Source organism: Musca autumnalis, unplaced genomic scaffold, assembly GCF_047663935.1.
Source record: "Musca autumnalis isolate F117 unplaced genomic scaffold, ASM4766393v1 scaffold_5, whole genome shotgun sequence".
In the NCBI taxonomy this organism is placed as follows: domain Eukaryota; kingdom Metazoa; phylum Arthropoda; class Insecta; order Diptera; family Muscidae; genus Musca; species Musca autumnalis.
Genome location: NW_027412088.1, coordinates 51,292,058 through 51,356,117, shown reverse-complemented (window position 1 = coordinate 51,356,117; position 64,060 = coordinate 51,292,058). Strand labels below are relative to the sequence as shown.

At 34.8% G+C, this 64,060-nt stretch overlaps 2 protein-coding genes across 4 annotated transcripts; both read right to left on the bottom strand.

Annotated features, from left to right (window-relative positions):
• Nucleotides 1-9,914: 9,914 nt before the first annotated feature.
• On the bottom strand, nt 9,915-60,011 carry LOC141387396 (putative fatty acyl-CoA reductase CG8306). Of its 2 annotated transcripts, none has more exons than XM_073957022.1 (11): nt 59,952-60,011; nt 23,380-23,459; nt 23,018-23,303; nt 22,795-22,945; nt 22,643-22,728; nt 22,407-22,516; nt 22,131-22,329; nt 21,770-22,024; nt 21,432-21,560; nt 10,523-10,578; nt 9,915-10,137 (listed from the first exon to the last, which is right to left on the bottom strand). In XM_073957022.1, exons 2-11 carry the CDS (start codon nt 23,432-23,434, stop codon nt 9,971-9,973), a joined length of 1,494 nt encoding a protein of 497 aa, XP_073813123.1. In that variant the 5' UTR covers nt 23,435-23,459; nt 59,952-60,011; the 3' UTR covers nt 9,915-9,970. The 2 variants fall into 2 exon arrangements, with proteins under 2 accessions (XP_073813123.1, XP_073813122.1); XM_073957021.1 differs by lacking the exon at nt 59,952-60,011 and adding an exon at nt 32,195-32,361 and having other exon boundaries at nt 23,380-23,457.
• On the bottom strand, nt 39,276-60,076 carry LOC141387394 (putative fatty acyl-CoA reductase CG8306). Of its 2 annotated transcripts, XM_073957020.1 has the most exons (12): nt 60,000-60,037; nt 59,872-59,894; nt 50,894-50,971; nt 50,551-50,836; nt 50,328-50,478; nt 50,071-50,156; nt 48,368-48,477; nt 48,084-48,282; nt 47,637-47,885; nt 47,435-47,563; nt 39,606-39,661; nt 39,276-39,515 (listed from the first exon to the last, which is right to left on the bottom strand). In XM_073957020.1, the coding sequence occupies exons 3-12, from the start codon at nt 50,946-50,948 to the stop codon at nt 39,340-39,342; spliced, it is 1,497 nt and encodes a 498-aa protein (XP_073813121.1). In that variant the 5' UTR covers nt 50,949-50,971; nt 59,872-59,894; nt 60,000-60,037; the 3' UTR covers nt 39,276-39,339. The 2 variants fall into 2 exon arrangements, with proteins under 2 accessions (XP_073813121.1, XP_073813120.1); XM_073957019.1 differs by lacking the exon at nt 59,872-59,894 and having other exon boundaries at nt 60,000-60,076.
• Between the last annotated feature and the right edge of the window lie 3,984 nt (nt 60,077-64,060).

Genomic DNA, 64,060 nt, shown 5'->3' with positions numbered 1-64,060 from the left:
CCAATTTACATTAGGCGAGTTTACTTGCGGCAATTGTCAGTTTGTAGGTGAGAGAGGGTTCTGAGAGGCAAAGGATTACCATATGCCTCACCTCTCTCTCCTACAAAATGACAATTGCCGCAAGTAAACTCGCCCAATGTAAATTGGGACTTACTGAATGTTGTTTTTTACACAAATGTTCAGTAAAAGAGAATGAATTGAGAAACTTGTTTTGAAATTTTTATTACTGAGAAAACTTTTGGCAGTTGTCAAAAGTTTAAAATATTCAAATAATATATTCAATGGAATGGTGGGAGTAAGCTCAGAAGAAAAACCATTGTGTGTGTGTAATTTTTTTAAGCCATAAAAAGAAGACACTCAAGGATCGATCGCCAGTGCACTAATCGTAGTTTTTTTAAGACTATTTTCTCTACGATCATCAGGGTAATAATCGGGAATTTCTAATACCCCGTTTATATATAACCGGATTTAACAAACCGACTGGGTTTTAAATGTCAATTCCATTGCTTATATTTCAAACAAATCCTCATAAAGAAGGTTAACCCTGCAAAAAGCTCTAATATAAACAGCATATAAGAATAGTTTCTCAAGAACCCTCAGAGCAATATTTGTGGATTTTTAAAGAGAAATTCCTCAAGTATCATCAAGGCAATAAACGTGGATTTTTAAGAATATTTTCTCAAGATTCACCAGAGCAACAATCGGGATTTTTAAGAATATTTTCTCAAGGACTATCAGAGCACTAATTGATGAATATTTCTTAAGGATTTCCAAGGCAATAATCGTGTATTTTTAAAGAATATTATTTCAAGGGCCTTCGGAGCAATAAAGTTGTCTTTTAAAAATATTTTCTCCAGGATCGTCAGGGGAATAATCATAGATTTTTAAAGAATATTTTCTCAAGGACCTTAGTGGATTTTAAAGGATATTTTTTTTGGAAAATCGTCAGGGAAATAATCGGGGATTTTTAAAGAATATTTTCTCAGAGTAATAATCGGGGATTTCCTAAGAATATTATCTCAAGAACAATTAAAAAACATTTGTGTATTTATCTTGGATATTTTTTCTTCGATCATCAGAGCTATAATCGTGGATGTTTTTAAGTATATTTTCTCAAGGATTTTTAAAAATGTTCTCTTAAGGACCCTTAGATCAATCAAAGCTTATAAACGCGAAAGTTGATAAGATGGGGAAAAACGGCGAGAAACGCGCCTAATCTTTTTTTTTTTTTTGGTCTTCTATTACGCTGCTGTATCAAAAAATGACAGGCGAGTAATTAATATTCAATGTGTCTTAATAAATATTCGAAAAGAAGGTAATCTATTCCATATTCTTAGTCTCGGTCCACACTAGTATGAATTTCATTAAAAAATTTCATGAAATTAGGCGTTCTTCCCCACTACAGCATTTTTATGATTTTACTCTACTATGGAACTCGATCTAGAGACGCATAATTTCGTGTCAAAATTTCAGGGAAATTACTGTAGTGTGGCCCGGGCCTTAGGAATTTAATTGAAGATATTTTTGCCCTGATATCAACACACGCCATGTAATGCACTTTGAAATAAAGAATATTTTTAAATTATATATTCCCTAAAAAAGTACTAAAATTGGTCAATAATGTCTCATGTAAATCGCATGCCTTACTTCCTCAACCACGTATCTTAAAAAAATAAAATTTTCAGAAGACACAGAAAACGATAATTTTTTTGATACATGGTCTTTTTGGTAAAAGCTTAAATTCACAAAAAAATATTCCCACTATATATATTGTTACGGAATTAGATTTAACTAATCTCCGTGTAGACGTTGTTTTATTCCCCAGTACGATTTGTACCAAATAAAACAGGGTTCGTTTCAGATTACGTTTCTACAATGCTTTATTTACTTTATTACACTTATTCGGAACCGACTTTAATTACTAAGCACGCAGCTTGTCCCTAGTTAGCACGCAGCTATTCTTTAACCGATCTGTTCAGTTCAACGCTTAAAACACAACTAACTCGTCATTGCTAGTTCCACCGGTATTTATACCCCAAAATCTCCCTGTTCGAGAGTCCTCTAAAACACGTCTGGCAACACCTCGAATCTGTACAACGAACACACAGACGCACATTCGCACTAAGCGAACAACCAGACTCACATACATGGGGGAAGATCAATACAAGTGGACAAACACACTAATGACGTAATTACAATAACAAACAAATGCAAGAAATAAAGAAGTAGCAAACTAAACGATAATTACATGATTATGGCAAAACAAAAGCACATTAATAAAAGGTAAAGTAAGAACTAGAACGATGAAGAGAATTCTACATGGTAGTTTTTGTTGTTGCTTAAATAAAGTAACTGCGTAATAAAACTTTACGCAACAATTCAAATTTTTAAATTAACGGAAATTAAACTAAATTAACTTAAACCTATCAGTTACATTCGTAACAATATAAATGAATTTCAACTTTTACCCAAAACCCCATGTATCAAAAATGATTTACCTATATCTATCTCTCCTGAAAAATTTAATTTTTTAAGATACGAGGTTGAAGTAAGGCATGCGTATTCTGCGCTCCCTTACACCAATACGCAGCACGGTTTATGTATATGGAAGTCGTTTACCGCTTTTGCTGCTGCATGCCAATATAATAAGAGAGGGTAAGAGAGGGCTGTGGGATCCCTGTATATTAGGCCGAGACGATTTGTATGGAAGGAAAAAAACGTTAATGGGTGGGTCTTGTTTCTGATTCCTGGGATTGTACTGAGCAAAAAAGTCTTCTAGAGCATACACGCAGAAAAATTTATGTTAGAAATATGTTTGGATCCAAACAAATATATGTTTGGGACCGGTTGCAAACAAATTAATGTTTGGATCCAAACGTTAATTTGGATATTTTGGCATATTATAGCCAAATCATTGAGATTTTCGATCCAACGCTAAGACAACAATTATGTTAAATTTCAGGCTTTTTCTTTGTCGTAAACCCAAACCTTACCTTAAATTTCCCGTCGATCAGACCATCATTGCTTCCTACAGAGCCACTACAATATGGGATGAAATTTTTGTGTTTCGCCCATTTCACCTCCTAAATATTTCACGATCACCACCATTAACAATAGGTGTCTATTCTGGTCTGACCGCGACCACCATACAAAATGTCGGGACCATTGGTCCATAATTGCGGCCTGGAGTTTGATTAAAATGTTTAATGGACGGTCGGACACACATTTCAAAATCGCTTTATCTTGTCGAGATATGAATTTTGGTATACCAATACTTCGCGGTATTACATGAATTTTCGAAAAAAAAACAAACTTAAATATTCCTTATTTCAAAGTGCATTACATGGCGTGTGTTGATAAGTACGCAAAAGATACTTTCAAATAAATTCCTAAGAATATGGAATAGTTTACCTTATTTTCAAATATTTAATAAGACACATTGAATATTAAATACACGCGTGGCCTTTAAAGGCCTCGGCACATACGGTCCGTTGAGTGTCGCGTTACAACAACCACATGAAAAAAGTATAAGTGACGCCAATTTTTTTGAAAAACAACAATATGGCTGGCGCGTTAAGCGCTCGTCACATACGGTGCGTTGAGCGTTGCGCTACAACAACCACATGAAAAAAGTGTAAGTGAAGCCAAGTTTTTTGAAAAACAACAATATGGCCGACGCATTAAAGTTAAACATAATTTAACTTTTTTGGGACAACGCATGTCCCAACGTGTCACTCAACGAACTATAAAGCCCTCGGCACATACGGTCCGTTTAGGGACACGTTGGGACACGCGTTGTCCCAAAACAGTTAAATTATGTTTAAAGCCCTCGGCACATACGGTCCGTTTAGTGACACGTTGGGACACGCGTTGCCCCAAAACAGTTAAATTATGTTTAACTTTAATGCGTCAGCCATGTTGTTGTTTTTCAAAAAACTTGGCTTGAAGTTGAATTCATGGTATAATAAAGTAGAGGTAGGCCAGGTATGACATGGAGCAATCATAAAGGTAGATGTATATGCATAGTTAGTCGGTTTTACAAAACATATGCAATTTATAACTTCACTGTTTATTTTAAAGGTACCAAATAGAGTAAAAAATAAAAATCAATTCAGTTATGCTCCAGAATATTATTGCTAGATAAGTGTTCCAAAAATAGCAAAAGTTGTAACCAAAACTTATGCTAAGTTTACATTTACGAAATCCACTCGATTTCAACTGTCAATCCCATAGCTCAAACGTCAAATGAAATCTCATCTGGATTTCATTTGACGTTTAACCTATGTATTTGACAGTTGAAATCGAGTGGATTTCGTAAATGTAAACCAAGCATTAAGACTTGAAAAGTTTGGCTGATCTAACATCGTGATTGCTGGCAACCGATTTGCAGATACGGCGGCATTCCAGCTAGACATTTTACAATATTTGTAATTGTTCCGTTCCCGTACTTTTAAAACAAATTTCAATAAATGCCAATACTTGACAAATCGTTCATTAGCAAGTATTACTGCATATTAAAAATCAACAATTTTATTTAGCCACGCGAATAAAATGTCTTGTCCCTGTTTTAAATTTTAAGATATGGTGTTAAGTCCCGGTCCACACTAGCGTGAATTTCATTAAAAAATTTCATGAAATTAGGTGTTCTTAAATCGAATTCCACACTACAGCATTTTTATGATTTTACTCTACTATGGACGTCGATCTAAAGACGCATAATTTCATATCAAAATTTCAGTGAAATTGCTGTAGTGTGGCCCGGGACTAAAGGAGTTTTTTGTTGAAACAATTCACCAATGCATCTACCTTTATAATTGCCTAGTGTCAACAACAGTAAAAAATGTCAACCCTGCTTTTGGCAGAATAGGCCATAACAAGAAAAAATTTTAATCAGCTGTTATAGGCCGTTTACATATAACCGGGTTAACCCAGTGGGTCTGGGTTTCAAATGTCATTTCCATTGTGTATACTTCAAATAAATCCTCATAAAGAAGGTTAAACCTGCAAAAAACTATAATCTAAACGCCGTATTAGCTGTTTCCTACCTTATACATTATTGTACCATGGTTGAATCGTACAGGCCAATTTGGCCGTAGCAAAGACCCTTGACGTTTTAATCCTCCCCAGCATCACAAATAGTTATCCACTTGCCAATCATCAGCATGGGTTGCGTAAGCAGCGATGCACGTCATCTCGACACATATTAGTTGAGGACTCATCCAGAGCAAGCCGTGCGCTAGAACAGTGATGGTGGTGCTGTGCTTGGCTTATGAAAAACCTTGATATATGTGTGTGGACGCCAGTCTTACGTAGAATTCAGGAAGAAGAAGTCCAAGCCCCGTAGAGTGAAGCAGGGAGTTCCTTAATGTGGGGTAATATCTCCGGAGTCTCTTGGAGTCAGGTACCTTGTATGATATTGGAGTCAGGTACCTTCCCTAATGTCATTTGTGAAAAGCTGAACTCCTATTTGATTCAACTTACCACCATTTTCCACGCGAGGAATATGCAAATATCCGCCAGTTAATCTACGGCGGAACAGAATTGAATGTCATGGTCGACGGTAGCAGAATGCCAACCACAAACTACCCTAAATTTTTCTTCCGCGCATGCCACAGCTATCTGCGACAAGCTGAGATGTAGGAACAAGGTTCTCAAGTCCTCACCCGGTGGCACTTGGGGTGCAGATAAAGAAACCTTATTGTTTTCCTACGCTCATGGTAGAACAAATACAAGGTAAAGTTAATACTACAACAAATACAACTCGAACAACAACCACAAAGGAATTTGTTTTTGTTTGGAACGTTAGTGTCAAATATAAATGTAAACAAAATAAGGAAATGTCTATAAATTATTGGAATTTAAAAAACTAATAATTTTTCACATTTGATTGAATATTTTGAAAAACATAAATGAAAACTCGTTAGATTTTCAGTTTGAATGTTTCCATATCATTCCACTAAATGCACAATATCACGCAGGAAGTAGAATTCTTGCAAAAATGTTTGGGGTCGCTCGTAATTCATTGAAAAAAGAGAAGCTGTTTCAATCTTTTGTTTTTGAAAACAAGAAGCACATGTTTATTAGGGCTTTATTATTTTCAAGTTTAACAAAATACCACACATATTGACAAATATTGTACCGCCTCTATAAGTGGTGTTTTAGTGTGCGACATGTCGTTCGGACCTGGAGGAGGTTACATGTCAATGATATGAAGGAGTCTTTATGGGAAATTGTTTTTATTTCAGATGAATAATTTTTTTCTTCAAAAAATATATGTCCCTAATGTACATCGAAATAGAAATGAATGTATAAAATGTCATATGAAATTTGACACTAACACTACAACCCAGTTCAGTCAGCTGGGTATTGCTGCTACCTTTTCTTGTTCTACCATGTCCTACGCTATGGAAAAATATTCAAACCTGTCACAATGCCGCCCTGAGAACTACAATAGGGTGCCTCCTCATGTTTTCAGTGGACCACCTACATGAGGAGAGGAGTGCAGCAACACAATGGCATGCTTTTGATGCAGTACTTGCTCTGGTGTTACCGTGAGAGCCATCCTAATCACCATATCATGAATTGGACCCCCCCCCCCCCAACCTCACCCAGCCATGTCTGGGGGGATCTTAATAATATAAAAACAGATGTCCAACGTTACAAGAGTGAACACATAGATCAAGAACCCTTTCAAGCAGGTTTAAATAGCTTTAAAGGCCTGGGTACATACATAAGCTGCCTCGCCTGCTTACCTTGCTTGATTCTGATAAATGTATAAAAAAGAAAAGGGCAACCCAGTCCGAAATTTGCTCGGCCTTTTTTACTGCTAAACCTAAATAACGACGGGACGTACACAAATATTTCACCTTTCTACCACAACAACCATGGTAGAACAAATATAAGGTAAAGTTAATACTACAACAAATACAACTCGAACAACAACCACAAAAGAATTTGTTTTTGTTTGTAACGTTACTGCCAGTTGTATTTGTAAACAAAAGAAGGAAATGTCTATAAATTATTGGAATTTAAAAAACTAATAATTTTTCACATTTGGTTAAATATATTGGAAAACATGAATGAAAATTCGTTACATTTTCAATTTGTATGTTTCCACATCATTCCACTAAATGCATAAATTCTCACAGAAAGTTGAATTCTTGCAGAAAAGTTTGGGGTCGCTGGAAATTCATAGAAAAAGGAGAAGCTGTTTCAATGCTTTGTTTTAGAAATCAAAGAAGCACATGTTTATTTGGGGTTTATTTTTTTTAATTTTAACAAAATACCTCACATATTAACAAACGTTGTATCGCCTCTACAAGCGGGGATTTACTGCGCAGCTTGTCGTTCGAACTTGGATGAGGTTACATATCATTGATATGAAGAAGTCTTTCTGGGAAATGGTTTTTTCGGAATGATATTTTTTTTTCAAAAAATTTTTGTCCCTAATGTACATCGAAACAGAAATAAATGTATAAAATGTAATATGAAATTTGACACTAGCGTTACAACCCAGTTCAGTCAGCTGTGTATTGCTGCTACCTTTTCTTATTCTACCATGCACAACAACGCTCTCTGAGCGTCCGTATTACCCAAATACGTTGAGTAGAAAATCACATTTAAAACACCAATTCCGCGACCAAAACTTATTTAAATGTTTTCATTCGTAAAATAAATAATTTTCCTTTGTTTTCAAAATACAAAACACACACATATGTACATGCATACAAAAAGTTCTGTCATAGTTGAATTTGTTCAACTTACAAAAAGAATACGCTCGACGTATTTCGGTAATTCTCATAAGAATATTGGTCTGTTCCTTTACTTTTGACAATGGTAAAACCGGCAAAAGTAGCAAAAGTTGTGAACTGCTCTCATATGAATTGTGTGGTGTCAGAAGTAAGAAACGCTTTTCGAGTAAAAAGTGGTAAAACTTGAAGATTCTTGCACGTAAAGGAACAGAGCTTATGTGTTCTACTTTTTTCACAACACACGCCCTAGGAATACGGTCGTATTTAGGCATAGCAGTTAAGCGCTCAGCACATACGATGCGTTGAGCGTCGCAGTACAACAACCACATGAAAAAAGTGTAAGTGATGCCAAGTTTTTGAAAAACAACAATGTGGCTGACGCATTAAAGTTAAACATAATTTAAAGCGCTCGGCACATACGGTGCGTTGAGCGTTCCGCTACAACAACCACATGAAAAATGTGTAAGTAATGCCAAGTTTTTTGAAAAACAACAACATGGCTGGCGCATTAAAGTTAAACATAATTTAACTGTTTTGGGACAACGCATGTCCCAACGTGTCACTAAACGGACCGTATGTGCCGAGGGCTTAACTGTTTTGGAACAACGCATGTCCCAACATGTCACTAAACGGACCGCATGTGCCGAAGGCTTTAAGCGCTCGGCACATACGGTGCGTTGTGCGTTGCGTTACAACAACCACATGAAAAAAGTGTAAGTGAAGCCAAGTTTTTTTGAAAAACAACAATATGGCTGACGCATTAAAGTTAAACATAATTTAACTGTTTTGGAACAACGCGTGTCCCAACGTGTCACTAAACAGACCGTATGTGCCGAGGGCTTTAGGAATTCAGGAAAAACAAGGGTTCTATAGATTTGTTCCATTTAAATCTACCTCTTTACTTATACCATGATTCAAACCTGTCAGAGTGCCGCCCTGAGAACTACAATAGGGTGCCTCCTCATGTTTTCAGTGGACCACCTACATGAGGAGACAAAGATTCATCCTGTGCAGCAACACAATGGCATGCTTTTGTAGCAGTACTTGCTGAGGTGTTACCGTGAGAGCCATCCTAATCACCATATCATGGATTGGATCACCCCCATCCTCACCCAGCCATGTCCGGAGAGATAGAGGTCCAACGTTACAAGAGTGAACCCTTAGATCAACAGGCCTATCAAGCAGGTTTAAATAGTTTTTACACGGATGCAGTCGCAGATGCCATTAACAGCTATCGTGTGAACGCGATCTTCGGAGAACATCCCCCATATATCACAGCAAAGGTGCGTCAGCTGCCACGACAAACCACAGTAGTTTTGTTTCAACAACGCTCGGGATGGTGCAGCCGTCTGAATTCCTATAGGTCAATGATCGATGACACCGTGCAAAACATCTAACCAGCAAGTGGCAAAGGCCCGCACGACACACTGCATCTCTTTAACTGCCCTGCTAAACCTACTCTCTACTACCTCTAATAGATTTGTGGTTACATCCCATCGAAGCAGTCAACCCATCGACCTCCCACGCAGCTGTCCTTGACCAGAAAGCCAAGGAGAGCAAGCCTAGTACTTTTCCACCGTATCGGGAAAAGTGACGATTTTCCCGTTCCCGTACTTTTTGAATAAAGTGTAGGTGTGTCTAATTTTTTACTGATCTCTCTTTTACTACTTTTACCATTAAAAAAAGTACGGGAACACTCATATATTTAGAGGCCAGTTAGTGTTCATAAATACAGAAATTTCTCTCTTTCTGTGTAACAGTTGATAATTTCTGCCGTTTTAACACATTTTCGTAGAGTTTTTTGGTCTTAGAGGTAGTATACACTATCTATCAATGTCATATGACACGAAATAAAAACATTCCATATTTACCCACGGAGGCAATGTGGAGACGTAGTTTTTTATATTTTTGCTGATGTGGACGCACAGAGTAAATGGTGTAAGGAAAATGTCCAATATTACACATATTAGCGAATATATAACGATGGAAAATTTCATGTCATATGACATTTACATATAGTATAAACTACCCCTTAGTCAGTAGAGATTTGTGGCGATTTTTAACATAACTTTTCTGTAGCGATTTTTACCACGGAACAGTTGGCATCCCTGATTCACACTGATGCAGGGAGACATGGAGATTCAAATAAAATATGCGCGAATGTAATGTTTTTCCCAATCTCCTCTCTATTATTTATTTAATTTTTTCTCTCCCTTAAATCACACCAAAGACATGGTCCAATTCCATGCAAATTTTAAAACTATAAAAAAGAACACATATGTAACAATCTTATCTAATATCATAAGAATTTTCAGACGTTGACGTGTTGCAGCTGTAGCTTCCAACGGTTCCTTGAATATGAACTTCTTCAATCCGCATAAAATGCCTAAAAGATATAAAAAAAGACAAAGCATTAGTCAATAAAAATAATCTGTTAAACTTTAACAGCCGACCAAGAAGAGGGCACACAAAATTCTCAATATTTGCAACTTTTGACAGTGTGTTAGTAACGTTGTATGCACGCATGCTGCAAAACAAAAACAAATCAAAACATTTGTGTGCTCTTTCGTTGCGTTCGGGTCATGTGTGTGTGAATTGCCGAAAAACTTCGTAACTTTAACAATATCAAAGCACGACATTGTGTTAAAGAAGTCGACTGAATTAGAGATGGGCGCGTGCCTAAACACAACACACAAAACACGGCGTTTTCGAGAAGAGATGAACACGCACTGCTCACGGCACGACACGCGTCCAACTCCAATAATACTTGCCGTGAAACACTTTTTCATGATCTAGTTTATCAGGTACCACTGTGCAAAAGCGTCGTCTATAAAGAAAAGGCAAAGTATTTTTTTTTAATATTAACAATTAAAAGAGTATCACGGTGCTCTTGAATCAAATTTAAATGGAAGGTGCTTACACCTGGGAAGTTTTTGCGGATTCTGAAACTACAATGTTCATAGATGAGAAAAAAACAAAAAAATCGCCGGAGCGCTTTTTAAATAAATCGCGATTCAAGTTGACATTTTTAGGGGTTGTTTAGGTTTTCACGATTTAGCTTAGAAACCGCAAGTCCTATCAAAATGAGACTGAAGAAAATGTTGTAGCTATGAAAATTCTCTACAAGATTGACCATCACGGTATTTTGGTAGGTTTTACCATTTTTGAGATATTGAAATTTAAATTGGGACAATCAACTGACTGTATCGCCCCCTTATAAAACAATGTATGAAGGGTGCGTCTTAACTTTTAATGAAAACCGCTTACACAGGGGAAGTTTTTGTGAATTCTGAAACAGCAATGTTTGTATAAAAAATCGCTGTAGGGATTTTTAAATAAATCGCGGTAAAAATTCACATTTTTAGGTGTTTTTTAGGTTTTCACGATTTTGCTTGGAAAACGCAAGTCCAATCGAAATGGAGCTAAAGAAAATGTTGTAGCTGTGAAAATTCTCTTCAGGATTGACGTTTATGATTTGTTCTCAGGCTGTACCATTTTTGATATAAAGAAGCTCCGTTTACATTTTTAGGTTTTTTTTGATAGGGTCTCGCGATTTTGCTTGAATTTGGCAAGTCTTATCGGCATGGGACCTGAGAAAATCTTATAGCTGTGAAAATTATCTACAAGACTGGCTTATGTAATTTTTCCTAGGTTGTACCATTTTTTAGATATATAAGTTTAAGTTGGGAAATTGCAGTCATGACATTGTTTTATATGGAGATGATACAGAATTGAATTTGAATCGTCCCAATTTCAACTACTATATCTCAAAAGTTGTAAAACCTACGAAAATATCATTAAGGTCAATCTTGTAGAGAACAAAATTTTCTTTATTCCCATTTTGATAGGACTTGCGGTTTCCAAGCAAAATCGCAAAAACCTAAACAACCCCTAAAAAAGTCAACGTAAAACCGCGATTTATTTTAAAAGCGCTCCGGCGATTTTGTTTGTTTTTTTTTTATTTTTCTCATCTATGAACATTGAAGTTTCAGAATCCGCAAAAACTTCTCAGGTGTAAGCACCCTCCATTTAAATTTGATTCAAGAGCACCGTGGTATATGTCGGCTTTATCGACAGATATGTATATACATCCTCCGTCTGTGACGCAGTATGGGTTGTTTTTCAAAGAGAGAAATATTCAAAATAAAGGTTAAATAAAACGATAAGTTTTGACTGTCAGTTTTGTTTAAATAATCGGTTGCTTGCCAGTGTGGCCGTTCATTTTTGTCATGCCGAAAAATCGACAGTCAAAACTGATCGTGTGTACCCCGCTTAAGTCAAAATGTTTGAACAATTGTGGTGGAGGTACCGAAATAGGTGGTCCCATATTGTCCACCTTCGAATTTGCCATTAGTTTGGAATTTATTTAAAATTGTTGCCTATTTAGGCCGCAGCACATACGGTCCGTTAAGTGGCTCGTTAGGCGTCAAAAACAACAACCACATGAAAAAAGTGTAAGTGATGCCAAGTTTGCTATTGAAGTTCTCATGTGGTTGTTGTAGAGATAGACAGTGTGTGGGTAGTATTTGGGTATTTACTATATGGAATCGCCAATACAACATCTTACAGCATGGTAGAATAAGAAAAGGTAGCAGCAATACACAGCTGACTGAACTGGGTTGTAACGTTAGTGTCAAATTTCATATGACATTTTATACATTTATTTCTATTTCGATGTACATTAGGGACATATATTTTTTGAGAAAAAAATATATCATTCGGAAAAAAACATTTCCCAGAAAGACTTCTTCATATCAATGATATGTAAACTCCTCCAAGTTCGAACGATAAGCCGCGCAGTAAATCCCCGCTTGTAGAGGCGATACAACGTTTGTTAATATGTGAGGTATTTTGTTCAAATTTAAAAAAATAAAGCCCTAATAAACATGTGCTTCTTTGATTTCTAAAACAAAACATTGAAACAGCTTCTCCTTTTTCTATGAATTTCCAGCGACCCCAAACTTTTCTGCAAGAATTCTACTTTCTGCGAGAATTTATGCATTTAGTGGAATGATGTGAAAATGTAACGAATTTTCATTCATGTTTTCCAAAATATTCAACCAAATGTGAAAAATTATTAGTGTTTTAAATTCCAATAATTTATAGACATTTCCTTGTTTTGTTTACAAATACAACTGGCAGTAACGTTACAAACAAAAACAAATTCCTTTGTGGTTGTTGTTCGAGTTGTATTTGTTGTAGTATTAACTTTACCTTATATTTGTTCTACCATGATCTTGCAGCTTATTTCTGAGTATTTACCCAAATGTTGAGTAAAAACTTTTTTTGTTAAGGCCGCTGCACATACGGCGCCTTGAGCGTTGCTTTACAACAACCACATGAAAACTTCACGAACAAACTTGGCATCACTTACAAATTTTTCATGCGGTTGTTGTTTTCAACGCTCAAAGCGTCACACAACGGACCGTATGTATTTGGCCCTTTAGAATTATTGTTGACCTTTGGACTGAATTTATTTCTGGGTTTTGGTTTGCCTTTAGGTAAATACCCGGTAAATACCATCTCTAGATTGTTGTAAGGCGAAACTCAACGGACCGTATGTGCCGGGTCTTTAGGGTGAAGATCATTTTAATATTAACTTTAAATTATTTCTCGTTGGAGTCGAGCGTAATGATCGAAGATTTTTTGCAAGGGAAAAAGGAAAGCCGAAGATTCGAATCCAAACACCACCATTACCTGTGACCTGGTTTCGCTGTTGGTAGTAGCTCATCAGACGTATCTGCTGTGGAGTGACTTCTCCTTTCTTGAAGTTTTCATTTCTCACATGCTATAGGTCTGTTCGATAACATCACTAGTAAAAAGTACTTGCAAGTACTTGCACAAAATCTTCGATCATTAAACTCGACTCCAACGAGAAATTAATTAAAATTAAATATAAATGTTAGTGTTTATTAATCATTTGATTTGATGCCGGGAGGATAATTTAGAACTTTTGGGACATTATCTCAGGAAGTATGGTCTTGTCCCCCAAAAAAATTGTAAAAGGGACCGCCAGCCAGAAATATTAGGACATGCAAGGTTTGGACATAATTAGTTATACCGTTCGAGAGTTATCATGCACAGGTTTTTGCGAAAAATGTTGAACTTTTGTAGGAGGAAGTACCCGATTTGGCCCTTATTCGAAGTTAATCTGAGTTTGGAGAAAATATTATGAGAACCAAATTTCGGACATAAAGGGCCAAATACATACGGTCCGTGGTGCGACGCGTTGCGCGTTGAAAACAACAACCACATGAAAAATGTGTAAGTGATGCCAAGTTTGTTCTTGAAGTTTTCATGTGGTTGTTGTAACGCGACGCTCAACGGACCGTATGTGCCGCGGCCTTAATCGTTTGATCCGTTCGAGAATTATCGTGCGATCCAGCTAGCCCGACGGACGTAGCTAAATCAACTCCTAAATTGTCCGAAACAGATTTCTTCCAAACATACCTAGGGCCTAAAACCGTTATTTCGATAAGGTACATTAGCCTTAAAACTGATAGTATAATAACAAGTCCGATAAATGGATTCATAATGGATTCACAAAAATATATCATTCGGAAAAAAACATTTCCCAGAAAGACTCCTTCATATCAATGATATGTAAACTCCTCCAAGTTCGAACGATAAGCCGCGCAGTAAATCCCCGCTTGTAGAGGCGATACAACGTTTGTTAATATGTGAGGTATTTTGTTCAAATTTAAAAAAATAAAGCCCTAATAAACATGTGCTTCTTTGATTTCTAAAACAAAACATTGAAACAGCTTCTCCTTTTTCTATGAATTTCCAGCGACCCCAAACTTTTCTGCAAGAATTCTACTTTCTGCGAGAATTTATGCATTTAGTGGAATGATGTGAAAATGTAACGAATTTTCATTCATGTTTTCCAAAATATTCAACCAAATGTGAAAAATTATTAGTGTTTTAAATTCCAATAATTTATAGACATTTCCTTGTTTTGTTTACAAATACAACTGGCAGTAACGTTACAAACAAAAACAAATTCCTTTGTGGTTGTTGTTCGAGTTGTATTTGTTGTAGTATTAACTTTACCTTATATTTGTTCTACCATGATCTTGCAGCTTATTTCTGAGTATTTACCCAAATGTTGAGTAAAAACTTTTTTTGTTAAGGCCGCTGCACATACGGCGCCTTGAGCGTTGCTTTACAACAACCACATGAAAACTTCACGAACAAACTTGGCATCACTTACAAATTTTTCATGCGGTTGTTGTTTTCAACGCTCAAAGCGTCACACAACGGACCGTATGTATTTGGCCCTTTAGAATTATTGTTGACCTTTGGACTGAATTTATTTCTGGGTTTTGGTTTGCCTTTAGGTAAATACCCGGTAAATACCATCTCTAGATTGTTGTAAGGCGAAACTCAACGGACCGTATGTGCCGGGTCTTTAGGGTGAAGATCATTTTAATATTAACTTTAAATTATTTCTCGTTGGAGTCGAGCGTAATGATCGAAGATTTTTTGCAAGGGAAAAAGGAAAGCCGAAGATTCGAATCCAAACACCACCATTACCTGTGACCTGGTTTCGCTGTTGGTAGTAGCTCATCAGACGTATCTGCTGTGGAGTGACTTCTCCTTTCTTGAAGTTTTCATTTCTCACATGCTATAGGTCTGTTCGATAACATCACTAGTAAAAAGTACTTGCAAGTACTTGCACAAAATCTTCGATCATTAAACTCGACTCCAACGAGAAATTAATTAAAATTAAATATAAATGTTAGTGTTTATTAATCATTTGATTTGATGCCGGGAGGATAATTTAGAACTTTTGGGACATTATCTCAGGAAGTATGGTCTTGTCCCCCAAAAAAATTGTAAAAGGGACCGCCAGCCAGAAATATTAGGACATGCAAGGTTTGGACATAATTAGTTATACCGTTCGAGAGTTATCATGCACAGGTTTTTGCGAAAAATTTTGAACTTTTGTAGGAGGAAGTACCCGATTTGGCCCTTATTCGAAGTTAATCTGAGTTTGGAGAAAATATTATGAGAACCAAATTTCGGACATAAAGGGCCAAATACATACGGTCCGTTGTGCGACGCGTTGCGCGTTGAAAACAACAACCACATGAAAAATGTGTAAGTGATGCCAAGTTTGTTCTTGAAGTTTTCATGTGGTTGTTGTAACGCGACGCTCAACGGACCGTATGTGCCGCGGCCTTAATCGTTTGATCCGTTCGAGAATTATCGTGCGATCCAGCTAGCCCGACGGACGTAGCTAAATCAACTCCTAAATTGTCCGAAACAGATTTCTTCCAAACATACCTAGGGCCTAAAACCGTTATTTCGATAAGGTACATTAGCCTTAAAACTGATAGTATAATAACAAGTCCGATAAATGGATTCACATTGGAAGAACAACCGAGCCGTTGTTCTGAGGCCTTAAAGTCCTCGGCACATTCGTCCCGTTGTGAGTCGCGTCAAGCGTTAAAAACAACAACCACATGAAAACTTCAAAAGAAAACTTGGCATCACTTACACTCTTTTCATATGGTTATTGTAACGCGACACTTAACGGAGCCATTGTACCATGGTAGAACAAACCAGGTAAAGTAAATGGTACAACAAATACAACTCAACAACAACCACATAGAAATTTGTTTTTGTTTGTAAACGTCAGTGTCAACGTACATGTAAACAAAATAAGCATGGTACAAATATACAGGTAGCCGCATCAACAATTGTTGGTAACATAAGATGTCAAAATTTGATATCATTTCAATGCAATTGACACATTATGTTACCATCAGCTGGCTTGATAATGCTACCTGTATTATTGTACCATGAAAATAAGGAAATGTCTATAAATTTTTGGAATTTAAAAAACTAATAATTTTCACATTTGATTGAATATTTTGAAAAACACGAATGAAAACTTGTTAGATTTTCAATTTGAATTTCTCGCAGAAAGTAGAATTTTTGCAAAAATGTTTGGGGTCGCTGGTAATTCATTGAAAAAGGAGAGGCTGTTTCAATCGTTTGCTTTTGAAAACAAAAAAGCACATGTTTATTAAGGCCTGCGTACATAAGCTGCTCTGCCTGATTGCCTTGCTTTCCTGCTTCATTTTGACATAATAAAAATAAAAGAATAAAGAAGGCCGAGGAAATTTCGAACTGGGTTGCCCTTTTCTTTTTTATTCTTTTATCAGAAGTAAGCCAGGTAAGCAGGCAAGGCAGCTTATGTACGCAGGCCTTTAGGGCTTTAAGGCCTGGTTACATAAGCTGCCTCGCCTGGTTGCCTTGCTTGCTTCTGATAAAAGAATAAAAAAGAAAAGGGCAACCCAGTTCGAAATTTGCTCGGCCTTCTTTATTCTTTTATTTTTTTATGTCAGAAATGAAGCAGGAAAGCAAGGCAATCAGGCAAGGCAGCTTATGTACGCAGGCCTTTATTTTTTTTTTCAAGTTTAACAATGTACCACACATATTAACAAATATTGTATCGCCTCTATAAGCGGTGTTTTAGTGTGCGGCATGTCGTTCGGACCTGGGGCTCAATTCTTGTTCTATGAAAAATTGAAATGAAAAGTTGTATAAAGGAAATAAATGTCAAATGAAACATTTTATAAGGCAAATATTTTTCATTTCAGATTTTCATAGAACAAGAATCCAGTCCCTGGAGGAGATTACATGTCAATGATATGAAGCCGTCTTTATGGGAAATAGTTTTTTTTTTTATGAATAAATTTGTTCTTCAAATATATATATATCCCTAATATACATCGAACATAGAGATAAATATATAAAATGTCGTTTGGAATTTGACACTAACATTACAGCCCAGTTCAATCTGTTGGGTATTGCTGCTACCTTTTCTTGTTCTACCATGCATTGTACCGAGGCCTTTTAGGGCTCTTCACATACTATCAGTTGCTCCACAGGAGAAAAACTCGTCTTCAAAAGGTATGTTCATAATATGTATATCCTTTACAAACATATGTACATTAGTTGTTTACAACCTTGTATCCCTGTATGATATTTTGAAGAGTTTTTACTTAATATTACATAAAATCTTAATTATAACGTGATTCGGTAAAAAAAGCTTCCGCACAAAAAGTCACTGTAACCTAGAGCTGGCAAACTATCGATAATCCCAGAGTACGTACAAACAATCTAAAGGTATATAGACAGTCCTGTAATAGCCAGGCTTCTCCTATATTATACTAGTCTGTAAAGGCTTTGCCCCGATAAAGTTAAAAATCAGGGCATAGAACAATTTTTTTTTCACTTTTCACAAAATGCCGTTCGATAACAAACGTGTAAAGTAAAAGAGAGCGAATTTGGAGACAATAGTGAGAGAATTTTGGAGAGCTTTGGAGAGTTTTGTTTACAAATTTTTGCAAGGAAAATTTTTCTTGTAAGAACTTGCAAGTTTGATCAGCTGATTTAAATTCGAATGTTTTGTGGCGGACTTCTTGGCAAACACATAAACAAACGTTTGGTTATTAAAAATAAATAGAATTAAAAAAGGGAAAAATTATTAATTAAATTATGGAAAACGATAATGTAAATAAAATAACTTATTTTGTAGTTTGTGGTGAACACTTTTTTATTTTATTATTTATTTAATCTTTTCCGCCAACTTATTCTTCTTCTTCAAATCACCTGACTTCTTGCAAGTTTTTACAAATTGCTGTTCGATAACAATCTGCAAATTTTTAGCTTCGAGAGAGTAAAATTGGTGGAGAGACGTTACTGAGAACTTGCAGAGTACTTGCAAGTACTTTTCACTTGCGAAGTTATCGTTATATTAGGTGTGTTCGTTTACTCAACAATTTGTACAAATGTGTACAAGTCCAGTAACTTCTTGTAATCGACTAAGATATTTTGCATTGTACTGCAGAGTAAACGAACAACATCCAGTAACAATTTGTACAAGTTTTGAGTAAACGAACACACATATTAGGTGTGTCTTTTTACGTGATAATTTGTAATAATTATTACGAAATGTTACTAAATGCTGTCTTTTTACACAAAAGTTCAGTAAAAGAGAGCGAAGTGAGAGAACAAGTTTGACAGTTGTTTGCTGAGAAATTGCTAAAAGTTGCTGAAAGAATTTTTCCCAGCAACCTTTAGCTAGTTCGATCAGCTGTTTTTTAATCATCTGCAAATGGCCAGCTGCTCAATGTTTATCTTATTTTTTGTGGAAAAATACTATAAATATTACGACTCAGGTTTATTTATTGATTATTTTATTAATATATTAATTATTTTCTATTTATTTTGCTTAAAATTGAAGAACTTTTTCATTGCTTTGGAGTTATTTGTTCGTTCATGCATTGGCGCCAATGTTTTTGTTTTGGTTATCAACTGTTATCTTGCTAAAGTTTACTAAATGCTGTTTTTTTTACTTTTTTCTCTATTTTCGTATCAAAGAGTAAAATCTCTCTTACTCTCTAAAAGGAAGTTACTGAATAATTATTACCGAAAAAGTAAAAAGACACAACTATTATTACACCATTGCTCTGTTCCTTTACTTTTGAAAATGGTAGAACCGGCAAAAGTAGTAAAAGTTGTAAACTGTTCCCATATGAATTGTATTGTATCGAAAGTAAAGGAACTCTTTTCGAGTAAAAAGTGGTAAAACTTGAAGATTCTTGCAAGTAAACGAACACAGCTCATGTTTCCACCTAAAATTTGTCGGTTTAGGTTCAGGCCTTCATATAGCCCCTAATGGAACGATACCTCCCGATTTTCGGTATTTAGAAGGCTGTGGCATGGTAGAACAAATACAAGGTAAAGTTAATACTACAACAAATACAACTCGAACAACAACCACAAAGGAATTTGTTTTCGTTTGTAACGTTACTGCCAGTTGTATTTGTAAACAAAACAAGGAAATGTGTATAAATTATTGGAATTTAAAAAACTAATAATTTTTCACATTTGGTTCAATATTTTGGAAAACATGAATGAAAATTCGTTACATTTTCAATGTTTATGTTTCCACATCATTCCGCTAAATGCATAAATTCTCGCAGAAAGTAGAATTCTTGCAGAAAAGTTTGGGGTCACTGGAAATTCATAGAAAAAGGAGAAGCTGTTTCAATGTTTTGTTTTAAAATTAGCACATGTTTATTAGGGCTTTATTTTTTTACATTTTAACAAAATACCTCACATATTAACAAACGTTGTATCGCCTCTACAAGCGGGGATTTACTGCGCGGCTTATCGTTCGAACTTGGAGGAGGTTACATATCATTGATATGAAGAAGTCTTTCTGGGAAATGTTTTTTTTCCGAATGATATATTTTTTTCTCAAAAAATATATGTCCCTAATGTACATCGAAATAGAAATAAATGTATAAAATGTCATATGAAATTTGACACTAACGTTACAACCCAGTTCAGTCAGCTGTGTATTGCTGCTACCTTTTCTTATTCTACCATGAGGCTGTGGCTGTGATTATACATTTCTCTATTTTATTGACTTGTCTGAAGCGAATTTTAAACAGAAAAATTGTACACACAAACATTTTTGTACCTATTATTGAAATATTTGTTGCATAAGAAAATTGGTCTGTTCCAGAACTGCAAGAATCTACTAATTTTTACTATATTTTCCGATAACATAAAGGGAAAAATGCTATCGTAGTAAAAAATAGTAGCTTCCTGCAGGTTCTGGAACAGAGCAAATATTTAAAATGCATAAATTGTGCAAATGCAAAAATTTATGCATTTTGCATAATTTTGCATGCCATATTTTTCGATTGCAAACTATGCCCAGTACCAAAATTTGACATGAATCGGACCAAAAATAGGGGTTGCAAACAATTCCGCTGTCTACTGATGACTGACAAAAATGAAGGGTCACACTGGCAAGCATTCGATTATTTTAGCAAAACTGGCAGTCAAAACTGATCGTGTGTAAATGACTAGTAGTTGAAAGATATAACATATATTTCAGAGATGTGTCCTGCATCACATTTATCGCAAACTATTCTCATTTTTGCAAGTTAATTTGAAGGTTATGCAATGATATTGATTTATCTGCAAAAAATATATATGTATGTAATCCTAGTGTTTATCTGCAAATTAACGAAGAATTATCCACATCAAGTTTGAATTATTAAAAACTATCATTTTTCAAATATCATAAAAAATTTGCCTCTTGTCGTACGTACAAATTTATGGAATGTTTTTAATGTGAATCATGGCACAATTACCAAGGTAGTGGTATCACAACAGCTGATCGAATATGAAAAGTCAAATCCCTTTATAAAAAAAAATATTTTTGTTGTAATTTTCCCAACAACATAAAGAATGTTTTGACATAACGTATTCAGAATTTTACGATGCCACTACCTGTGTAATTGTGCCATGCTTCATGTGAATTGAAAATTGACAATTGAGTTGCAAAACTGCAAGCGTTGCCATATCAGATTTTTCTAATGACTTTACATTTATTTTTGTGCCATGAGGTCATTCTTTCGTGCAACAGAAAATATTTTTTTTTTTTCATTTCATAGAATTTTTTGAAAAAAAAAACCAATTTCAAAGTGTTTTGTGCGAAACCTTTTTTTATAATAAAATGGAATGAATGTTATTTTAGATATTAATAGGCAAAAGTTTATTCATTCTCACCACAGTAAATCATTTTTGAGAAAAAATGTCAAAAATTTATAACCCTAATGTATGTACATACACATGTATACTTACTTCTCATCATGCTGCTTTGAAAAATCATATAGTTCCCACATTCCATCATTGTTTAGTTCATAATATTGTTTAGAAAATCTTCCTATTGTTCGGAGAGTGTAGATAATCCGTCGGGTTGTTTTTAGAAGCCTAGAAGAAAAAATATTAGGTCCTGGTTAATTTTTTTTCTTTAGGGCATAACCTATAACTCTGCGTGCTGCGTGTGCGTAGAAAAATACAAAAACAAAGTACATGTATTTCAAATTTAAACACATGTGTTTTGTTTTTGTATTTTTGACCGCACACGCAATACGCAGAGTTATAGGTTTTGCCCTTAAACATAATGTTTCAATACATACATGGGTTCCTTTTTCTGGAGTTTTAATAGGGTATCATAAAATATGCCCATCGGTATGTGAAACAAAAATACCCAAAGTAAATAGTAATACATGCACGAAGTCATTCCTGCTGAGGGTGCCCACACTGTGTTCTCCATGGGATTCTCTCTAGCTAATACGATCATTTTCTTGGTAATCTCTTCAATTGAATATTTAACTAAATATCCCGGGGCAATAGTTTGAATGCGTAAATTGTATGGGACATTTTTGGATTTACTGCGTTACAAAGAAAAAAAATGTAAAATTTTCAAAATAGACTCTTGCATGTTCTGTTCTGGAACAAGTCAACTTATTAAAAGTACATATTGTTTACATTTCCCACCTTAATGTTTCCAATCCGCGACGACAACCACTTACAATTGTACAACAAGTTACCATATCGACCGGCATAAGCGCTAAATTTAAATTTGGATTCATATATGTCATTTGGGAAACGCCCATCATTTTAACTGCCAGAATACCCATGGGTCCATTTAAATTCTCCAAATAACCGGGTTCGGGTTCAAGGTAAGCCGGAGCAACTGTTGTATATTTCAGAACAAAACATGTGATTATTTGGAAAAATATTTTTTTAATTAAATTGTAATTGAATACACACCAATTGCTGGCCTTACAATTGTCATAGGCAGTAAATGAGAATGGTCCGCAATAACTTGTTCACCCAGATTTTTGGTAAAGCTGTATGCATTTGGATAAAAGTTTGTATATCTGGAAAAGAAAGGCACGGAAACGTTGAGTGGAATTTGAAATGATTTTGCCAATTGGCTCACTTCCCTTTGAGAATTTTGGCTATTAAGTAAACAAAATTTTCAAATCTTTTCAAAAACAACTCACTTTAATCTTAGGACTTCCAGTGTTTCTGCATCATACGTTTCAGCTATTTGTATTGCTTTACGCCAGTCATTGGGCAAATTATAGATCTTGAAAATAGAATATTTAAATGTTAAAAGTTAAAAAAGAAAAAAAAAACATATGCGACCTCTTACCTTTTCCTCTATAACATTATCAAGAGGATAAATATATGCCGTTGAGCAATGTACAAAGGCAATTAATTGTTTCAGTGTTTGGGCAATTTTGACCAATTCAAAAGTTCCCCTGGTATTCATGAGTATGGAACTGCGTAAATCATTATCGAATCTAAAGACGTTATAAATATGATCATGATGAAGCACATTAATAGCTGTGTCTACATAACTTCCTCAAACTTACCGAACAAAGGCGGCTTCATGAAATATTATGCTAACATTTTTCAAACGTTCCAAATCCTCTTGACTCATTGCCAAACCTAAATGTTGACAATCTCCAAATATTGGCACAACTTTTTCAAAAATATTTGGCCGTTCACGGCGAACACGTTCAAAGACAACATCTTTTTTGAAATCTTCTAAGCGTTCCAAGGCAGTTTTGCCCCTCTTCGGTCGTATAAGCATATATATGGTCTTAATGCCCGGACAATCGCGCAACAACTTTTCAAATAGACTTTTACCAAGATAACCTAAAAAGTAAAATTAATGTTAGTTTATACCTGATTCTTTATTTATGTATGTATGTAGATCTTCTTCCTCACTTACCAGTTCCACCAGTAATGAATATTTCGCGATTATTGTAAAAATCAGAAATGTCCATTTTGAGAGGTTTTCAATGACAATCTATAGGAAGAAAACATATGAATGAAAGCATAGATAAGCAACATGTCAAGTATTGCAGAACTAAATCTGTGAATTTTGGCCCAAGTACTTGAAAGTTTGGTAAGGCCTCGTAGCAATGTTCTCTATTCATTATTAGAATAGATAAGAGCTGCATGAGTAGTTCTTAAGTAAAATATTATACCATTAACAATTACTATCTTTCAAGCCCTCACTAAGTTTAAACGTCCGCTTCTTTTCTCTTTTACAACTAACAATCGTGGATTTTTAATAGTATTTATTCAATGTGGATTTTTATAAAATGTTTTTTTAAAGATCATCAGAGTAATAATCGTAGGATTTTTTTAAAAAAAATTTTCTCAAGGAACATCAGGACACTTATCGTGGATTTTTTAAGAATATTTACTCAAAAATCGCCAGGGCAACACTGAAAGAAAAAGGCTTCATTGATTTTGAACCAATGTAGAATTTCATTGAATAAATGAAAAGTTTCATTAAATAAAAATAATTAGTTTCTTCATTTTTCACGATTTTTCTACGTCGTTCAAGTAGAAATACTCTCCGAACAACGATAAAACATGTCCCATCTCTAACAAATGAGAACTTTTATCGAAATTAATTAATTATAGCTTTGTTCCAGAACTAAAAAGTTTTTACAATTTACACATTTTACCCGTTAACCCGTTCCCGTACACAAAAAAAGTTGTAAAATGTCCACTTCTCTTTAAACAAAAATGGCGATGAATGACGCTCTCTTTAAAAACTTTGTACTCGACAAATTTGAGCGTGTAAAAATAAGCTGTGTTCCAGAACTAAAAAGTTTTTACAATTTTTACGACTTTTACACATTTTACTCGAAAAAGTGTTCCCGTACACAAAAAAGTTGTAAAATGTTCACTTCTCTTTAAACAAAAATGGCGCTGAACGACGCTCTCTTTAAAAACTTTTTAGACCAAAACTTAAAACTCGACGCCTGACGTGTGCGTACAAAAATACAAAAACAAAATACATGTATTTGTTTTTGTTTTCAATTTGAAATACATGTATTTTGTTTTTGTATTTTTGTACGCACACGTCAGGCGTCGAGTTTTAAGTTTTGGTCTTACACGACAAATTTGGGCGAGTAAAAAAATAGTAACATGGTTGCCGGCGTCTGATTGGCTGATACGCCGACTTTGACATTTGTTCCAATTTTTTTTGACGTATTTTCCATTTTTCCGTTCCCGAACTATTTCAAAGAACTTGTGTGTGAGAACAAATTTTTTGCAGTTCTCTCTTTTACGAGTTTTGCCATTAAAAAGTACGGGAACGAAGCTATAGTAACATGGATGCCGGCGTCTGATTGGTTGGTACGCCGACTTTGACATTTGTTCCAGCTTTTTTGACGTTTTTTTCGTTCTCTCTTTTACGAGTTTTACTATTAAAAAGTACGGGAACAAAGCTTATATGTGTGTTCCAGAACCTGCAAGAATCCACTATTTTTACTACGATAACAATTTTTCCTTTATGTTATCGGAAAAAATAGTAAAAATTAGTAGATGCTTGCAGTTCTGGAACAGACCATATGACAGACAAAATACAAAATTTAAAAATGTAGGGCTTTTTTTTGGAAGAACTGCAACTGTTATTGCTATGAAACATTCACATAAATACCAAGGCACATTTATACAAGGTAGAAGTGACAATCAGCTGTATTCTTACTTTTTTTGTAAATTTAGTTTTCAAAATGTAATAGGGTCTACTCATGAAATTTTAAACTTCGAAATTTGCTACCATAAAATTCTTCTTTTCACCGTAAACGTGTAATAACAATGATCTACGACATTTCCAAACGCTTTATAAATACATTTTGATTCAATTTTTTCTATTTTAGAGGATTTTCAAAATGTATTTATGTTTTTCCTGAACAAATTCTTGGAACGACCCTAATATTCAATATTTATCTTTGACAATTAATTTTCAATAACAACAATGTTGTTTTTGTAAATTTGTTAGTTGTTGTAATTCATGCATTTACCTTATATGAATATGCCTTGCATAAATACTATGAAACTATTGGTCTGTTCCAGTACTGCAAGAAAATCCACACGATTTCAACTGTCAATTCCATTGCTCAAACGTCAAATGAAATCCAATCGATATCAGATGAGTTTTCATTTGACGTATACACAAAGGAATTGACAAATGAAATCGAGTGGATTTCGTAAATGTAAACATATGGTCTGTTCCAGAACTGCAAGAATCGACTAATTTTTACTATTATTTCCGAAAACATAAAGGAAAAATTGTTATCGTAGTAAATAATAGTAGATTCTTGCAGGTTCTTGAACAGAGCAATAGTATACACGGTGCTCTTGAATCAAATTTAAATGGAAGGTGCTTACACCTGAGAATTCTTTGTGGATTCTGAAACTACAATGTTCATAGATGACAAAAAACTAAAAAAATCGCCGGAGCGCTTTTTAAATAAATCGCGATTCAAGTTGACATTTTTAGGGGTGGTGTAGGTTTTCACGATTTTTCTTAGAAACCGCAAGTCCTATCAAAATGAGATTGAAGAAAATGTTGTAGCTATGAAAATTCTCTACAGGATTGACATTTACGGTACTTTCGCAGGTTTTAACATTTTTGAGATATTGAAGTCAAATTGGGACAATGCACTGACTGTATCGCCCCCTTATAAAACAATGTCATGAAGGGTGCGCGTTAACTAACTTTTAATGAAAACCGCTTACACCGGGGAAGTTTTTGTGAATTCTGAAACAGCAATGTTCATAGATTAGAAAAATACAAAAACAAGAAAAAATCGCTGTAGGGATTTTTAAATAAATCGCGGTCAAAATTCACATTTTTAGGTGTTTTTTTGGTTTTCACGATTTTGCTTGGAAACCGCAAGTCCAATCGATATGGAGCTAAAGAAAATGTTGTAGCTGTGAAAATTCTCTACAGGATTGACGTTTATGATTTGTTCATAGGCTGTACCATTTTTGAGATAGAGAACCTCAGTTTACATTTTTAGGTTGTTTTTGTTAGGGTTTCGCGATTTTGCTTGAATACGGCAAGTCTTATCAGCGTGGGACCTGAGAAAATCTCACAGCTATGAAAGAGAATTTTGATAGCTACAACATTTTCTTTTGCCCATTTTGATAGGACTTGCGGTTTCTAAGAAAAATCGTGAAAACCTAAACAACCCTTAAAAATGTCAACTTGAATCGCGATTTATTTAAAAAGCGCTCGGACGATTTTTTTAGTTTTTTGATTTTTCTCATCTATGAAAATTGTAGTTTCAGAATCCACAAAGAATTCTCAGGTGTAAGCACCTTCCATTTAAATTTGATTCAAGAGCACCGTGTATACTAATTGTTACTATTTTTTTCGATAACATAAAAGAAAAAATATTTGGTCTGTTCCCGAACTACAAGAATCTACTAATTTTTTTTATTTTCTCGGATAACATAAAGGAAAAAATGTTATCGTAGTAAAAAATAGTAGCTCCTTGCAGGTTCTGGAACAGAGCAGTTAAATTAGTAAAAAATAGTAGCTTCTTGCAGGTTCTGGAATAGAGCAAATAATGAAAGATTCACTTTGGCAGTTTTGTTGTGATGTGTGTTTACTTTTTATTTTTAAAGTAAGACCCAGCTTAATCACAGATTTGTTGTTTTAAAATTTTAAAAACTTTAAAAATAAAAAGTAAACACACATCACAACAAAACTGCCAAAGTGACATTGTTTGTTCCAGAACTAAAAAGTTTTTACACGTTTAACACATTTTGCACATTTTTTCCCGAAATGCGTTCCCGTACACCAAAAAGTTGCAAAATGTTCACTTCTCTTTGAACGAAAATGGCGTAAAAAAGCTTTCTCTTTAGAAACTTTTTACACGGCAAATTTGAGCGAGCAAACATGTGCAACATGTTTGCCGGCTTCTGATCGGCTGACACGCCGACTTTGACATTTGTTCGAGATTTTTTGACGTTTCTGCCCTTTGGAAAAATGTGCGCGTTGAACAAATTTTTGACAATTCCCTCTTTTGCACATTTTACCATAAAAAAATACTGGAACAGAGCTAACGTAATTCCCTTTCCGTGAATAAGCGTGGATTTTTAATAATATTTTCTCAAGGAGAATCAGCGCAATAAGCGTGGATTTTTTAAATAATATTTTCTCAAGGAGCATCAGGGCAATAAGCGTGGATTTTTTAATAATATTTTCTCAAGGACCATCAGGGTATGGTCTTTTAAATAACACTGTGCGACAACAAAAAATAACAAAGAAAACTGAACACATTATGAAAGTAGAGCTAAAAATATGAGACACGTGTATCGGCGTTTTTAAAGTTTACGTCGGGAAATAACCTAAGTAGGCGGAGCAAGTTCCGCCCATTTATAGTTTTCGAGTCAACATATCTTGGAATCCTTGCATTTTAGGCATGGTAGTACAATATAAGGTAACAGCAATACCCAGCTGATTGAACTGGGCTGTAATGTTAGTGTCAAATTCCATACGATATTTTATATTTTTATTTCTATTTTCGATGTACATTAGGAAAATATATTTTTTGAGAAAAAAATATATCATTCAGAAAAAACTATTGCCCGTAAAGACTTCTTCATATCAATGTTATGTAACTTTTCCATGTCCGAACAACGTGCCGCACACTATAATAGATCATTTAGATATGACTTCCTTAGCCGGATTTAGCACATTATCAGGTTTTATTCGCTACATCCAGCCATAATCCACCAGATTTACCATACAAAAATAAATCCTCGTATTGAGCGGATTTGTTATAAATCCTCGTATACAACTGCTGTCATTCAAAACTGACAATGTGTACCCAGCTTAATATTTACGATGTCTAAACGAAAAAACAATTCTTTATTTGCTCATTAGTTAGCATTAGCAACATTTTCAATATTAACCAATAAGTTTGTAATTTGCCGTATGTTTTTGAGACAAATTCAATTTACAACAACTTCTTTCGACGTTTCAAATTCGATCAAATGTGCTGATGCATCTACCTGGGTAAGCTTAACACCGCTTATAGAAGCGGTACAATATTTGTTAATATGTGTGGTATTTTGTTAAATTTGGAAAAAAAACCCTAATAAACATGTGTTTCTTTGATTTCAAAAACAAAAGTTTGAAACAGCTTCCCTTTTTTCAATGAATTTATAGCGACCCCAAAATATTTTTCCAAGAATTATACTTTCTGTGAGAAGTTATCCATTTAGTGGAATAATGTGGATACTTTCAAATTGAAAATGTAACGAATTTTCATTCATGTTTTTCAAAATATTCAATCAAAAGTGAAAAATGTTAGTTTTATAAATTCCAATAATTTATGAACATTTCCTTTTTTGTTTACATGTACCGGTGACACTAACATTACAAACAAATACAAATTTCTATGTGGTTGATGTCTAGTTGTATTTGTTGTAGTATTTACTCTACCTTCTTTGTTCTACCATGCATTTTAGTCCCAATTTACATTAGGCGAGTTTACTTGCGGCAATTGTCAGTTTGTAGGTGAGAGAGGGTGCTGAGAGGCAAAGGGTTACCATATGCCTCACCTCTCTCTCCTACAAAATGACAATTGCCGCAAGTAAACTCACCCAATGTAACTTGGGTGTGTCTTTTTGGTCCCTATTTTCAAAATCGTTTAAAATCTCCTTTCGAATGCGATCGTATCTGTTCAAAATATTCTACAAAATTTGTCGTCATAAAATTTTACTATATGTCTCAGAATACATCACATCAGTAAATTGTATGTAAACGCCAGGAATATGCAAAAAATAACAACACGTTTTAGGGTTAAAGTTACACTTAATCTGTGTTTATTCACTAATGAAATGAAGACCCTATATATAGCTTTGTTCCAGAACTAAAAAGTTTTTACAATTTTTACGACTTTTACACATTTCACCTAAATCCCGTTCCCGTACACAAAAAGTTGTAAAATGTTGATTTCTCTTTAAACAAAAATGGCGCTGAATGACGCTTTCTTTAAAAACTTCACAGATATCTCCCGTGTAAGCAACATTTTATAATTTCAACGCATAGGTAACGTTACCGAGTCAAAAACGGCCGTGTTACTTACACCAAGGATTTTACCTGGTTAGTCGTTGCCAATGTGTTAAAAATTGTAAAACACTTCTATGTGGCAATGATTTTGCGAAATCATGAATGAAAATCACCAATATTACCACATGAAAAGCTGTGTTCCTTTACTTACCTGAGGTTACCATTTTTACCATTTGTTACCATTTTTAACTTGCAAAGCGTTCCTTAACCCCGAAAAGTGGCAAAACTGGAAGCAATTTTTAGGAGATTGAGAGTGGAGAGAGAGCGAAAATGGCTTTCTCTTCTACCACAGGCTACCAGCAAAATTTCTGCAGGTAAAAAATGGCAGAACTGATTTTTCGACTTTTGTTTGACGATTATTTCACAATGAAAAAGAAAATGGACAGAAGAAAAAGTCGAACGCTGATAAAACTAAATTAAAAACTGTGAAATAAAATACGAAAATTGATTTTTTATGTTTCTTTTCGACATTGCTGCCAGACCTACCATTTTCCGTTCCTTTACTTTTCTGGTAAAAATGTTCATGAGAGAGCAATTTTGAGCAATTTTGACACTTTTCTCTTTTACCACCCTTACCATTAAATAAGTAAATGAACAAAGCTAAAATTTACACGCCTCGGTAAATGGCATGTAGAAATTACCAAACGCGTAGGTAAAGATAACTAATAGGTAGCTACCTAACCGTTTACCCAGACGTTGAAATTACGGGCATTACTGGACAAATTTGAGCGTGTAAAAAATAGTAACATGGTTGCCGGCGTCTGATTGGCTGGTACGTTGACTTTGACATTTGTTCCAGCTTTTTGGACGTTTTTTCCATTTTTGCGTTCCCGAACTTTTTGAAAAAAACTTTTGTGTGAAAGCAATAGCTTCGTTCCAGTACTTTTTTAATGGTAAAAATGTCAAAAGAGAAAACCGTCGAAAATGAGTTCCACATACACATTTTTCCAAACTGTACGGGAACGGAAAAATGGCAGAAACGTCATAAAAACTGGAACAAATGTCAAAGTCGACGTGTCAGCCAATCCGAAGCCGGCAAACATGTTGCACATTTTTGCTCGCCCAAATTTGTCGTGTAAAAAGTTTCTAAAGAGAAAGCTATTCAGCGCCATTTTTGTTCAAAGAGAAGTGAACATTTTGCAACATTTTTGTTGTACGGGAACGCATTTCGGGTAAAAATGTGCAAAATGTGTTAAATGTGTAAAAACTTTTTAGTTCTGGAACGAAGCTAATATTTCTCTTGTTTACGAGTTTTACTATTAAAATGTACGGGAACAAAGCTTATATTATATATCATGAAAATTGCTCTGTTCCAGAACCTGCAAGAAGCTACTATTTTTTACTACGATAACATTTTTTCCTTTATGTTATCGGAAAAAATAGTAAAAATTAGTAGATTCTTGCAGTTCTGGAACAAACCAAATATCAGTATCCATGGCACAATAATAAGGTATAGCGGCAAAAACAGCTGATCTTCATATCAGTTGTCAAAATGCATTATTGTGAATAAAATCACATACAAAATGTAAACAAGCAATTCACCGTAATGCATTATTGTGAGCAAATTTGACGTTTTGTATGATTTGATGTTATAGGCCGTTTACATATAACAAGGTTAACCCAGTGGGTCTGGGTTTCAAATGTCATTTCCATTGAGTATACTTCAAATAAATCCTCATAAAGAAGGTTAACCCTGCAAAAAACTATAATCTAAACGCCATATAACACCTTCTTATTCCACCATGTCAGTATCAATTTTTGCCAAAAAAGGGGGAAATATTTCCCTTTTTTTATGAAATTTTTTCAGGGGTTGGCGTTTTTATTTGGGATGACGACTTCTATTTTGCTTTTCAAAATAGTCAGGCTTAATCCCATAGTCGTTGTTTTAATATTTTATTAATACAACTTTAATTTATTAGTGGGAAAATTAGCGATGTTTACCAAGGGGTAAGGCAGGGAAAACTATAGCTTCGGATCTCGCCACACATCCTCATCAGTATTGAAAAAACAAGAAACAAGATGATGATCTGTGGCGAGATCCGAAACTATAGAAATTATAACAATTTTAATTCTACCGATATTTGTCGGTAACTCAAAAAATGAGTTACAGAATTCCACTACTGAACAGTTTAAAATGTGTCGTCGTTATAACCGATATGTCGTTATAAACGAATGCGCTATAAGTGATTTCGACTGTATTTCTTTTTCGACGAGAAGGTCAATTATTTATTCCACATTCTTAGGTAGGTTTTTTTTCTTGTAAGCTTATTAATATTAAGTTTGTTTTCATAACAACAAGCCATAAGTTGCAGTTTGAAATAAATGATAGTTTGTATATTGATTTCATACTTCGTTAGAAATATTCTTAAGAAATCCACGATTATTGTCCTTTTGGTACTTGGGGAAATATTCCTAACCAAATAAATAAATAAAATTACACTATTATTGCTGATTTCGGATTTCTTATGTGCCTTTTCGCCTGGTTTAAAGCATGAAAAGCGATAAAAAATTTAATTCGTAATAAGTTCACAGAAAGGTAGCATATCCTTTAGGCAATATGTACTTTTCTGTTTTTTACTTTAATTTTTTATATCCTTTATACTTTCATAACATATTTTTAATAATGTGTTATTAATTATTATTTTTGTACACTTGCCTTTGTTTTTTATTTATAACTTTAATTTTGGTAATCCTTTTAATATTTACTTGTATCCCGTTGGTTATCTACGCGAATTTTTATTGCGATTTATACAACCGTCTTGGCCCGATGACCACTTCGAACTGATTATTTTCAAAGCAGTTTTTTTCTAAAGTTGTCCCAACTATTAAAAGTATGGAATTATTAATGTACCTATGTATATTTTTTGCAAAATAATTTCATATGCAGATTTCTCATACATACAACGTGGAATATTTGAATATTTTTCATTTGCAAGTGGCTTTGTAAAAACCAGGGTGTCGGAGTCGAGAAATTTTGCTGGAGTCGGAGTCTGAGTCTACATTGTGGAAATATAACATTAAATACGGACCAAGGCATATTGAATAGGTAGTGGTGTCACACCAGCTGTTCGAATAGGAAGTGTCAAATCCCTTTGTAACAACATAATTTTTGTTGTAATTTCCCCAACAACATAAAGAAAATGACATTAATTAATCAACATTTCTCGATACTACTGGCATGGTGGAATAAGAAGGTGTTACATGGCATCATACTAAACGTTGAATTTGATCACAATAATGCATTACTGTGAATTGCTTATTTACATTTTGTATGTGATTTTATTCACAATAAAGCATTTTGACAACTAATATGAGTCGTGTTCCTTTACGTGCCAGAGGTTACCAGTTTTTACCCGCAAAGTGTTTCCTTACTTAAAAAAGCATACAATTTATATGATAGCAGCTCACCACTTTTACCATTTTTTGCCACTGTTACCATTTTTCAAAGTAAAGGAACAGACCAATGATGATCAGCTGTTTTTGGCGTTGTACCTTTATTATTGTGCCATGACTACTGCTTATACATAATTTCGTTATGCCCGTAATTTCAAAGTCTAGGTAACCGGGTAGGTAGCTACCTATTAGTTATCTTTACCTACGCCTTTGGTAATTTCTAGGTGTCATTTACCGAGAGGTGTAATTTTTGAAATCATATGGTAACATTGGTGATTTTCATTCATGATTTCGCAAAATCATTGCCACATAAAAGTGTTTTACATCTGTTAACACATTGGCAACGATCAACCAGGTAAAATCCTTGGTGTAAGTAACACAACCGTTTTTGGCCCGGTAACGTTACCTATGAGTTGAAATTATAAAATTTTGCTTACACGGGAGATATCTATGAACTCATAGATAATTACGCGTAGAAATTACGGGCATTAATAAACGAAATTTGTCGGCAAGTTAGCAACCAAAATAAAGTAGTCGCTAAGTACTACCGATAGCAATAGTGTTGACAACTTTCATTTGTACTTTTCATTCATAATTTTGCGTTTCAATTTTACCAATTTTTGTCGGTAACCAAAAAATACCTTAGAGAATCCTACTACAGAGTTGGTCTGCATGACGATTTTTTAGGTTTTCGACGGTAAGAAAGTATAAAAATTAGTAAACGCCAAAAACATCAAAAAATGTATGTTACCATCATATTTTTCACTTAATTCTGCAAGCCTGTCTTTGTTATTGAAGAGCGTCCGTACCTTTTTTGACAATAACAGCATATTTTTATATATAGGTGTTTCTGGTTACCCTAAAATGTGTTACAATTCGTACCAATTGTTGCTGGAAGTCGTCTGTTAACACAAAAATCCAGCAAAAGAGAGCGATTCGAAAGCCCTCGGCACATACGGTCCGTTTAGTGACACGCGTTGTCCCAAAACAGTTAAATTATGTTTAACTTTAATGCGTCAGCCATATTGTTGTTTTTCAAAAAACTTGGCTTCACTTACACTTTTTTCATGTGGTTGTTGTACCGCAACGCACAACGCACCGTATCTGCCGAGCGCTGAAGGGAGACATTTTGACAGCTGTTTTACTGAGAGTTTGCAAATTCTTGCTGGACAAATTTCTTCTAGTAACCACTTGGAACTCTTCTCCCTCGTGAAAACAATCAATCATCTGTTTTTAATTATACGGTGATTTATGTTTGTGCAAATTGAAAACAGTTTTATTGTGGAAATAGCAAGTGTAACAGCCTGTTCATGTATGTCGACCGAAAGGTTTTTTGCGCTTCGGAAGTGAAAAAAAATCATTTTCTGTTCATGTAAATGCCTTCGAAACGAAAATCTATGCGAACGACAAGCCATACGAAATAACACGTAAACGTACACTTTTCCATTAAATTTGGGTTTATGTATTTCGAAAGGACTGTCTCTTATAGAAAGAGAATGTCAAAATCACTCACTTGCTTTGTAGCTGCCGAGTAGGACGCAAACTCGCGAATAACACCGAAAACAAATTTATGCAACACATTCTTGAAACAAAATAAAAATGTTATAGATACGTTTTAATGGCGGTTTCATTCATTATTTTGAAGAAATCTATAAAATAAAATAATTCAAAATACCGACACATATTAGCTGTGTTCCTTTATTTACCTGAGGTTACCATTTTTCCCATTTGTTACCATTTTTAACCTGCAAAGCGTTCCTTAACCCCGAAAAGTGGCAAAACTGGAAGAAATTTTTAAGAGAGTGAGAGGGGAGAGAGATCGGAAATGGCTTTCTCTTCTACCACAGGCTACCAGCAAAATTTCTGCAGGTAGAAAATGGCATATCTGATTTTCCGACTTTTGTTTGACGATTATTTCACAAAATGGACGAAAAACCGAAGAAAAAGTCGAACACTGACAACACTAAATTAAAAACCGTGAAATAAAAGACGAAAATTGATTTTTTTATGTTTCTTTTTGACTTTGCTGCCAGATATACCATTTTCCGTTCCTTTACTTTTCTGGTAAAAATGTTCATGAGAGAGCAATTTTGACACTTTTCTCTTTTACCACCCTTACCATTAAAAAAGTAAAGGAACAAAGCTTTTATTTTTCAAACAAAACAAATCACACATATTCCAATGCTTGTATGTATATTTGGATTTTATTTTCATTTCTCATTTCGCTCTCACTTATAAACATAGTTGTACAAATGTACATTCAAATTAGTAGTATTTCGCATAGGATACGTAAAGGCCTCTGCACATACGGCGCGTTGAGCGTCGCGTTACAACAACCACATGAAAACTTCAACAACAAACTTGGCATCACTTACACTTTTTTCATGTGATTGTTGTTTTTAACGCGTGACGCGACGCACAACGGACCGTATGTGCCGGGGCCATAACGGCAGTCGCACGATGGTTTGCGAAATACAGGAACGCATTTTTAGACGGAAGTGAGTTACTGCTTTCCTTTCGTACAGGTTTCCGTGCGACATACATGAACAGGCGGTAATTGTTTTGTTTTTTGAAAAACATTTTCTTTTTTATTTTCAATAAAATAGTACATTTTTGCTTGCTTTGGAATTTTGTGCATCCTAGCTGCGCGCTCTCTTGTAAAATTCATAAGTCGATGGTCAGACTAGCAAGGTTTCTGGAAACCAATTTCGGTAAAGTTTCTTTTCAAGTTTCGTTAGTGTCCACACACGTTAACGTGAAATTTAAGATTTTTGCGTGTCCTCTTTATTTTACCATTCGCGTTTGTTGTGTTTCTCATAACAATAAAAACAAAAAAAGACAAATAAACAAAAAAACAACATAAAATAATTAACATTAATAATTAAATTAATATTAATAGTTAAATTTTCACTATTTCATTAATTAAATGTTTTTATTAAATCTTTTTATGTCTGTTTTGTTGTTAACCTTTGCTTGAGAAAATAAAAATGAAAGAAAATGGAAGAAAAAATCTTGCAACGAAAAACAAGAAGAGGCAACATAACAAACACAGAAAACCATGTACATGGGTTTCACTACTTCATACCCCTCGCCTATAAACTTGACGTCGCCATGTTGAAATCGTGCTAGTCTGACCATCGACTAAGTGAATTCATAGAATAAGATCCCAGCAAAAAAAAAAATTGGAAGTTGTGCAATTGGAGTTATGATTTCACAACATCTTTCGATGTAGTCCAACAAAGTTATGAAAAATGCACTCCGTTCGATACATTTTAAAAGCAGTTGCTGTAGAGATCCCTACAGAAAAAAACAGTTGGTTGATCCCTACACATTTCTTCAAAAGATAAACAAGAGTGTATACATTTCGAAGAATTTGTTATAAAATAAAGAAATAACAACTTAAGTTGCGAACATTTTTGCGGTAATTTTTAATGGAGTGGAGTTGGAGTCCATTTCGAAAGCTGAACTAGTGATGGGAAGGCAACATAAAACAACTTTAGGATGATGAAATAAAATCAGATGCGCTTGCATTAAATCGAGAACGGAGGAAGTAAGCTCAAATGTGATTGAATTTAATGGAAACTTTTTTTTTAATTTGTGTTTATATAATAAAGTTCTTTGTGTTCTTGTTTTACACAAATAATAAATGCATTTTATTTATGTTGGGATATTTCGCAATGGCTTGCATTTTAATTGCATCTTTGGACTGATTAAAAATGCAATCCGAAGAGTGCCTTTAAATTCAATCCAAAACACTACATCAAAAGCTGTGATTTGGATCGAAAATCGAGTTCATCCTAGCTGTGTGCTGTGGAAGCAAAATGTAAAATTCATGAGTGAATTCATAGGAAAAGATGTACTCCAAAGGCAAATGTACCGTACACTTGTAGTGATTCAACTGCATTCGCAAACTTTGCAAACTTTTTGGTGGGATGTACTCCAAACTTTTTGGTGGGATGTACTCCAACGGCACTTGCACTGTACACTTGTACTGATTAAACTGCATCCGGTGATGCAAACTTTTCCAGCAAAAGTTTGGCATCACTTACACTTTTTTCATGTGGTTGTTGTACCTCGACGTTCAACGCACCGTATGTGCCGAGCGCTTAAGGCCGCTGCACATACGGCGCGTTGAGCGTTGCGTTACAACAACCACATGAAAACTTCAAGAACAAACTTAACATCACTTACACATTTTTTATGTGGTTGTTGTTTTCAACGCGCAACGCGTCACACAACGGACCGTATGTATTTGGCTCATTATGGCTGTCCCACAATAAGTTTTTGTGCGTTCAGCTTTTCTGTTCACTCAATTTTGAAAACAAATAATGTAGTTTTCTAACAAATGAATAGATATTTTGTATAGATTGTTTGTATCATATTGTATTTTACTTACTTGCGCCGAACAAATGCTTGCCATTTTTTATTTTTTTTGGGATTTAATGTTTGTGTGACATCAGGCCTGTTCGATAACTTCGCAAGTAAAAAGTATTTGCAAGTACTTGCAACTACTTCTCATTTCTCTTTCACTGAACAAGTTTGTTATCGAACAGCATTTTGTAAAAGTTTGTTCAAATTTGTACAAACTTTTGGGTTATCGAACAGACCTATCATTAAACTCACTCAAACTGCAAAAGTACATCATATCTGTTTCAGAACCTGCAAGAAACTACTATGTTTTACTACGATAACATTTTTTCCTTTATGTTATCGGAAAAAAGAGTAAAAATTGGTAGATTCTTGCAGTTCTGGAACAGACCAATACTATCCAAGGCCTACATAAGGTCGGCCAATAAGCCCAGCTGATTATTATGTTTGATGTCAAAAACATTATTGTGATTTAAAATACAAAGAAACTTAAATCACAATAATGTAAAATCTATTATGTTTGTTTCATGGCAGAACTACCAGGTAGTGGTATCACACCAGCTGACCGAATATGAAAAGTCAAATCCCTTTTTAAAAAGATATTTTTGTTGTAATTTCCCCAACAACATAAAGAAACTTTTGACATAACATATTCAAAATTTTACGATGCCACAACCTGGGTAATTGTGCCATGGTTTGTTGTCAAATGTTGTTAACAGTACTCTGAATGGCTGACCTTCTGTAGGCCTTGATACTATCCCTGTGGGGCCTATTCTGCAACTTTTTAACGACAGTCGATATTGTTATTTCTTTCGAGAAACTCATTTTAACAACATATGATCTGTTCCAGAACCTGCAAGAAGGTACTATTTTTTACTACGATAGCATTTTTCCCTTTATGTTATCGGAAAAAATAGTAAAAATTAGTTGATTCTTGCAGTTCTGGAACAGACCAATAATTAACAACCTCGGTATTCTGTAAACAAATTTTAACAACTTTTGTTAAAAATTTCGTTATAAAAACAACACCAACATTGTCGAAGTGTAAAAATCGACAAAAATATTTAATATTAGATTTACTTTTGGTTTGTGTGTATGTTTTATTTAGGAATACATTCAAAATTGAAAGCTTTTGACAATTTGACTACATTTTTACAGAATAGCAACAATCGTTACTGCAAAAAATTTTTACGGCCAGTTTCTGTATGTCGAATGAAGAATGTGTGCGAATGAAACACGCCCAATCTTTAGTTTTCGAAATAATTTCACCTTTGCTTTTGCTTCAAAACAAAAAACAAATTTGAAAAACACACAAGAGTTTGGTCGTGTTTCTTTCGCACACATTCTTCTTTCGACATACAGAAACATGCTGTAACCCCCTGTTTTTATAACTATTTTTTGTTCGTTCGTCTATATTCGTAATAATTCGGGCATCCATAGCTCAGCCCATAGATGACAGACGGACCTAATTTTTCGTATGTGCGTTCAATATATGATTAAGAATCCCTCTTTAAAAAATCAGAGCTCTACATTTGCGCTAAGGCGAGTAAATCGATCTACAAAATTTGACAATTCGTGTGACAAGAATAAAAACTTTTACAAAAACAGGGGGTTAGTGTCGAAAACGTTGTCGATTATCAAAAAGTTACAGAATAGGCCTACTGTTGTAAAGCTTTTTTCGAACAAAATAGATGAGAACATTCCGGTGTCTATATTTTCATTAGTATATGACTACACTTAACGAACCAAATGTTTTGTGTCCCTCAAGCCGAAAGCACATCCAACGTTTGAGTTAAGTTTTGCGCCATTTCTGGTAAAAGAATAAAGAAACATTCAAACTTGGCTGAACTTTCTTCTAGCAGAAATGACGCAAAACTTTACTCAAACGTTGTCTGTGCTTCGGCTTACGTCTGCCTATTTGCTGGGATACCCTATTCAGACATGCATATTCACCCAAAATCTTCTTGAATGCAACGTTTTTTCCCAACTCCTCTATATTTTTTATTTAATCATCGTTTTCTCTCGCTCTCTCTCTCTCTCTCAAATCACACCCGCCAATGACATAGTCCATTTCCAAGCGAATTTTAAAATTATAAACAATAACAAAAATGTAACAATCTTATCTAATATTATAAGAATTTTCAAACGTTGACGTGTTTCAGCAGTAGCTTCTTCCGGTTCCTTGAATATGAACCTCTTCAGTCCAAGTAGAAGGCCTAGATGGAAAAGAAAAGAAAACATTGGTCAATGAAAATGGCTGGCCTGTTAAAGAAAAGTGCTTAATGAAATCCAACAATAATACTTGCCCCGAAATACAACGTCATGATCTATTTTCGTAGGTTCCACAATATAGAAGCGCCGCCTATAAAGATGAAACAAAGAATTTTTTATTTATTTATTATTATATTAACTTGTAGTAAATACAATGTTAATAAGACATAGCATTGGCTACAATGGCCAAAGATTTGTTTAATATTTCAGGAGCCCTTCAAATGGATTCAAAGACATAAATACAACAAGATAAGACATTTTTTGCTATCATTCTTCAGTGAATGGCTTTTGAATTTAACATAATGTTATATTACGATATGGTGATATAACATTTTTTTCTTTATACATTTTTACGTATTTAACCGAATTTACCGATCCAATTGACATAGAATTATTCTTGAATAGATCCTTGAATTCATAAATTTCGTTTCTGATACCATTACATGAAATGTTCCTCCTTGGTTGCGATTTTGAATTAACTGCAACCTGTTAAGGGTAATGTTTCTATACAAAGTTTCGTAAACATTTTTTTGTTGCATGCATTTTGTCTAGTCTTATAGCTCATTTAGACTAGCCATAAATCCTCGACTGGATTTAATAAATCCAGTACAAATCTCATTGCATTTAGATATACATTTTGGAGGATTTAAATGGCAGTCAGCTGATTTTTGTTCATAGCACAATTACCAAGGTAGATGCATCAGCCCATCTGAACGAAAAAAAAGATTTTTTTAAAATTGAATTCGTCTCAAAAAACAAACGTCAAATTACAAATTTATTGTTTAATACTGAAAATGTTAGCTACTAATGCTAGCTAAAGAGCAAATAAAGAACTATTTTATCGCAGTTTGCCCATCTAAAATTGGTTGATTAAATTATTAATAAATTGGTTGATTAAAATCAACTTTGTACATCAAAACAAATTTAATTTTTCCGCCTTGTTTAATAATTTTTACATTTTAAATTATTTTTAGTGTAGCAATTCACCGATGCATCTACCTTGTTTCTTGTGCCAGCTTGCAACTTTTTGTATTTTCTAGCAACATGTTGCAAAAAACAGAGTTGTATACGAGGATTTATGGCAGATTTAAAACAAATCCACTCAATAGGAGGATTTATTTTTGTATGGGAAATCTGGTAGATTTTGGCTGGATTTAGCAAATAAAACCTGATAATGGGCTAAATCCGGCTAATGGTGTCATATCTAAATGGCATATTAGTTGTATTTATGTCTTTGATGGATTCACGTTAAAAATAAGATGCCTCAATCAGAATGACACCATCCAGTGCCGAGTTTTCTTGTTTAAACAACAACGACATGAACAAATCGTAAAACCTAATTTACACTTGCACGTAAAACCAGAATTTGTGTCAAATGCGTCATTTATTTGACAGATGTTCAATGAAAATGATTGCCAACTTAAATGACAATTTGTTTTAAAACCTGTTAAATGTAAATTGGGCTTCAAACCACATTTACATCAGGTAAGGACTCGCATTAAGGCCCAAGCTCAATCAGCTCGTCGCACAGAGGGGAAACATAGGCCTAAAGTTGCTCAAAACTCAAAATATGAAAATCGTTTTTTTTTTATGAAAAAAATTTGGATAAACGGCAACCAGACTCTTTTCTACATTTGCTATAATCATCCTCGACTTTGTAAGATTAACCAATCCAATGCAGCAGTCGATTGAACTCAGCCATACTGAAAACAAAAAGTAAATTTTCGAAAACTAAGAAATTAGGTGAACATTAAAATGACATTATTTTCGCGAAAATGTATATTTTTTAAGATTTATTGTTTTTGTATAGTCTCCGAACAAGATTAGCATTTAAAATTTTCAGATTGATTTTACATCTTTGCTCTTTAATAATGGTGATACATATCCTCTTTATGAAATTTTTTTATGATAATTTTTAAGACTACTACAATTTCAATAGTGAAAAAGTCTATTTCCCCGTCGTTTCCCGACCATAGTTTCTTCTAATGTTTTATGCGCTTGAGTCTCAAATATCAGATTCAATCATAAAAAATTGCATATTTGCGCCATTCCGAAAAAATCTAATTTTTCTCAACTAAGATATGAAATATTTTTATATGGAATTGCAAGGTTTACTCACACTAAATTTTTCTCCGCCTTATAGCCGGGGCTCTTATTTATCAGACTAAACCAACACCTATCAAATATGTTTGCATTATTCAGAAACATTCACGGCTTTTCTCATGTGAATTGAGAAAAATTTAATTTATGTAAGTTTCAAAAAATAAAATTTGGAATGAAATATATGTATATGGGACTATACATACATCTGTACCGATTTGTTTGAAAATTGGCACAATGTTTTTTCAGGCTAGATTTTCATTATTTTCTATAGGATTAATCCTTGTACAGAAGATATGCTTTGTGCAAAATTTTATATCAATCGGACTATAAATGAGCTTTCTAGGGCTTTTGATCAACTTTTAACACAAATTTCCCCTCTGTGCGTCGCCTGCTTTGTCAAATTTTAAAGCCCTAAATACATCCAACGTTTGAGTAAAGTTTTGTGCCATTTCTGGTAGAAGAATAAAGAAAAATTGAAACTTGGCAGCACTCTGTCTTTTATTCATCTACCAGAAATGACACCAAACTTTACTCGAACGTTGGATGTGTTTACAGCTTAATACTATGTTTACATTTACGAAATCCATTCGATTTCAGCTGTCAATTCCTTTGCGTACACGTCAAATGAAAACTCATCTGAAATCGATTGGATTTCATTTGACGTTTGAGCAATGGAATTGACAGTTGAAATCGAGTGGATTTCGTAAATGTAAACATAGTATAAGGGAATGTCAGAGCCTTTGCAATTCCGCCGCCGTTCAAAGCAAGCAAGGGTTGAGTGAGTTTTGGTCTTAATGATAATGTATTCTTGAAATTGCCAACTTAAGGTAAGGTCACATTAGGCAAATATTTGATCCAGCGACCGGTAGTGTGCACTTACTGACAGCAAGTGAGCGTAAATAATGCATTGAAATTTATGATTACTTGCTAGCATTAAGCGCACACTGCCGGTCGCTGGAGCAAATATTTGCCTAATGTGACCTTACCTGTAAATGACACATGCTTTATGAAAGCGACACTCAACGAATAGTAGGTATTTGGCTCCTTAAGGCCGTGGCACATACGGCGCGTTGAGCGTCGCGTTACAACAACCACAGGAAAACTTCAAGAACAAACTTGGCATCACTCACACATTTTTCATGTGGTTGTTGTTTTCAACGCGCAACGCGTGACACAACGGACCGTATGTTTTTGGCCCATTAATGCATTGACGCGAAGCTCGAATGATCAATTGTGGTTGGCTTTTAAGAAAAGTCAACTTTGTCCATTGCAGCTAGAAATCGGCGTTGTTTAGACATACCCCCATTATTATAAGTCTTCTTTTGTTAAAGCTTGGATTTTACGAACAGATTTATAGCGCTCCGGTTAACTTACAGTGAAAAGTGATCATTAAATTTCAAGAAGGACCACTAACTTTTAATAAAATTAAAACGCAAAATTATGAATGAAAATTTTAAATAAAAGTTGACAACACTCTTGCTATCGGTACAACTTTATGCGGGGCATACACTACACTGCCAAACTGCACTGCCAAATGAACCCTTGTGTACGTGTGTGATTGAATAGTGTGTGGCATTCCTTCAATCCATATTCCAAAAATGATGAATTTTCCTCCCAAACTCGATTTTGGGTTGAAGTTTTCAAATTTTTTTAATTTCCTCACAAATAATATTTGTTGTTTTCAAAAATTATTTGTTGGTTACTTGGAAAATACACAAAATTCATCGGATTGAAAGGGGTTCATTTACAAAATCAAAACTATTTTGATTTCAATCCTGCCAAAACTACTCCCAAATACATTGACAAAAACTTCAAAATTTACTAATACTATTACAAATGCTGTCTTGCATGCCCATAGTGTATGCCCGGCATAACGACTACTTTCTTTTGGTTGCTAACTTAAGCCAAGTTTACACTTGCGCTCCAAAATCCACTGGATTTCACGAAATCCTGAAATACACCCCGGTGTTTACACTTATTTTTTGTTGATTTCAAACATATCACAATGATCAAGGTAGACGCATATGCGCAGCTGATCAAACATGAATTTTCAAATCAAGTTGTTTCAAATTGAATTAATCATCAAAAATATACGACAATATAGAATTTTACAATTTTCTTTGGAAAATTATAGTAAAATTATCTATATATCGTATTATTTGTATTTGTATAGTACTAACAAATGAAAAAATAAAAAAATAATTTTATCGTTGAGACATCGTTATAATAAATTTTGATAGATAAGAGTTGTGCTCAGATCCTGCACAATATTAGTACTTGCAGTAGTTTTCCCGTTTAGTGCTAAAAATGCGTTCCCGTAATCCGAAATCTAGTAATACTTGCACTTCTCTTCAAACAAAAATCGCTCCGAATAACACCCTCTTCTCCAGTTTTCTGCCATACACTTTTGGCCTAGTGGAAACTAGCAGCAAGCATGTTCATTGGTATCTAATATGATAGCTGATACATTGATTTTGACATTTATGCTGGAGTTTTTGCAATTTCCGTCACTTTTCCGTTTCCGTATTTTTTAAGAAATTTGTATAGGGAATCAATTTTTGACAATTCGCTATTTTTTCTAACATTACCATTAAAAAAGTACTGGAGCACAATGAAAAATAGCATTGTAACAAAGTAATTTAATATTTTTTCACATTGTCTACAAATGTTGATACTAAAATTTTTTGTTACAGCAATTGACCATCTACCTTATTTATTGTGATACGTGAAAAGTGTTGCAACTTTTGGTACTTTTTTATGCAAATACAGGGTTGTATATCATGTGTACTGTGATTTCGATGTTGATTTCGCTGAAATCACGAAATGAGATGATTTCATTTTTGTATGCGAAATCATGACAAATTTTGTTTGATTCCGCGCGAAATCACGAAACGCCTTCGAAATCACGAAACGACGCCAAATGTAAACTAAGCACTATACCCTAGACAGACGGCAGCGTTAATTTGCATTAACTGCCTTAAAGGCCGCGGCACATACGGCGCGTTGAGCGTCGCGTTACAACAACCACATGAAAAATTCAAGAACAAACTTGGTATCACTTACACATTTTTCATATGATTGTTAACGCGCGACGCGAGTCGCAACGGATCGTATGTGTCGCGGGCTTAATTGAAATTAATTCGTGCATTATACCCTAGACAGACGGCAGAATTAATTTGCATTAAAAATTCCTTAATTTGAATTAACTTTTTACCCTGACAGACGACAGTTTCTGCATTTATGAAACAGCTGTTTGTGTTGTTTGTTTGTACCCAGAAAACCATTTCATAAAGTTTTACAAAAGTTAGCCAAAATATGCGAAACAAATATACTTTCTACCATTGACCTTTTCACCACTATGAAGCAAAAAAAAATAATAATTTATTCGCGATATTTTTGAGTCTTTTTAATATTATAAAAATATTGCAAAACTTTAGAAAAACATTTGAAGAAGACATAATTTTCAATAGAATTGGTATCGTGCTGCTATTCTATTCGAGAAAGACCACTACTTATTTGAAAGAAAAGCGAAAATTTCTGATTTGTTTTCCTTTTTTATTTTCTTAAACCTGGAAATTTGACAAAAGACAATTGATTTTCAATGCAAATTGTGTCTCAGAGCATGAATATGATCTCTCTCCTACATGAACATGGGCTCTCTTTTACAGCATTGCCATATTGAAATACCTAAATTCAGTTTAAATTTCCTTTGATTTTGTGCATTAAGAATGTGGATAATGCACGAATTAATTTGAATTAAGACAGTTAATGCACATTAACGCTGCCGTCTGTCTAGGGTATTATCCACATTCTTAATGCACAAAATCAAAGGAAATTTAAACTGAATTTAGGTATTTCAATATGGCAATGCTGTAAAAGAGAGCCCATATTCATGTAGGAGAGAGAGCATATTCATGCTCTGAGATACATTTGATCGAATTTGAAACGTCAAAAGAATTTTTGTAAATTGAATTAGTCTCAAAAAACATACGGCAAATTACAAAATTTATTGTTTAATATTGACAATAGATGTGTTCGTTTACTCGATAATTTGTACAAGTCCAGTAACTTCTTGTAAGCGACTAAGGTCTTTTGCATTGTACTGTAGAGTAAACGAACAACATCCAGTAACAAATCGTACAAATTTTGAGTAAACGAACACACATTATGTTAGCACATTATGCCATTAACCCTGCGTTTACACATGACAGGACAGTTGAGTTCACGTATTAATTGTCAAAACCCCAAGACTTGCTTATGCGACGTAGGCGTCCAGACAACTGCAAAAACTGTTGTTAGTCCCAATTTACATTAGGCGAGTTTACTTGCGGCAATTGTCAGTTTGATGGAGAGAGAGGTGAGGTATATGGTAACCCTTTGCCTCTCAACACCCTCTCTCACCCACAAACTGACAATTGCCGCAAGTAAACTCGCCTAATGTAAATTGGGACTAACATTATGAATAAAAATTGTCGATTTCTTTTTGTTTTCCGTTCACATATTTTGCTTTTGATCGTCTACTTTTGAATTATTTGAATTATTTTGAATTATTATCTCACACATTTTTACAAAAATGTCAAAAATTTGTTAATCCTACTGTCTGTGAAAAACTGATGGATAGCTGGGAGACAGCCGACAAATGTATGTATGTGTTAAGCGGGGTACACACGATCAGTTTTGACTGTCGATTTTTCGGAAATATCGATAAATGTCCAACCGTCCAGCAACCACAAAATATTTTGTGGTTGCCTGATGACTGACAAAAATGAACGGCCACACTGGCAAGCAACCGATTATTTGAGCAAAACTGACAGTCAAAACTGATCGTGTGTCGTTTTGACTGTCGATTTTTCGGAAATATCGATAAATGTCCAACCGTCCAGCAACCACAAAATATTTTGTGGTTGCCTGATGACTGACAAAAATGAACGGCCACACTGGCAAGCAACCGATTATTTGAGCAAAACTGACAGTCAAAACTGATCGTGTGTACCCCGCTTTAGTAAATCAGAGTTGTATATGAAGACAAACTGTCTGGTGTAAACGCCTAGTAATGCTAACTAATGAGCATGGTACAATAATACAGGTAGCATTATCATGCCAGCTGATGGTAACATAATGTGTCAATTGCATTGAATTAATGTCAAATTTTGACATCTTATGTTACCAACAATTGCCGATGCGGCTACCTGTGTATTTGTACCATGCTAATGAGCAAATAAAGAATTAGCTCTGTTCCAGAACTAAAATTTTTTTACAGTTTTTACCACTTTTACACATTTTGCGTTCCTGTACACAAAATTTATATGAAAATCGCTTACGACTTTTACAACTTTTACCACTTTATAAAGTACGGGAACAGGCCAATTATTTTATCGTTTAGACATCGTAAATGTTAGTCTTGGTTGTAAAAAACAACTTTATATATCAAAGCATATTTAATTTCTTGCCTTGTTTTCAAATTTTGACATTTTAAATTAATTTTGTTGTAGCAATTCACCGATGCATCTACATTGGTTCTTGTGCCAGCGTGCAACTTTTTGTATTTTCTAGCAACGTGTTGCATACGAGGAATTATGTCGGATTTAAAACAAATCCACTCAATATGAAGTTTTTTTTTGTATGGGAAATCTGGAAGATTATCGCCGGATCTAACAAATAAATCCTGATAATTCGCTAAATCCGGCTAATGAGGTCATATCTAAATGGTCTATAAGATCCACTTACATAGTTCTAAATATATTATTTATGGTGTACTTACTTCTCATCATGCTGCAACATGAAATTAAATATTTCCCACATCCCATCATTTTTCATTTCAAAATATTTTTTAGAAAATCTTCCCATTGTTCGGATTGTGTAAATAATTCTTCGGGTTGTTTTTAGAAGCCTAGGAGAAAAAAGATGAGGTTCTGGTTAAAAATGTTCTTTAAACTTGGTGTTATATTCCTCTCAATACATACATGGGTTTCTTTTTCTGGAGTAGTAATAGTGTGTCATAAAATATACCCATCGGTATGTGAAACAAAAATACCCAAATTAAATAGCAATACATGCTCGTAGTCAGTCGTGTTGCTGGAGCCCACACCGTGTTCTCCATGGGATTCTCTCTAGCCAGTACGACCAATTTGTGGATACTTTGTTTAATTGTATATTTAAATAAATCTCCTGAGGCAAAGGTTTGAATGTGTAAATTGTGCGGAACATTTTTACTGTAATTGTCAAACGAAACCAAAACAACATATTGGAGATTATTGTGAATGAAAACTCTCGGTGAGTTTTGTCTATCTGTCATTTCAACATGAAGGAGAGAGTGAGAAAACTCACGGGGAGTTTTCATTCGGAATAACCGCCATTGAAATTCTAATAGAAAATGCATTTAAATTTAAAATGTCCATTAAACCTCTCACCTTAATGTTTCCAATCCGCTACGACAGCCACTTGCAATTGTCAAACATGTTACCATATCGACTGGTATTAACGATAGAATCAAATCGGGATTTATATATGTCATTTGAGAAACACCAATTGATTTAACTGCCAAAATACCGATGGGTCCATTTAAGTTTTCCACATACCCTGGCTCAGGTTCAAGGTAGGCCGGGGCAACTGTTGTTTATCGAGAAAAACATTTGATGTTGTTTAAAAATACGCATTGCATCTGTATTTGAAATAAAATTCTGAAAATACATACCAACTGCTGGTCTTAAAATTGTCATAGGTAATAAATGAGAATGGTCAGCAATAATTTGTTCAGCTAAATTCTTGGTAAAGCTGTAGGCATTTGGATAAAAGTTTGTATATCTGGAAAAGAAAAGCACAGGTAGATGTTGTGTAGACAATTAGTTTTATTATTTATTATGATTTATTATGATACAATAATAAAATGTTTAGATTTATGAAATAATTGTACCATGGTTTCGATAGTTGTGTCGTCATTCCTGTCTTTCGATTATATTGTGTTTGTGGGGATTTTATTTGTCGTATATGCCAATCCAGTATAAATGATACCAATTTTTTTTAGAAGTTCTCATGTGGTTGTTGTAACACGTCACTCAACATGAAAAAAATTAAGTGATGCCAAGTTTTCATTTTAAATTTTCATGTGGTTGTTGTTAAACCGTAACGTAGAACGGGCCGGTTTTAAGCGCTAGGCACATACGATGCGTTGAGCGTCGCGGTACAACAACCACATGAAAAAGTATAAGTGATGCCAAGTTTTTTGAAAAACAACAATGTGGCTGACGCATTAAAGTTAAACATAATTTAACTGTTTTGGGACAACGCGTGTCCCAAACGTGTCACTAAACGGACCGTATGTGCCGAGGGCTTGACACGCGTTGTCCCAAAACAGTTAAATTATGTTTAACTTTAATGCGTCAGCCATATTGTTGTTTTTCAAAAAACTTGGCTTCACTTACACTTTTTTCATCTGGTTGTTGTACCGCGACGCTCAACGCATCGTATGTGCCGAGCGCTTTAGAGTTGTGTAGTTCCGGAACGAACTAATTCCAAGGAACTATTGGAACTATATCCGGCTCTTGCATTTATATAGATCCTTTAGTTCATATAGTTCCAGTCGTGCATACAATTCTCTCATTCTCCCTTTAATTCCACACTCACTTCGACCTTTCACGTTCGGTACACTTCATCATTCATATGTGGTCATATTGTAAAATAAACGTACATAAATCACATCCTCGTTACATCGGTTTACAATTTATTTATGTATTTGTATGCCAATTCATCCACCATAAGATGAAAATAAAAAAAAAGATTCGTTTAACTACTTCTCTCTCGGAACTATTTGGAATGAAGGAAAAAAAAAGAACGACGGAAGAGAAAGATTCACTGAACTTTATCGCTCTCGGAACTGTGGAACTATATTAAGAAACTAGTTCATTTTGGGAAAAGGAAATAGAAAGATAGATTGAGCGTGAAGCATGGCACAATAATACAGGTACATCGGCAAAAACAGCTGATTATGACTTTAGTTGTCAAAATGCATTATTGTGAATAAAATTACATACAAAAGGTAAACAAACAATTCACAGTAATGCTTTATTTTGACCTTTGATGTGGTAAATTACACGATTATTGTTATTGATGTAACACCTTCTTGTTCCACCATGGCGTGAAGTAAGCGGCATATTTCATTGTGTTTGCACCTTTAATTTCTGTACTCCAAGTTGTAGGTTCAACATTACAATCTGTCCGTTATGAATCGCGTCACGCGTTAAAAACAACAAAATTACATAGAAAATCGCACTACTGATAGCCCCTGTACAATGGCTCCGTTGAGTGCCGCGGTACAACTTTGAGCCTGCGACAGGTTGCCTCCTCTATTTGAGTATTCTGTTTATTCGGTAAACAAATCATATTTTAAAATCAACTCACTTTAATCTTAGGATTTCCAGTGTTTCTTCATCATATGTTTCAGCTATTTGTATTGCTTTACGCCAATCATTAGGCAACGGATAGATCTTGCAAATAGAATATATAAATTCAATTCAAAATTTTAAAAAAACCCTAATAGGTGTTTTTCTGAACGTAAATTTCCCGTGAGTTTTCTCACTTTCTCCTTTAAGTTGAAACGGCGGAAAGACAAAACTCTAGGGAAATTTTCGTTCAGAATATCCTCCAAAACCACTTACCTTTTCCTCAATAACTTTACCAAGAGGATAAATATATGCCGTTGAGCAATGTACAAACGCAATTAATTGTTTCAGTGTTTGGGCAATTTTGACCAATTCAAAAGTTCCCCGGGTATTCATGAGTATGGAACTGCGTAAATCATTATCGAATCTAAAGAAGTTATAAATATGATCATGATGAGACACGTTAATAGCTGCATCTAGATAACTTCCTCAAACTTACCGAACAAAGGCGGCTTCATGAAATATTATGCTAACATTTTTTAAACGTTCCAAATCCTCTTGACTCATTGCCAAACCTAAATGTTGACAATCTCCAAATATTGGCACAACTTTTTCAAAAATATTTGGCCGTTCACGGCGAACACGTTCAAAGACAACATCTTTTTTGAAATCTTCTAAACGTTCCAAGGCAGTTTTGCCCCTCTTCGGTCGTATCAGCATATAGATAGTCTTGATGCCCGGACAATCGCGCAAGAGCTTTTCGATAAGACTTTTACCAAGGAAACCTAAGAAGGACAAATGCAGTGCTTCTTTATTTATGTAGATTTTCGTTCATCACTTACCAGTTCCACCAGTAATGAATATTTCGCGATTATTGTAAAAATCAGAAATGTCCATTTTGAGAGGTTTTCAAAGACAATCTATAGGAAGAAAACATATGAATGAAAGCATAGATAAGCAAAATGTCAAGTATTGGCAGAACTAAATCTGTGAATTTTGACCCAAGGCCGCGTAAAAATGTTTTCTATTCGTTATTAGAAAAGATAAGAGCTGCATGATTAGTTCTTAAGTAAAATATTATACCATTAACGATTTCAACTGTCAATTCCATAGCTCAAACGTCAAATGAAATCTCATCTGGATTTCATTTGACGTTTAACCTATGTATTTGACAGTTGAAATCGAGTGGATTTCGTAAATGTAAACCAAGCATAAGTTTAAACGCCCGGGTCTTTTTATACCCTCAGCATTTATGCTAACGAGGGTATATACACTTTCATATGGGCAAAATGTGCCTAATCGAAATAATGGTTTTAGACCCCAAGTATGTTTGGACGAAATGTGTTTCAGACAATTTGGAGTCGATTGAGCAATGTCCGTCCGTCTGTCTGTCTGTACGTCTGGCTGGCTGGAGCGCCCGATAAGTCTCGGACGGATGAACCGATTCGGTTCAAATTTTGGCTTTCGTAATATTTTGCCCAAACTTAGTTTAAGTTCGAAGATGGGCTATATCCGTCCACTCCTTCCGGTACCTCCCCCACAAAACATCGAAAATGTTCGGAAAATTTGTGCGCACGATAACTCTTGAAGGGAGTAACCGATTTGGTCCATACTTTGCCCATCGTAGAATGTGTTACAGACTTAGATAATGTTTCAATATAGACTCCATCGGTCCACTCCTTCGGGTACCTCCCACACAAAATTTCGGAAAAGTTCAGTTTAGGGCCATCTCTCGAATCGCTCTCATTTTTGTTTTAGCAACTTGTATTCACTGCCCTCCATACGACGGTACAAGTTTCATTAGGGGCAAGTCCATACTTCCTGAGAAAATAGCCTAAAAGTTGCAAAAAACCCCTATGACACCGTGTGAGGTGGTTGGAGCGCAAGATAACTCTCGATCGGAGCTGCCGATTCGGTCCAAAATTTTGCCTTAGTAATATTTTGTCCAAACATAGTTTAAGTTTGAAGATAAGCCACATCGGTCCACTTCTTCAGGTACCTCCCCCAGAAAAGATAAAAAATGTTCGGAAAATTTGTTCATACGGTAACTCTTGAAGGGAGTGACCGAATTGGTCAATACTTTACACATCCTAATATATCTACCAGATATAGATCAGGTTCAAATATGGACTATATTTGTCCATTACATCCGGTACCTCCCACACAAAATTTTGGATAGGTTCACTTTAAGACCTGCTATCGAATCGCTTTGATTTTTGTTGAAGCAACTTGCATTCGCTGCCTTAATTACGTTGGTAAACATTTTTTCAGGGGCAAGTCCATATTTCCTGAGCAAACATCCCGAAGGGTGTAAAAACCCCCTATGGCACCATATGTAGTCCATAATGGTCAATGTAGATCCATTCCTTTTAGTATCTCCTCTGCAAAACTTCTGATCTCTAATCCCAACGAACATTTTTGTCGGTTCAAATGCACAAAATTTTTAAAAACCCCTAAATACATAAGTTTTTTGGGAAAAAAATTGTTTCAATATACAGGCTGAGGGTATATCTCTGTCGGCAAAGCCGACTGATACTTTTTTACTTGTTTCTTTTACAACTAATAATCGTGGATTTTAATAGTATTTATTCAATGATCTGCATGGAACTAATAGTGGATTTTTTATAAAATATGTTTTCAAAGATCATCAGAATAATAATCGTGGATTTTTTTTTAAATATTTTCTTAAAGAACATCAGGGCAATAAGCGTGGATTTTTTTATAATGTTTTCTCAAAGAGCAACTGGACAATAAGAGTGGCTTTCTTTAAAAACATTTACTCAAGGAGCATCAGGGCTAAAAGCGTGGATTTTTTAAATAATATTTTCTCAAGGAGTATCGGGGCAATAAGCATGGATTTTTTAAGGAATATTTTCTTAAGGAGCGTCAGGGCAATAATCGTGGAATTTAAAAATTTTTCTAAATGTTCGTCAAGGGAGTAATCGGAGGTTTTAAAGAATATTTTATCAAGGTCCATCAGGGCCATAATTATGGATTTTGAGGAATATTTTATCAAGGTCCATCAGGGCCATAATTATGGATTTTGAGGAATATTCTCTCAAAGATCGTCAGGGCGATAATCGGGCGATATTTTCTTAAAGACCATCAGGGCAATAATCGTGGATTTTTAAAACACATTTTCTCAAGGACCTTCAGGGCAATAATCGTGGATTTTTTAAAGAATTTTTTTACAAGGACAATAATAATGTATTTTAAAGGAATATTCTTTCAAGGGACATAAGGGCAATTTCGGATTTTTAAAGAATATTCTCTCAAAACGATAATCGGGGTTTTCTTAAGAATATTTTATCAAAGAACATCACAACAATAGTCGTAGATATCTTTAAAATATTTCCTCAAGGATCATCAAAGCAATAATGGTAGATTTTTTTTAATATTTTCTAAAGGATAATCAGAGCACTAGTTGTGGGGTTTTTAAGAATATTTAGTCAAGGTTCGCCAGGGCACTAATTTTTAAGAATATTTGTTCAAGGATCATAAGGCAATAATCGTGGATTTTTTTTAATATTTGTTCTAGGATCATCAGCTCGTGTATTTTCTAAGCTTATTTTCTTAAGGATCGTCGTGGTAGTAATCGTGGATTTTTAAGAATATATCAAGGATTGCCAGTACAATATCGTGAATTTGTTGGATACCAACAGTTTGGGAAAATGTTCTTTCCATATCCTGAATTCACTATCTGTTGCCAGTTTACCTTGCTCGCCTCTAAATCAATCAATAAATCAATCAGTTTGATGTTTCAATACGAATTACAAATGGAATAATTGGAATCACAAATGAAATGTTACGAATTACAACTTAAATGTTTCGATTTACATCTGAAAAAGGTGTAGAATGATTTCATTGAAAAAATTTCATGAAATTATGCGTCTCTAGATCAGTGCCGTACAGCCATTTGCCGCTGGTTAAAAAGATTTTCGGCAATGCACACACATACGATCCGAACCATGGTGGAATAAGAAGGTGTTACATCAAATCATACTAAACGTCAAATTTGATTACAATAATGCATTGTTGTGAATTGCTTGTTTACATTTTGTATGCGATTTTATTCACAATAATGCATTTTGACAACTAATCTGAAAATCAGCTGTTTTTGGCGCTATACCTTCTTATTGTGCCATGATCCGAACGCAAAGAAAGAGCGTGCGAGAGAGTCAAATGTTTTGATTTGTTTTTGTTTTGGACAATCTTGCTAATAGCCCATTTAGATATGACTTCATTAGCCGGATTTAGCACATTATCAGGTTTTATTTGCTAAATCCAGCCAAAATCTATTTCCCATACAAAAATAAATCCTCGTATTGAGTGGATTTGTTTTAAATCTGGCATAAATCCTCGTATACAACTCTGTTTTTTGCAACATGTTGCTAGAAAATACAAAAAGTTGCAAGCTGGCACAAGAAACAAGGTAGATGCATCGATGAATTGCTACATTAAAAAATAATTAAAAGTGTAAAAATTTTTAAACAAGCGGAAGAATTAAATTTGTTTTGATATACAAAGTTGATTTTAATCAACCAAGACTAAAGTCCAATTTACATATGCATATTAAATGATTTCGTTTTACGAAATCCTAGAATCAAATGAAGTGTATTTACATCTGTTTTTTGCGTCATTTGCTTACGCACACAATCGCACATACACACTTATACAATAACACAAACACACCACACAATATATTTATTCAGAAAAATAGGAATTTCACAACACAAATGTGTATCAAATAACTTAAATTAATTTCAAAAACAAAAAAACATAATTTTTGCAAGTTTTTTAACCATTTATTTTCACTTTTGTCATCGTTTGAGTATTTTTTTTTTCTACATCACACACAAACAAACAAAGACATCATAACACAGTTGCATTTTTTGGTAGTTTATGACGAAAAAGCAGGGTTGCGTATAAAAGTATGGTGTTTTCGTGCGTTGTTTAGAATAAATGACGTAGCTATCGTAATTTATTTTTGTATGGTAAATGACGCAAAATGTTGCCTGTTTTAGCAAATAAATGACGAAACAGCTCTAAATGACGAAAAAGTTGCTAATGTAAATTGGACATAATGCTTGGTTTATATTTACACAATCCACTCGATTACAACTGTCAATGCCATTTCGTATACGTCAAATGAAAACTCATCAGTAGTGCGATTCTCTAACTCATTTTTTGAGTTACCGACAATTGTCGGTAAAATAAAAATGCTTATAATTTCGGTAATTACCGATGTTTTTCGGTAAATTAACGCAAAGTTCTACCCATGGTACAATAATTCTTAGGTAGGCCACAGCTATCAGCTGATTACAATTTTTTTTTTTTTTTATGGCTTAATCTGTCAAAACCGTGTTGACTTTCAGAGTTGATATTTATTATTGATCAAAAAATTCAACTCTGTTTTGTTCTCATTCATGGTACAATAAGAAAGGTAGATGCATCGGCGAATTGCTACAACAAAGCCACTTTTTTTGTAATGTAATCTGTCAAAATTTTCGCCAAATGGTCTCTTGTTGTCTCTTTTTATCACTTGTGTTTGTCTATAAAGTGTAGAATGCTATCTCTTACTTACCGAATCATATGGTTTTTTGTTTTGATATTTCATAGTTTTTTGACGTTTTAGATTCGATCAGCTGGGCTGAGGCATCTACCTTTCTAATTGTACCATGTTCTCATTTCAACATTTCGTTCTTCTTCTTCTTCTTTGTTTACTCATCCGTTATCATTCATCAAAACAATTTTGACGTTTTAAGCCATAGCGACAGGGTTGTATTTTTTTGGCGATTCTCATACCTGGCCTACCTATGAGTTATTGTACCATGGTTCTACCGATAGCAAGAGTGTTGTGAACTTTTATTTGATCTTTTCATTCATAATTGTGCGTTTTAATTTTACCGATTTTTGTCGGTAACTCAAAAAATGTGTTAGAGAATCGCACTACTGAAATCCATTGGATTTCATTTAGAGTTTAAGCATAGGAATTGACAGTTTTAATCGAGTGGATTTCGTAAATGTAAACCAAGCATAATATTTACGATGTCTAAACGATAAAATAATTCGTTTATTCATTTTAGATGGGCAAAGTGCGATAAAATAATTCTTTATTTGCTCTTTAGTTAGCATTAGTAGCATAATGTGCTAACATTTTCAGTATTAAACAATAAATAAATTGTAAAAAACATACGTCAGTTTTTTGAGACGAATTCAATTTACAAAAAAAAATTCTTTTGACGTTTCAAATTCGATCAGATGGGCTGATGCATCTACCTTGGTAATTGTGCTATGAACAAAAATCAGCTGACTGCCATTTAAATCCTCCAAAATGTATATCTAAATGCAATGAGATTTGTACTGGATTTATTAAATCCAGTCGAGGATTTATTGCTAGTCGGCTAGTCTAAATGAGCTATAACACACTGTCACAAATTGCCAATGTTTTGAATACATTCACATTTGTGGATTCGCTCTTCTTGGTCGGCACTGCTCTAGATCGAGTTCTATAGCAGAGTAATATCATGAAATTGTTGTAGTGGGGAACTCGGCCGGGATTTACAGATGTCCAATTTCCGTGTCATGTTTGTTCGTACTTTATTTGTTTAATGGAGTCGATGTTTGCTACTCGGAACGATCATACAACCAACGCGCTCTCTTGTTTTCTTTTTTGATCAGGTGACTGTCAGGTGTTCTCATGAATGTCGTGATGCTTACATCTGGTACTGCTAACTACTATGTTTTTTGCCGCTGCGAAGTCTCTCTCGGGACTTTTCGATTCCGTTGATATATTTTATTTATGCCAACAAATGTCGAAGTTTCAAATTTCATGAGTAGACCCTATTACACTTTGAAAATCAAATTTACAAAGAAAAAAGTAAAAATATGGCTGATTGTCACTTCTACCTTCTATAAATGTGCCTTGGTCAATTACACTATGCAACACTGAAAATGCAACTTCTAGTATGCATTTTTTGAAAGTACGCATTTAGACAACAAAAACCCCAGTAGGGTTTTGTCCTGTCAGATCCAGTTCGGATTTTATGGCCTCATCTAAACCGGGCTAAATCTACACTTTTTTGCAATTATCAGGCCTTTATCTCAGAAACGAATAGGAATTTGGCCTTGCTGTCTTTAGCAATATTGTAGCCCTGAACAAGTAGAACTCATCTTTTTAAGAAACCACATAAGAAAAACTCCATCTAGGGCATCAAAATCTATAAAATATTGAAAATTTTACATAATTGCTGAAATTCTGGTCAGTATCGGCTAAACTATTGGGAGTTGAACCAAGTAACCCTTTGAAAAAATCTTCTAAATAAAGTTCTCAACAATTCTTTAGAACATTCTGAAACTCTAAAGTGCTTACTTCATGTTGTTTCAGCGGTATTTTGCATCATATCTTTTACAAGACGTATTTAAAAACCCAGTTCACAGTAACAGTTTATTCTCGCATTCCGGATTTTACTGCATTATTGACATTTTCATTAAATCGTCGTTGAAAAATGTACTGAAAACAACGGCATAGAGGCATTTTGCAACAATGACATATTCTGAAGAGTTGTGTATTACATTCCAGGGAAAAGTAAATATTCGGAAAAAAGTAACGGTTTTGGAGATATGGTTTGAAATGTATACAAATTGTGGAAGTTTTGAATATATTTCGAAATTTGAGGCAATAAATGTAGTTTTTGGAGTTCATTATTTCTCCAAATATATTATTCTTGTTCTTATCTACAAATTTGCTTCAGAGGTCGGAAGAAGATTCGCATTGGTTTCAGAGATATAGCCCCGAATTTCTTTAAAAACTAAATATTTAACCATGTTTAGATGGGGCCATAAAATCCGAGCTGGATCTGACACAACAAAACCCAACTAGGGTTTCTTGTCGTTTGTGTCTGTACTTTCAAAAAATCCCCAGTTCGAATTGTTTGCACAAGATCACCTTAAAAATGTTGCACAGTGTTATTTATTCCACATTGTCCATATTTACATTAGGGCCTATGCGTGAGGCAGCAAACAATGCGTTTGTATTGGTGCCGATACCTGCATTAGACGATTTTCCTCGCGGCAATTGTCAGTTTGTAGGTGAGAGAGGGTGTTGAGAGGCAAAGGGTTACTAAATGCCTCACCCCTCACTCAATCAAACTGACAATTGCCGCAAGGAAAATTGCCTAATGTAAATATGGACATTCTTATACCCCGTTTATATATAACCGGATTTAACAAACCGACTGGGTTTTAAATGTCAATTCCATTGCTTATATTTCAAACAAATCCTTATAAAGAAGGTTAACCCTGCAAAAAGCTCTAATATAAACAGCATATTAGATAGGTATTTTTTTCTTGAAAGCTTATTAATATTAATTTTGTTTTCATAACAAGTAAAAAAGTATCAGTCGGCTTTGCCGACAGAGATATACCCTCAGCCTCTGTGAATTGGAACTTTCATCTACGGACAGATCGAATGTATTTAGGGTCTTTTCAGAATTTTGTGGCACATTTTGGACATTTGAACTTGCGGCATATCTTTCCTTCACCGACAGTATTCGAATAAATATGAAATTATTACCACAGATAGTGCTTTTTATGCTGATTCCAAGGCTGTATAACTTTTGTTGGGGAAATGTATACTTCCCGAGATATGGGACTCTGAAGTTCCGAAAATTCCCTTGTTGGGGGGGGCCGTGAATACAAGTTGTTATAACAAAAATCAAAACGATTCGAGAGCATGTCCTAAACTTTTCCGAAATTTTGTGTGGGAGGTACCCGAAGGCGTGGACCGATTGATTCCATATTGGAACCACATCTAAGTTTGGTAGAAATTTCACGATGTGCAAAGTATGGACCAAATCGGTCGCTCCCATCAAGAATTATCGTGCGCACAAATTTTCCCAACATTTTCGAACTTTTGTGGGGGAGGTACCGGAAGAAGTGGACCGATATAACCCATCTTCGAACTTAAACTAAGTTTGGACAAAATGTTGCGAAAGACAAGTTTTGGACCAAATCGGTTCAACCGTTCGAGAGTTATCGTGCGCACTAGCCAGCCAGACAGACAGGCGGACGGACATTACTAATGCCCGTAATTTCTAGCCCTAGGTAACCGGGTAGGTAGCTACCTATTAGTTATCTTTACCTACGCGTTTGGTAATTTCTACGTGCCATTTACCGAGGCGTGTAAATTTTGAAAACATGTGGAAACATTAGTGATTTTCATTCATGATTTCGTAAAAATATTGCCACATATAAGTGTTTTTCAATTTTTAACACACTGGCAACGATCAACCAGGCAAAATCCTTGGTGTAAGTAACACGGCCGTTTTCGACCCGGTAACGTTACCTATGGATTGAAGTTATGAAATTTTGCATACACTGGGGATATCTATGAACTCATAGATAACTACGCGTAGAAATTACGGGCATAAATCGACTCCAAATTGTCTGAAACACATTTCGTCCAAACATACATACCATTATTTCGATGAGGCACATTTTGCCGTATGAAAGTTTATATACCCTCTTTAGCATAAATGCTGAGGGTATAACTAGCCATAAGGTGCACTTTGAAATAAACGATATTTTGTATATTAATTTCATACTTCGTTAGAAATATTCTTAAGAAATCCACGATTATTGTCCTGATGGTACTTGGAAAAATATTCCTAACAAAATTATACTATTATTGTTGATTTCGGATTTCTTATGTGCCTTTTCGCCTTGTTTAAAGCTTGAAAGCGATAAAAAATGTAATTCGTAATAAGTTCACAGAAATGTAGCATATCCTTTAGGCAATATGTACTTTTCTGTTTTTTACTTTAATTTTGTATATCCTTTTTACTTTCATAACATATTTTTAATAATGTTTTATTAATTATTATTTTTGTACACTTTTCTTTGTTTTTTATTTATAAATTTAATTTTGGAAATCCTTTTAATATTTACTTGTATCCTGTTGGTTTTCTACGCGATTTTTTATTGTGATTTATACAACCGTCTTGATCTGATGACCACTTTGAACTGATTATTTACAAAGTATGGAATTATTAATATACCTATTTTTTTAAATAATTTCATATGCAGATTTCTCATACATACATCGTGGAATATTTGAATATTTTTCAAGTGGCGTTGTAAAAACCAGGGTGCCGGAGTCTAGAAATTTTGCTGGAGTCAGGGTCTGAGTCGAAAAAATAACTACACTCCGACTCCGGGCAATTTTGTTCTACATTGTGGAAATATAACATTAAAGGCATATTGAATAGGCAAAGCTGAAAACACATACAACGTTTAAGTAAAGTTTTGTGTCGTTTTGGCCGTTTTTACACTGTTGGGCATGATGCCGAAAAATTCAAATTCATTTGAAATATATGCCGGCAAACACACCAACGCCGGACTTTGGTGTCGACGTCGCCCTGTTGTTGTTGTTTTTTTGTCAACGCTCAACGCAAAACTTTACTCAAACGTTGTATGTGTTTCAGCTTAAGGGTGTTACACCAGCTGTTCGAATGTGAAGTGTCAAATCCCTTTGTAACAAAATTATTTTTGTTGTAATTTCACCAACAACATAAAGAAAATGACATAACATAATCAACATTTCTCGATACTACTACCTGTTACATTTGCCTTGATACGAACACCACATTTTTTTCAAAAATCATTGTTTATTTTAAAAGAAAGCTATAAGAAAACATATAAGAAACGGTGTTTTATACTAAATGAAGGACGAAGGATATTTACTATCCTCTGAAGTCTAGTCTTTTCATTTCTATTTTTTGGTCCAATATTCTATGACAATCGAATTATGATTGGACCTTTAACGTCTGCAGAAGTCCTACAAGTCTTCTGTCAGAAGACCCACAAGTCTTCTCACAAAGGTCTACTGGTTTTATCATATTGTCTTCTAAGATAAACCATCCTTGCCTTCTATTAAAGGACTTGTTGGATTCCTATGAAAGCCATTGTGGACTTTAGGGGAAATTCTACTGATTGCACTGTCACAAAAAAATGTTCTTTATCAGTTTTACCCGTTCCTTTTTCAAAAACACCGTATGTTTATGTATTTCGGTACATTTCGTAAAAGCTGTTATCTATGTATGAAATTCGGATGGTTATTGTTCACGTGAACATATGTATTTGTTTGTAATAAAAATAGTGAATTCCTTGGTGAGGGTTGCGTGTGTAGATTAGAGATATCATTTACATTGGTCCTTCGAGCCGGATCAGTGGCCGAATCCAAAAGGAGGCAAATTATCAGCTTCCCGATAATTTGCCTCACAGGGAGGAAATTGGGTCAGCAGGCTGGTGAAGTCTTGATATCCAATTAAGGATATTGTCCGTAGGGGAAGAGAAATTCACCATGCTGAGACAAATGGAAACTGCGGCAAAAATTGTTGATGAGGTGGAGAAGCTTCTTGTTCTCATCAACTGGGCGATTGAAGAAGTCAATGAAACCCAGACTAAGCGTTACAATGAGGGCGTCTATACATACGTACGTGGATAAGCAGAGGATTGCAGCATCGAAGCTGGCAGCAAAAGATAAAATGGTAAACGAGAAAATCCTCCAATTGTTTACCAAAAAACAGGAAGTGGTACCAGTAATGATGATGCCTGTTAGGCCCTTGTCATTGGAGGAACCATGGTTTAATAAGAAAGGTTAGCCAAAGCTTTATGTCAATTTAAATTTTTTTCATTCGAGTATGCCTAAAACTTCAAAACAATATAAACAAACTGTGTATGTGTGTGTGGTGTTTGAATAATATGCCAAATAATTTTAAAAACAATCGAATTCAATGATTTTTAAAATTGTTTTTAGACAATTTGTATGGAAGAAATTGGTGAGATTTGCATTGAAACAATCAGTTTATCATATTCACAACTCGATTATGTGGAGAAATCTTAACTCTTCATTCATTTTTCGCGTTTTTTATAATATGCTCAAAAAATACATTGTAAACAAACCCACTTGTTGCTTTTATTTTGAAGTTTTAGGAATTCAAGAAAAACAAGGGTTCTATAGATTTTTTTCATTTAAATCTACCTCTTTACTTATACCATGGGAGGAACAAATAAAATTCCTGCGATGGGATATCGACGCAATGGACTATGAAGAAGGGAAATGGAAAGCCAAGAACAAGATTCTGGAAATTGACCTGGAAAAAGCTGAAGAGTCTAAAGCAAGCCTTGAAACCAGAGTGAGCTCTCAGTGTGAGGTGATAAGAGACCTACACATGAGGGATGAAGAGGCCAAAATGGAAGTCCGTGGCCTACAGGAAAAATTGGACAAAGAGCGAATGGAACGCAAGGCCGCTGTGGCGACCATGAAGAAATTGGAAGCAAAGATTATGGCCATGGAGGAAGCCATGAAATCGTACAAAGACGAGACGGAAGATGCAGTCAAGCTTGCCACTACACTAAAGGAGCAAGTCAAGCGTTAGGCTGAGAAAACGAGGATAGCTAAGGAAGAATTAATAGCGGCTATCCAAGAGGGAAATTGTGAGGTGACGGCTATGAAGGCAGAAGTGAGAAAATTAAATAAAGAATTGGCTAGCGCAGAGAGAGCGCGACATGCAGCTGAATTCAAACGTGATGAGTTGGCGGCACTACTGTTGGCTAAAGATGAAGCTGATTGTCAAGTGGTGGTGGAAGGTATTAAGGAGGCTGATAATCTTTTCCAAACTATAAAAGTAATGGAAGCATCGATTACAAAGGGTAATCAATTGCAGATCTATGGAGTGCTGAGTCAGAGGGAGACTGCGGCATTGAAAATGGTGGTGACGGCGAGCAACAAAGGCGAGGGGGCTTCAAATCTGAGCAAAGATGCTGCAGACAGAAGGGATGAGGCTATGGGGCCATATTCCCAGGAAGACGAATCAGTCAACAGCTCGGCACTGACCAAAAACCAGGCAGAGACAGGAACTCTGCTAATAAAAATGGAGCCTATGAAGAGGGAAAAGATGGACAGCCCAAAGGAACAATCAGAACATACGGTTGCCATGGAAGACATTAAGTATGCTGGAATCAACAAAGCCAAATGCACAAAGAGGGATGAGAAGAAAATGTTCTTCAGCGTTGATAAGAAGATAAGCCAGGAATATCCATCTAGACAACCTGTGAAGGATGACATTATTCAACGCCAGAAGAAAAAGATGTCCGAGGCCGGAAATGTTAAGCCGTTAAAGAAGGATGACTTTCTTCGATGTTGGAAGGAGAAGATGCCTATGGCCAAAAAGGTGAAGTCGCCAGAAAAGGATAACTGTGTTCAAGGCCGGAAGAAGACTATGCCCAAGGCCAGAAAAGTAAAGCCGCCGCAGAAGGATGACGTTGCTAGTGTCAGAGGGAAGAAGCCGCCAGATGAGGACGATTCAGCCTGGAAGATGAAGCCTGCAGACAAAGGTGGTACGTGTAAGAGCGACTGGCTTGAAAGATGGAGAAGCTTCCTGGGTGCTGTTACTTAGATTTGTGCTACAATAACATTGATTTTTTATATTTCTCTATTTAGAATTTTAGCTGATATTTCTAATTTTGGTATTATAAAATAATTTTGATTAATATTTCATATCTATTTTTGGGCCCCAAGATGTTCACGTGAACATATGTATGTATTTGTTTGTAATGAAAATAGTGAATGTCTTGGTGAGGGTTGCGTGTGTAGATTAGAGATATCATTTACAGATATAGTACGTTTATATATAACCGGATTTAACAAACCCACTCGGTTTTGAAAGTCAATTCCATTGCATGTACGTCAAAGAAATCCTCATAAGGAAGGTTAACCCGACAAAAATCAGCCGATTAAAGCCCCGACTGACTACTGGTCATTAATTGCGTATAATTTTTACCGGATGTTGTCCTTATGATTTGTATTGCCCCTTCACATATTTTAAAAGCTTAAAGATTTTCTCACGGGGAAGAGTTCCTTCCAGAATGCACTCGTGCAAAAAACAAAAATAACCGCCCAATCGTTTTAAATTGAATTTTCTTGCTTTTTTCAATGTAAGATTCCA

Excerpts from the sequence above, each read along its gene's own strand:
- LOC141387396 (XM_073957022.1), bottom strand. The coding sequence starts at position 23,434 with ATGGACATTTCTGATTTTTACAATAATCGCGAAATATTCATTACTGGT. Across the intron at positions 23,304-23,379 it reads ATTCATTACTGGTGGAACTG|GTTATCTTGGTAAAAGTCTA; the intron begins GTAAGTGAGGAA and ends TTTACTTTTTAG. Across the intron at positions 22,517-22,642 it reads CTGGAAGTCCTAAGATTAAA|ATATACAAACTTTTATCCAA; the intron begins GTGAGTTGTTTT and ends TTTCTTTTCCAG.
- LOC141387394 (XM_073957019.1), bottom strand. The coding sequence starts at position 50,948 with ATGGACATTTCTGATTTTTACAATAATCGCGAAATATTCATTACTGGT. Across the intron at positions 50,157-50,327 it reads GTAAAGTTATTGAGGAAAAG|ATCTATCCGTTGCCTAATGA; the intron begins GTAAGTGGTTTT and ends TCTATTTGCAAG. Across the intron at positions 47,886-48,083 it reads AGCGGATTGGAAACATTAAG|TAAAAATGTTCCGCACAATT; the intron begins GTGAGAGGTTTA and ends TGACAATTACAG.